The sequence below is a fragment of the Capricornis sumatraensis genome, chromosome 2, assembly GCF_032405125.1.
Source record: "Capricornis sumatraensis isolate serow.1 chromosome 2, serow.2, whole genome shotgun sequence".
Taxonomy (NCBI): Eukaryota; Metazoa; Chordata; class Mammalia; order Artiodactyla; family Bovidae; genus Capricornis; species Capricornis sumatraensis.
The window spans coordinates 8,291,557-8,363,645 of NC_091070.1; positions in this window are offsets into that span (position 1 = coordinate 8,291,557).

Here is a 72,089-nt window from a genome sequence, read left to right on the forward strand (position 1 = left end):
ATGGACAGGGACACCTGGCATGCTGCAGTCCATTTGGTCACAAAGAGTCAGACATGACTGAATGACTGAACTGAACTGAACTGGTATCTCAATAAAGCTGGAAAAATAAATTAAAATTATAATAGTAGATGAATAAAGCATGAAACTGATATCAAAGGTCTTTAGCCTACCCAGAGGAAGAGAATGTAAATAGTGGCATGTAACCATATTTGCACGTGCCATGAAATTACTAAGTGCAGGATTACAGGTTAACTTAAAGGAGAGGCTGCTGCTGCTGCTGCTGCTAAGTCTCTTCAGTCTTGTCTGACTCTGTGTGACCCCATAGACAGCAGCCCACCAGGCTCCCCTATCCCTGGGATTCTCCAGGCAAGAACACTGGAGTGGGTTGCCATTTCCTTCTCCAATGCATGAAAGTGAAAAGTGAAAGTGAGGTCGCTCAGTTGTGTCCTACTGTCAGCGACCCCATGGACTGCAACCTACCAGGCTCCTCCTTCCATGGGATTTTCCAGGCAAGAGTACTGGAGTGGGGTGCCATTGCCTTCTCCTAAAGGAGAGGCAGCTTCATTCTATTAAGTCTATCAAGGACCTGCTAAGTCATCAAGTTTCCCAAAAAAAGGCCACCTATACTTGAATAATGAGTAAGTTATTATGAAGTTTGCAAAGTAGCAAGGACATTCTATGACAAGGAATCTGCATAAGCAAGTTGGAGGTAAGATATATATTGACCTGCTTGCAGAAACTAATGAGCCATACAAGGAAGTGAAGATGATATAATAATTTACTTAAATTACTGTTGGAGTCTCCATGAATCATTACCCATCCTTTGATAAAGAACAACAATAACGATGGAAAGTCATTAGTTGACATGGCATTTCTTGTCTCAAAATCCACCAGTGGTCCAACATTTCTTTTGGTATCAAAGCTAAACCTTTTTGACTCAACAATGAGATATTTAATAATTACCCCATTATACTCTAATAAGAACACTTATAATTTTTATGTTTACAAAAAATCACATCTTCTAATTGGTGTGACTTATACTATGCTAAGACATGCTTCCACACATCAGCTTACATTGTCTCAAACTTTTTCTCTGTCCTGAAGTACCCAGTCTGCTTATCTCTCCTTGCTCATTTTCTGCTCTTTATGGCATAATTCATATTTCTACTCTACAAAGCCTTCCCAGTTTTCACTGATTTTCCTGTTTTTCAAATTTCAGCTCCATGAAATATTTACTACACATAATTACAAATTCAATAGACACTTTAAAAAAATAAACTTTTTTTAGAGCAATTTTAGGTCCATAGCAAAATTGAGTGGCAAGTAAAGATGTATCCCATATATAATCACACTACACACATTCATAGGCTCCCCAGTATCAACATTCCCCACCAGAGTGGTACATTGATTTAAAGTGATAAACCTACATTGACACATCAGTTCAGTTCAGTTCAGTAGCTCAGTTATGTCTGACTCTTTGTGACCCCATGTACTGCAGCACGCCAGGCTTCCCTGTTCATCACCAACTCCTGGAATTTAACCAAACTCATGTCCATTGAGTCAGTGATGCCATCCAACCATCTCATCCTCTGTTATTCCCTTCTCCTTGTGCCTTCAATCTTTCCCAGCATCAGGGTCTTTTCCAATGAGTCAGTTCTTCGCATCAAGTGGCCAAAGTATTGGAATTTCAGCTATAGCAGCAGCAGTCCTTCCATTGAAAATTCAGAACTGATTTCCTTGAGGATTGACTGGTTGGTTCTCCTTTCAGTCTAAGGTACTCTCAAGAGCCTTTTCCAACACCACAGTTCAAAAGCATCAATTTTTCAGTGCTCAGCTCTCTTTATAGGCCAACTCTCACATCCATACATGATTACTGGAAAAGCCATAGCCTTAACTAGAAGGACCTTTGTTGGCAAAGTAATGTGTCTGCTTTTTAATATGCTGTCTAGTTTGCTCATAGCTGTTCTTACAAGGAGCAAGCATCTTTTAATTTCATGGCTGCAGTCACCATCTGCAGTGATTTTGGAGCTTCCCCACCAAATAAAAACTGTTTCTCACTGTTTCTATTTTTCCCCCAACTATTTGCGTTGAAGGAATGAGACAGGATGCCATGATCTTTATTTTCTGAATGTTGAGCTTTAACACAACTTTTTCACTCTCCTCTTTCAGTTTCAACAAGAGGCTCTTTAGTTCTTCTTCGTTTTCTGCCTTAAGGTTCGTGCCTTCTGCATATCTGAGGTTATTGATATTTCTCCTGGCAATTTTGATTTAAGTTTGTGCTTCATCAAGCCCAACATATTTCATGATGTACTCTACATATAAGTTAAATAAGCAGGGTGACAATAAACAGACTTGACATACTCCTTTCCCAATGTAGAACCAATCTGTTGTTCCATGTCCAGTTCTAACTCGCTCCTTGCCCTGCACACAGATTTCTCAGGAGTCAGATAAGCTGGTCTGGTATTCCCGTCTCTTTGAGAATTTTCCACAGTTTGGTGTGATCCACATAGTCAAAGGCTTTGGCATAGTCAATAAATCACAGGTAGATGTTTCTCTGGAACTCTCTTGCTTTTTAGATGATCCAACAGATATGGGCAATTTGAACTCTGGTTCCTCTGTCTTTTCTAAATCCAGCTTCAACATGTGGAAATTCATGGTTCACATTCTGTTGAAGACTGGCTTGGAGAATTTGGGGCATTGCTTTGCTAGCATGTGATATGAGTGCAATTGTGAAGAAGTTTGAGCATTCTTTGGTATTGCTTTTCTTTGGGCTTGGAATGAAAACGGACCTTTTCCAGTCCTGTGGCCACCGCTGAGCTTTCCATATTTTCTGGGCTGGCATATTGAGTGCAGCAGTTTCACACCATCATCTTTTAGGATTTGAAATAGCTCAACTGCAAATCCATCACCTCCCCTAGCTTTGTTCATAATGATGCTTCCTAAGGCCCACTTTGCATTCCAGGATGTATGGCTCAAGGTTAGTTATCACACCATCATGGTTATCTGGATCATAAAGATCTTCTTTGTATAGGTTTTCCATATATTCTTGCCACCTCTTCTTAATATCCTCTGCTTCAGTTAGGTCCATACTTTTTCTGTCCTTTATTGTTTCCATCTTTGCATGAAATATTCCCTTGGTATCTCTACTTTCCTGAAGAGATTTTTAGTCTTTCCCATTCTATTGTTTTCCTCTATTTCTTTGCATTGATCACTGAGGAAGGCTTTCTTATCTCTCCTTCCTATTCTTTGGAACTCTGCCTTCAAATGGGTATATCTTTTCTTGTTGCCTTTGCCTTTAGCTTCATTTCTTTTCTCAGCTATTTGTAAAGCCTCCTCAGACAAGCATTTTGCCTTTTTGCAATTCTCTTTCTCTAGGATGGTCTTGATCACTCCCTCCTGTACAATGTCATGAACCTCTGTCCACCATTCTTCAGGCACTCCATCAAATAGGTCTATCCCTTGAATCTATTTCTCAATTCCATTGTATAATCATAAAGGATTTGATTTAGGTCATACCTGAATGGTCTAGTGGATTTCCCTACTTCAATTTAAGTCTGAATTTGGCAATAAGGAGTTCATGATCTGAGCCACAGTCAGCTCCTGGTCTTATTTTTGCTGACTGAATAGAGCTTCTCCATCTTTGGCTGCAAAGAATATAATCAATTTGATTTCGGTGTTGACCATCTGGTGATGTCCGTGTATAGAGTCTTCTCTTGTGCTTCTGATGCTATGATCAGTGCGTTCTCTGGGCAAAACTCTGTTAGCCTTTGCCTGCTTCATTTTGTACTCCAAGGCCAAATTTGCTTGTTACTCCAGGTATCTCTTAACTTCCTACTTTTGTATTCCAGTCCCCTATAATGAAAAAGATCTCTTTTTTGGGTGTTAATTCTACAAGGTCTTTTAGGTCTTCATAGAACTGTTCAACTTCAGTTTCTTCAGCAGAAAAGTTATGACCAAACTAGATAGCATATTCAAAAACAGAGACATTACTTTGCCAACTAAGGTCCGTCTAGTCAAGGCTATGGTTTTTCCAGTAGTCATGTACGGATGTGAGAGTTGGACTGTGAAGAAGGCTGAGCGCCGAAGAATTGTTGCTTTTGAACTGTGGTGTTGGAGAAGACTCTTGAGAGTCCCTTGGACTGTAAGGAGATCCAACTAGTCCATTCTGAAGGAGATCAGCCCTGGGATTTCTTTGGAAGGAATGATGCTAAAGCTGAAACTCCAGTACTTTGGCCACCTCATGTGAAGAGTTGACTCATTGGAAAAGACTCTGATGCTGGGAGGGATTGGGGACAGGAGGAGAAGGGAATGACCGAGGATGAGATGGCTGGATGATATCACTGACTCGATGGACATGAATCTGAGTGAACTCCAGGAGATGGTGATGGACAGGGAGGCCTGGCGTACTGCGATTCATAGGGTTGCAAAGAGTTGGACACAACTGAGCAACTGAACTGAACTGAACTGACTAGTTGGGCATAGACTTGGATTAATGTGATATTGAATGCGTTGCCATGGAAATGAACAGAGATCATTCTGTTGTTTTTGAGATTGCACCCAATTACTGCATTTCAGACCTTTTTGTTGTCTATGAGTGTGATTCCATTTCTTTTAAGAGATTCTGGTCCACAATAGTAGACATAATGGTCATCTAAGTTAAATTCACCCATTCCAGTCCATTTTAGTTCAATGATTCCTAAAATTTCAATGTTCACTCTTGCCATCACCTGTTTGAACACTTAATTTGCCTTGATTCATGGACCTAACATTTCAGGTTCCTGCGCAGTATTGTCTTTATAGCATCAGAGTTCCATCACCAGTCACATCCACAACTGGGTGTTGTTTTAGCTTTGGCTCCGTCTCTTCATTCTTTCTGGAATTTTACCTCCATTGTTCTCCCAAAGCATATTGGGCACCTACTGACCTGGGGAGTTGATCTTTCAGTGTCCTATCTTTTTGCCTTTTCCATGTTCATTGACTCATCATAATCACCCAAAGTCCATAGTTCAGATTAAGAGTCAACCTTGGTGCTGTACATTCTATGGGTTTGGACAAATATACAATGACATGCATCTACCATTGCTCTAAAAATTCCTTTGCTGTTGTTTAGTTGTTCAGTCATGTCCGATTCTTTGTGATCCCACACACTGCAGGACACCAGGCTTCCCTTTCCATCACTATCTCCTGGAGCTTACTCAAACTCATGTCCATAAACTCATGCTCAAACTCACCATCCTGAGAAGGCAATGGCACCCCACTCCAGCACTCTTGCCTGGAAACTCCCACGGATGGAGGAGCCTGGTAGGCTGCAGCCCATGGGGTTGCTATGGGTCAGACATGTCTGAGAAACTTCACTGTCACTTTTCACTTTCATGCATTGGAGAAGGAAATGGCAACCCACTCCAGTGTTCTTGCCTGGAGAATCCCACGGACGGGGAAACCTGGTGGGCTGTTGTCTATGGGGTCGCACAGAGTCAAACACGACTGAAGTGACTTAGTGAGAGCAGAAAACTCACCATCCAACTATCTCATCCTCTGTCATCTCCTTCTCCTTCTGCCTTTTATCTTTCCCAGCATCAGGGTCTTTTCCAGCAAGTCAGCCCTTTCACCAGGTGGCCAAAATATTGGAGCCCAGCTTTAGCATCAAAATTCAGGGTTAATATCCTTTAGGATTGACTGGTTGGATCTCCTTGTAGTCCAAGTGACTCTCAAGAGTCTTCTCCAACATCACAGTTTGAAAGCATCAGTTCCAACCTCCCAGTCTCCCCCTCTAGCTGTGTTGATCATTGATCTGTTTACTATCTAACATGATGACAGCTTATGTTTACCCTTGTAAGACATATGTACCTTTACATATAAAGTGTCAGCTGCCAGGTTTTCACATCGTTAGACTTCACAAGGCCATTTTGCATTAAAATATACGTAAAACAATTTGAATGCCCAATCCACAATTGATGATGGTCTTTGGATGTCCATGGGTACCCTAGTAGCTCCAATAGTTAGTTAGTTAGTGTTATTCATCAAGTCATGTCCAACTCTTTGCAAACCCATGTTCTGTAACCCACTAGGATCCCCTGTCAGTGGGATTCTCCATGCAAGAATACTTGAGTGGGTTACCATTTCTTCCTCCAGTATCCAACTTTAATTGAATTTGTATTCTTGTCTATATCTCCAGTATATATCATCTGCTTTCCACAAAATGTCACTCTCAAACTATATTTCACACTTATCTATTTACTCTTTGGCCAAATTTTAATAAACATTCTGAATAAATGGGGAATATTAACATTCAAAACAATCATACGAAAATTAGATTTTAGTGCATGTATCATTTGGGGTTATGGTTTTCTCTGGGTATTTGCCCAGGAGTGGGATTGCAAGGTAATGTGTACCCCAATGTTTATTGCAGCACTATTTACAATATCCAGGGAAATGGCAACCCACTCCAGTACTCTTGCCTGGAGAAACCCATGGATGGAGGAGGCTGGTGGGCTGCAGTCCATGTGGTCGTTAAGGGTCAGACACGACTGAGCGACTTCACTTTCACTTTTCACTTTCATGCATTGGAGAAGGAAATGGCAACCCACTCCAGTGTTCTTGACTGGAGAATCCCAGGGATGGGGGAACCTGGTGGGCTGCTGTCTATGGGGTTGCACAGAGTCAGACACGACTGAAGCGATTTGGCAGTAGCAGCAGCAGCAGGAGGACATGTAAGCAACCTAAATGTCCATCAGCAGAGGAATGGATAAAGATGTGGTACAAACATCTAAATATATACAGTGGATATTACCCAGCCATAAAAAGAACAAAATTGTACCATCTATAAAGACATGAATGGGCCTAGGCACTGCTATACAGAGTGAAGCAAATCAGAAAGATAAAATATATATATCATATATTTCATATGCAGAATCTAGAAAATTCAACAGATGAGCCCTTTTGCAAAGCAGAAGTAGAGACACAGATGTAGAGAATAAACATACAGATGGCAAGGGGGAAAAGGGAGACGGTGGAATGAATTGGGAGACTGGGGTTGACATGCATCCACTACTACATTTAAAATGGGCTTCCCTGTTGGCTCAGACTGTAAGAAAATCTGCCTGCAATGTTGGAGATGTGAGTTCGATACCTGGGTCAAGAAGATCTCCTGAAGAAGGGAATGGTTACCCACACCAGTATTCTTGCCTACAGAACTCCTTGGACAGGGGAGCCAAGCAGGCAGCAGTTCATGGAGTCACAAAGAATCAGACATGACTGAGCAACTAACACACACACACACACATTTAAGATAGATAACTAATGAGAACCTACCATATCGCACAGGACCTCTGTTCAATGCTCTGTGATGACCTAAATGGAAAGGAAATCCAAAAAAGAGGATCAGCTATGTGTACATGCATAGCTGGTTCACTTTGCTGCACAGCAGAGACTAATACAACTTGGCATATCAACTATACTCCAGTAAAATTTTTTAAAATATAGTGTTAATAATCTAGAATTTTAAAGTCAGTGTACTATACATTATCTACTTGAATTCCATATTCCCATGGTCTGGCTAGCATCCTCTTTTGCTCTCTCTACCCACAGGCCTTTTGAGATTTTATCTGGCAGCAAAACATTGTACTTTATTATTCAGAGTACATCAGTTCTCGATGGTACCACACCTTCCTCATCTTCCAGGCAGCCTAGCAACATATATGCCAAACGGGGGCCATTCTCTATGTTTATTTTAGTCAGCAGAGCCCTCTACACCTTGCTGGCTCACCAAGTCCTCCCAATGTAAAAGTTTTAGCTTTTCTGCATCTTCGGTCAGGTCACATTTGTAGGCAGGCCTCTCTAATTTATCCTGTGTGAGCACGAGGGAGGTAGTGTGTGGATTTATGATCCCCTAGTCCAAAGAATAATGGAGGAACTGGTCTTTCAATTACGTTTATTAATTAAATTATGGATGAGCTTGGCCCCCTAAAGAAAGGTGAGATTCTAAAACTAATGACGAGGACAGCTCCTTCTGTGTGGGCTGAATTCTTCTCTCTTGAATTCTTCATTTTACTGAAGCTGCAACTCCTACTGTTGCCAGGAGGAATTTTGTGTCATACAAATGTAGGAATGTGGTCCTGGGAATTTAATTATTCCTACAATAAAATTCTTGTTTTATTGAATATAAATAGGTATGTCTAGTTATGTTACTGCCTTTATAGTACTTAAATACCAATAATTATTCAAACAGATTTATTGAAGTTTAATGGCAATGTAATAATAATGTCGGTATGTTTTATATGCAATAGTTGTTACACCTCATTAAACAGGTTGCTAAATGATCCATTGCTGTTTAATTAACATGCAATGACTGTGTTATTAAATCTTAAACTGTAAATTAAATCCTGATTTGAGACACTTAATTTTAAAGTGTGATTGAAAACTTCTTGGGCATGAGCCTCCAGAGTCCCTTTTATTTTCCACGGTTCCTTCTTACCCTGCCCCACACTTACACCTTTGGAACTGCAAAGTGGGCTGCACCTCATCTGTGTGGCTGAAGTTTTTTTCTTAATGGAGAACAGCATGCTATTCTAGTAGGTGAGCAAATTGTGAGTGGAGGACAAATTTTACCTCAGATCCAATTCCTTACATATGGAAGATCACTTAAAAAAAAAAAAAAATATATATATATATATATATATATTTATATTTAGGGAAAGAAACAGTCTAAGTTCATGTAACTATTCACTCATACTTTCATAGCAGTATATTTTGAAAAGTTGATAAGTTTTATTCAGCTAATTCAAAACTAAACACCCACCTATTTGCCAACAGGAAGATCCATGGTCTATGCAAGGCCGTTCAGTCTTTGCTGAACCAACTGGCTATCAAAATGGCAACTTGATGTTAAGTGGCAAAAGTAGCTTCTTTATTTTTAATAGTGAGAATCAAGACTTTCCAAGCTTTGTAAGTATTTCAGAAACCTACGGACAAAATTTCTGGAGTGTTGGGGTTTGTGTGATAGTGGGCCAAAGAATAGTAATACAATATTCTTCAGATGCCGTATAACTTTTTACATCTTCTTTTGTGGCTTTCATCTTTTTGTGTTTTTTTACGTCTTTTTTTGTGTTTTCTTTTGTGTTTTTGTAGAACACCAAACAGATCCCTAGTGTTAGAATTTATATTCTATGCATCTGTTCTCCAATGCTAATCTATGATGATAGCTTTTGATAATATTTTACATTGCATAATACAAAGCAGCACCAATAGCATCACTGACTCAATGGGTATGAATTTGAGTAAACTCTAGGAGATAATGAAGGACAGGGAAGCCTGGTGTGCTGCAGTTCATGGGATCACAAAGAGTCAGACACAACTTAGAGATTGAACAAAAACAAACAATACAAAACATCCTAGGACTGGAGAAAACTACAGTTTTAAATAATTTCCATCTCTTGGCTAGGTAGTGTTTATTTTCCCATAATTCTTTGGATAACAATGAAAGCACTAAAAAGATGCTTAAATTTTCCCTCTCCATTTTTAAAATGTTTTCTAAAGAGTTTCATTAAGCTCTTTATTACATACATGTATGTAAATTACGGTCCTCTCTTGTGTATATGTAGATCAAGAAAAATGAAACAATCAAATATTACAGAATAATAATAGTCCATATGTCATAGGGGCTTCCCTGATAGCTCAGTTGGTGAAAAATTCACCTGCAATGCAGGAGACCCTGGTTCAATTCCTGAGCTGGGTGGATCCCCTGGAGAAGGGAAAGGCTACACACTCCAGTATTCTTGGGCTTCCTTTGTGGCTCAGCTGGTAAAGAATCTGCCTCAATTGTGGAAGACCGGGTTTCTCTCCCTGGGTTGGGAAGATCTCCTGGAGAAGGGAAAAGCTGCCCACTCCAGTATTCTGGCTTAGAGAATTCCATGGACTGTATAGGGGTCACAAAGAGTCAGACATGTCTGAGCAACTTTTACACCTATGTCTTAGAGCGGCAAAATAAAAACATGTTCTGAAATTTTGTAAATTTAAACGTGCCCACTAAATTCTACCTTCATGCAAGTTATCACCATCCTCATCATTTTTAGTTGTGTCCAACTCTTTGTGAACCCAAGGACTGTAGCCCATCAGGCTTCTCTGACAGGAATTTTCCAGGCAAAGAATACTGGAGTGGGTTGCCACTTCCTACTCCTGGGGATCTTCCTGACCCAGGAACCAAACCCATGTCTCTTGCTTCTCCTGCATTTCAAAACGCTTAATCCTGCTGTCTGGAAAACTTTCTTCACACTGCCCCCACCCAATCCACCACCACCATCATGCTATCTTATCACATCTTTCAGATAAACATCTATTATTTCATAGACCAACTAAACTTACTTTTGTAACTGTTCCTGTCCACCTGTAAGGAATTAGCTTCTTTTTTGGTGGGACTTCCTATAGTCAAGACACTAAAGCAGTACAAGATACCGTGTGTTTCCATGACCACCTCTCCCTAGTTGGCTGTAGGCAACTCGCAGGCCCGACCTGAATCTTGGGTCAAAGCCCAAGTAGAGTGTTGTGCACATAGTGAAAGCTCAATACTTTTCCTGATTAAACACTTAACTCCATAATTTCATGTTTAAACATCCACAGAGGTTACCATGACTGCCTTCTGCCTCCTTAATTGGATTCAGCCATGTCTCTGTCTATGAAAATATGCATCATTTTCAAGCTTCCCTCCCTCTTCTCTTTTATTAAAACCTCCTTATAGGCAAGATAAGTTTATGTTGGCATAATTTTATCAAAGTCTCTGCTATGAAAAGTGTATAACATCTCATCAGTCCTAATGGGGCAGGGTTTCTTTTCCATGGGCTCTGAAATCACTCCACTGGTGCCAAGCAGGATCTTAGCATTGTTGGACCTTAATACACTTTTTGAAATATAGATAGGCTGGAATTATGTATGAGACAACACATTATTGCATCAGAACAGTGTAAATAAAAGTGGTCTTATTAAACTATGAACCTTAAAATAGTGTAATATTCAGATATGTATTTCTAAGAAAGCATCCCTTCTTGTATGTATTTCTCCACAATGAAGAAATTATTATTATTATAGAACTGTATTAATTTGAATTTTCATTCTAATTTCAGCTTAAAAGAAAACCTGAGATGGAATTAGAAAGCATATTTTCTTATGTGAACATATAATTAAATCATATTGATACATTTGTTTCTTTTCTGTCTCCATCAATAGAAGATACTGGCCAGGAGACTCAGAATTGTTCACCTCTGAAACCTGTTTGCCTAGAATAGTGGTTGCTCAGTAAATACATGTGGAAACTGTGCAGATTCTTTTCCTCATTTTATAAGTTCTACTTAAATACGTATGTGATGGTCTGCATTTATATAGTATATTTCTGTTGCTGCTTTTAGTCTTGTAATGACTCCATGCCATATGTAATTCAGATTACATTAATGTAAGTTTGCACATAATGAAGCAAGTAAATATTAAGAGGAACATCCAAATTAACAAGGCCAGATAGTAGCAGCATTGGCAATAAAGTAAATGTGCTCCTGTTCTCAATTTAGGGTTATCTCTCTCTTATCAAGATAAATAATTGCAAATTCTTTTAAATATGTGAAAATATTTGCTCACTTCTAGTGTCCAAATACATCTTGGTAAAGAGAGCTTAAATTTGACAGCCATCTTAGAAAAATTATGTTATTCTCTCTCCTTTCTGTTTTCTCTCTCTCTCTCTCTCTCTCTCTCTATATATATATATATATATATATATATGCTTGAAATTAATTCATATATATAAACACACATCCTTTATTGGGGTAAGTTCACTAACACTTTATTTTCTATATGGTTATCTTTGTTTTGAAGGAATGTAAAGCACTTAGGAAAAGATGAATGAAATGATTATACACTCTCAAAGAAGCATATTCTTATTTGCCAGTGCTTGCAGTGAATTCCATTGGACTATCCAAGTGATTACTGTATCTCATGCCCAAAACTCTACATCTATCCAAACCAACAGAATGTATACACCAAGAGTGAACCCTAACGTAAACTATGATCTTTGGATGATTATGACGTGTCCATGTGGATTTATAGATTATAATAAATGCACCGCTCTGTTGGAAGATGTTGAGAATGGGGGAGGCTATGCATGTGTGTGGCTTCCCAGGCTGCTTCGTGATAAACAGTTCACCTGCTGATGCAGGGGACCCAAGAGATGCGGGTTCGATCCCTGTGTCAGGAAGGTCACCTGGAGGAGGATATGGCAATGCACTGCGGTATTTTTGCCAGAAAAACCCCATAGACAGAGAAGACTTGTGGGCTACAGTCCACGAAGTTGCAAAGAATCAGACATGACAGCAACTGAGCATGCGTGCCTGCATGTGTGTGGGCAGAAGCTATATAGGACATCTTTATACCTTCTACTCGTTTTGCTGTGAAACTAAAGCGACTCTAAAAAAATAGTCTATTACAAATCATTAGTGAAATTAAAATACTAAAAAGTGAGAAAAGCACTATACAATTAAATAGGAAATTCCTTCCACAAAATACAAAGTAGTAGTAGTTAGCCACCCATTAGTGTCTAACTCTTTGCGGCCCCTTGGACTGTTGCCCACCAGGCTCCTCTGTCCATGGATTTTTCCAGGCAAGGACACTGGAGTGGGTTGCCATTCCCTCTCCAGAGGATCTTCCTGACCCAGGGATCAAACCAGGGTCTCTCACATTGAAAGCAGATTCTTTACCATCTGAGCCACCATACCGAGTGCCAAATACATGCACACCATTCTACTTTTTGAGTTATGGAATCGAGGCTGAAATACATGTGAGTTTCGTTGGCAAGATGCTGACATTCTTTTGGGCAAAATGACACATACACACCTACAACAATTTTTCAAGGCCATGTAGTGGAGGTTTGGGAACATATGCAAACTGAAACGAAGTAGCCCACGCAGAGAGAAAACTAGAACATCTGAAACCAAGAGGAGATGATGGGGAGTAGCAAGTGACCTGTGCTGGTGGGGGTGCTGATGACCATGTTAATCTCAGATGGAAAGGGAGATACCCCTTTCTCAGAGATAAGGAAGGATGAATAAATATCCATTTGGAGTACATAGAGATTGAAGAAATATAAATCAGATACGTTTAAATAATTTATTTTGTTAAAATATGAAATGAAATCTTTGGCAAAGGATTAGTGATTTGGATATAGTCTAAAGTTTTGAGATCAGGAAAAATGCTTCAGAGCATGTGGAGGAAAGTGACAAGTATTCAACTAAAGATTTTTCGAAGATACAGGGTTATCACGTAGAGTGGGGCAGATTCTGGTTGGCAAATGCTGCCCAGATGAGGGTGCAAAGTGGAGGCTGAGGGGTGCTGACTCGGGTTGTGTCTGCTCTAAGGAGCACCTTTCTCCAATTCACACAGAAGTGCCAAATGAGTGAGTAGTAGCCTTGGGAAAAAAAGTCTTAAATGAATTTGATGTTTGGGTATTGCTAAAGACCTACTGACTCATTCTTGCCTGGGAAATTCCATGGACAGAAGAGTCCGATGGGCAACAGTCTATGGGGTCACAAAGAGTCAGGCACAACTGAACATGCGCGTATTCAATGTTCACTCTTTAAAGTGAACCTAGAGTGGTTATCTTAAGATAAATAAGTACCTTTGTGCTAAAAAGTGACCCAGAATTTAAAGAGGGCATCACTTAAGCTCCATTAGCCTTGGATCCAGAGCACCATCCGCCATTCCAGAGTCATCAGGTCTAAATTCTGTAGTGGAAGAAGTAGTCACTGTTAAAAAGCAGGATTTCCTTCTACCTTAGTTATGTTGGCAACATTCCCAAAGCTATTGAGCAGTCTAAATAATTTGCCAATATATTTACAGTCTGGAATTAATTAGATACAATTTCACTTTAACCCAATGACTTTTCAGTTTGGACTTTCTATCCTGAATACACAGTGCATTCTTGAAATTTTTAATGATTTGTCTAGTAGCCAAGTTCTAAATAAAAAAGCATTCTTCCAGATGCTCAGGTATTTAGGCTAATGTTTTCATGGAGGAATTCAAGTTGTTGAGAAGTTAAAGGCAGTATTGTATTTAGACTGGCATAATTTCAATATTGAAGGCAACTCTCTTAGCCATCTAGTTTATAATACCTCTGCGTCAGACAGGAGCACAATGAATCTTACTCCTGTTCATTAGGGATATAGAGATATTATGCAAATATGAGGGAAGAAAAAGAACATCTTGCCTTTTTTATGTCCCTCTTTGTTACTATTAAATATCAAACTATACACAGTGTATTGTTTCCTGAATTTTAGATTTCCCAGACTAATAAAACTTAAATAGTTTAAAATGACTTTATAGCCTCAATGGCATTTAGGTAGGCTGTATGAATAATGTCTTCCTGCCTCAGTGGGTGCTACAGGGGATACATCTAATAATACAGATAATAGAAAAGAGCATAGATTACCAAACAATCCCATCAAAACGATTTTCAGCTAGTGTTGATCAGCTGAAATGAATGTGGTTTTTGGTTTGGAATAGTTAATTTCTTGAATATTAAGACAATTTATTTGATTCACTTGTTATTTTTTCTATCATGAGACTGCTACCCAGTATAAATATATTTATCACTTCCATTTGTTGATGAGCAAACAGCCTTGGGCTGTGCATGTAATCCACATACTTCCAGTTATATATTCTGGGCTATCATATACAGAGACACAGGAGAGTTTGTCTATTTAAATAAGTCCCCAAGATAAACGTACAAGTATTCTTATTTTTATAAATAAATTTTCTTTTAAACATGTGATTTTTAGACTTTGGCATCCCTAATTCTCACAACAGTTTTAGAAACATAATTCCTTTCTATTTACCTCAGTGGTTCCAGAATTTCTTTTATAATAACTGAGTAAAATGCATTTTCTTTACTTTTTCCAATTTTTATACCCATCTCTAAGTCTTTTCATAATTATAGGCAGAAATAAGCTTCCTACCCTTAGTGAATGAGTGAAAGCCACTCAGTAGTGTCCAACTCTTTGTGACCCCATGGACTATAGAGTCTATGGAATTCTCCAGGGCAGAATACTGGAGTGGGTAGCCTTTCCCTTCTCCAGGGGATCTTCCCAACCCAGGGATTGAACCCAGGTCTCCTGTACTGCAGGCAGATTCTTTACCAGCTGAGCCACATGGGAAGCCCTCCTACCCTTAATTATTAAATTAATTGGTTATCTTCTTCTAAAGTTAATGACAGTTCAACTCTGTGGCTTTTTTTTTTCCCCACCAAAAAATGACAATTATCTCTGTCATATAACAAAGCATTTAAAAAACAATGAAGTTACAAAGAAAATAGTAAATGTTGCATACTGTCCCATTCTTCCTTCCAGTGTCCCAAATAACACTTCTGGCTGCAAATCTGTCAGGCACAGCATGATTTCTGCTAAAAACGAGTTCAACCCAGCATCTTGTCAGATGTAGCCCATGTTTTGTGTTCTCTGATCTTTGAAAAAGAACAAACAAACCCAGAGCGTAGGAAGGTATTTAGATGGCTTCTAGGGAAGCTGTCATCTCCACTGTAGTTTTGTTCTTTACTGCAGAGAGAGGCTGATACTAAAACTGCTGGAAGAAAGAGAAAAAATGAAATAGCACCACTAGCATCTTGCTGAATGTCAAGTAAGGAAGATTCTGGACCACAAAGCAAACAGGACCATGGGTGCAGATACAGAATGAGAACAGGATATGTGAGGGTCTTAGTGACTATTCATAGTGAAGAGGATGGAGGTAGTATAACTTACAGAAAAAATTTCATTAGTGAGAATTATATTTAATGATGCTTAGCACTCTGTTTTTTTTTTTTTTTAATTTCCAGATATGTGTCAAACAGATCCTCTCTAGTCTATAGAGATCATGAAGACAAAGGCAGAATATATCTGTAATATATGCATGTATAAATGAATATCATTAATTACGTGAAGAAGAAAAAATATGTTTAAACTGTTGAATAACATGTAAGACTCTTTTCTACGAAACACTTGAACACATATGTACAAATATATGTTTCAGTAAGCTCATGGCAGCGTTGCTAGTATTAGGAAAAAAGGAAAAGTGAGAGAAAGATAAGAATTACACAGTGTCTATAAATGGAAAAGTGTGCAGCCATTAAAACAATTAAATTAGATTCTGACTCAGAAAAATACCTGCTGCATATTGTTAAATAAAATAGCAAGATGAGGAAGGAAATGAATCTGATCCCAATCTGTTTAAAAGACCAACACAAAATTGTACATGAACACATAAGATACATATTTCTTTACACAGGAAAAATTTCAAGGAATAGTAAACAGAGAATAATTAAAGGAAAAGAAAGCAGAGAAAGGCTTACATTTTTCACTATGGAAATTTTTTTTTTTAAGTAAGCATCTTTTTCTTATTTAGCCAAAACAAAAAGATTAAAAGAAAAGTGCACACAGTTTTCAAAGTAAATGCATTTCTGGATAGTTCAGAAGGGGTGGAAAGGTGACAGACCTCCAAATAGTCCCTTCTGTTTGTATTTCAGTACCTCTAGCCATTTTCAAAAGGTAATAAATTCATGTTGTTGATGGCTGCAGAGTGACCTATTTATCCGGTTACTTTTGCTTTGAAGTTAAGAAATATTTGTGATCCCCTCTCCACCAGCCCCCTTTCTACACTCCTTGTTTTCCATGTGGTCCTTTAACAAAACATTTTGAAGCTGGCATGATAAAACCTCAACTGTTGTCTCTTCACTTTCAACTCCGTGATTAAAAGGAGAATGAAATCATAGCACAGGAATGGGGTGTCCGAGGTGTGTGTGTGGAGCAGTCAGTCCAGAGGTGGCACAGAGAGTTCCCCCCCAGTATCCTAAATGACAAAGAGTGCAGCCATGATCGCTGGACAAGGAGCAGGACACTAGTGGCTGCTGCTCGTCAAGGAGATAAACAGAAAAAGGATGTTTAGTCAAAGGTGATTCTTCATTAAGAAAATGTGTCATGTGAAAAGGAAACCTGCGTTAGGGCGATCAAACTTTTAAACACACGTTGGTTTGACTTATGCGCCACAGCAGCTATTGCTGCTGTAATAAATGTACGTGGAGCTCCAGAAGCATTCACGTGGCACTCTCAAATGTGTTTTGCATTTTTTTCAGTGTGCTTGGCAGGTTCTGGCAAAGGATAACTTAACTACCCATGTGTTTGGCATACCTTTACACCTTGCAGTTATGTGATTATAGGAAACAAATGAGTAGCTCCCTTGCTATTTTCAGAATGATTACATTGGGCCTTTGGATACAGAAAAACATCAAAATGTGAACAGCAACAGCACAGATTTAGCTACATTGTGGTTTAAATTATGTGTCAGGTACACTAATGCCTATTATGGCAAATATCTGTTCGCTTCCTTCTATCTTCACAGCCAGTACAACTGTTGGGGAATCAGTGTTATTACTACTACTTAAAATATTGAAATAATCATCTGATTCCTTTCCCTATGTCCAGTTCTTCCTTGGTCTAATACATCTGATGTCTACTACTGCAAGATTAATCTTCCATATGCCTAATTCTGATAGAGTTCTGAAGTCTTCCATGCCTCGTTTGTGCCTGGTGGATTAAGGATAAACCCATAGTTACCACTGGAGGTTTTTCATCACAGGTGTTCAGTTTCCCTTTCCTGTCTTTGTTGTCTCTCAGCACACATGCCGTGTGAAATCCACACAGACTTTCTTCACCCTTACCTTTTGAAGTTCAGATAACTCTTGTGTTCAACTGACAAAAAGCCCAATATCACAATGGAGTAAGATACTGAATTGAGTCCAAATTTTGCATCAGGTATACTAAGGCTTACGTGGTAAACATTGATTTCTATTTTCACCACCAGTACTTCCACTGGGAAATTATTGTTATTATTATTACTTAAAATATTGAAATAATCATCCAGTTCGTTACCCCTTGTTCAGTTCCTCCTTGATCCAATACTCTGTACTATCACAAATAGAGAATTTCTCACAGCTAATATCCTTATCTTTTGTTTTTTTGTTCATGAGTCATTTATATAATATTTATGTCTTTCAGAGAGAGTTCTGTACATAGTGTGTTCTCAACACATGTTTAATAAGGAGAAGGAAAGGAAAATAATGTCCTTTTTATGTGAGCTTTACCAATCGTCCGACATTTGGCAAAATACTTTCAAATCATTACCTCATTTTATTTCGTACTTCAATTTTATGGGGTGACTACAATTATCCTCACTGTATGCATGAAAAAAAAATGTGGCTTAAAAATTTAAGAGGAAGGACCAGAATTCAAACATATGTCCTTCGATTCAAAGCCAGTCTATGCCTTTCTCTTTAATATTTGGATCTGTTTTGGATGCACGTTAGATAACTTGGTGTTTAACTTCATGGGTCCAGAACTGTTTCTTGGATCTGGGAATCCTTTAAATAAAGAGCACACTGATTCTGTCAGGTTGGGCTGATTGCCCTTAAATAAAAATAGTTTTGAGAACAAGTAGGTTATTGGTTCTCATACTCCTTGCTTACTTTAGATCTAGGTAAGCCTGCAAATACAATGTTTTCCAATTTATGTCATAATGTTATGTATCAAATATGATGAAAATCTCTCAAAATGACAGCATTTTGACATCTGCTTTACCATTCTATATTTGTAACAATCTCTGAGAATTAAAGATTATTCAAACATTTTATATATATATAAAATCAAGCAAACATTTCTCATATTGCCTAGTAGTAGAAAAACTATATAGAAATAGATTATACAGAAATACATTGCTCCATCTAATTTAAAAAATAAAGGGTTCTCTCTGTTTCTATCCTTAAAACAATGTATTATATTTATTAGTTGCATTTAAAAATATTCAAAGAATAATTAAAATTCACCAGTGACCCACCATTTTCTATCTCTCAGCTGCTGTAGATAAATTTCCACTGAAAGCCAGGGTCATATAAGGCACCATGGAAACTTTTTTTCCTGTTTTGATTATTTTGGGAAGAAACATTAGTGTGAGAGAAACATAAAGTTAAATATGTTGAAATTAATCCAGAAATAGACAAAATGCAAAACACAAAAGGCCAAGAAATTTCTATTTCTAGAATGTATGTGTTTGTGTGTGTGTATATTCAGTCATGTCCGACTCTTTGTGACCCCATGGACTGTAGCCCACCAGGGTCCTCTGTCTGTGAAATTTTCCAGGCAGCAATACTGGAGCAGGTTGCCATCTCCTCCTCCAGGGGACCTTCCTGGCCCAGGCACTGAACCCATCTCTTGCCTCTCTGGCATTGGCAAGTAGACCCTTTACCACTGCGACACTTGAGAAGCCCTCTAGACTATATGAAGGTGAAGGGGAAGTCGCTCAGTCATGTCCGACTCTTTGTGACCCCGTGGACTGTAACCTACTAGGCTTCTCCATCCATGGGATTCTCCAGGCAAGAATACTGGAGTGGGTTGCCATTTCCTTCTCCAGGGGATCTTCCCGACCCAGGGATTGAACCCAGGTCTCACACATAGGAGGCAGATGCTTTAACCTCTGAGCCACCAGGGAAGCCTTCTAGACTATATAAGTCTGGTTAATTCATGAATTAGATATCCCTTAAAGCCTTGGTGATTTTATTAAGCTATATCTACTAAAAGTTAAACATTTCTACTTGCTTTGTTTATTTAACAATCAGAGCCTATTCAGTTGCACGTTTAAATCTTATCAAGATCATTTCATCATTGGTAATCAACAGTCTCAAATATCTAGACTTCTATCCAAAGGTAATAAAGAAAATGCACAATCATAATCTTCTATTTGAGAATCCTTTACCATGACTGATGTATTATTCAGGCTTAAGTTGCTTTTTGGATTGTACTCGGAAGGAAAAAAGTTTACATATTCCTTTCTAGGCTTTCTGGCTGGTCTGAGAATTAAATCAACATGAGATATTAAGAGAAGAAAATCAAACTAAAGTTTGATAACTAGTATATTAATCCTTGAGAGAGACCCAGGAAAACTGAGTAGCTCACCAAAATGGCTAAAACCCTCAATTTAAATATTATTTTCAGCTAAAGACAAAAGAGGATGTTGAGGGTACTGGTTTGGGACCTCAGAGGAGAAGAAGGCAACTGACTTGGAGATGGAAAAGCAAATGCTCGCTGAACAAATGCTTGCTGCATCGTGTACAGACAATGAGGGTTTCCTAAGTAGTGTTAGTGATAAAAGAACATGACTGCCAATCCAGGAGACATGGGTTTTATCTTAGGTTGGAAAGATCTCTTGGAGGAGGCCATAGCGACCCACTCCAGTTTTCTTGCCTGGAGAATCCCAGGAACAGAGGAGCTTGGTAGGCTCCAGTCGATAGAAGCACAAAGAATTGGACATGGCTGAAGCAAGAGAGTTCAAGAAAAACATCTATTTCTGCTTTATTGACTATGCCAAAGCCTTTGACTGTGTGGATCAAAATAAACTGCGGAAAATTTTGAAAGAGATGGGAATACCAGACCACCTAACCTGCCTCTTGAGAAATCTGTATGCAGGTCAGGAAGCAACAGTTAGAACTGGACATGGAACAACAGACTGGTTCTAAACAGGAAAAGGAGTAAGTCAAGGCTGTATATTGTTACCCTGCTTATTTAACTTCTATGCAGAGTACATCATGAGAAACAGTGGGCTGGAAGAAGCACAAGCTGGAATCAAGATTTCTGGGAGAAATATCAATAACCTCAGATATGCAGATGACACCACCCTTATGGCAGAAAATGAAGAGGAACTAAAAAGCCTCTTGATGAAAGTGAAAGAGGAGAGTGAAAAGGTTGGCTTAGAGCTCAACATTCAGAAAACGAAGATCATGGCATCTGATCCCATCACTTCATGGGAAATAGATGGGGAAACAGTGGAAACAGTGTCAGACTTTTTTGGGGGGGCTCCAAAATCACTGCAGATGGTGATTGCAGCCATGAAATTAAAAGACACTTACTCTTTGGAAGGAAAGTTATTACAAACCTAGATAGCATATTCAAAAGCAAAGACATTACTTTGCCAACAAATGTCCATCTAGTCAAGGCTATGATTTTTCCAGTAGTCATGTATGGATGTGAGAGTTGGACTTTGAAGAAAGCTGAGTGCCGAAGAATTGATGCTTTTGAACTGTGGTGTTGGAGAAGACTCTTGAGAGTCCCTTGGACCGCAAGGAAATCCAACCAGTCCATTCTAAAGGAGATCAGTCCTGGGTATACTTTGGAAGGAATGATGCTGAAGCTGAAACCCCAGTACTTTGGCCACCTCATATGAAGAGTTGACTCATTGAAAAAGACTCTGATGCTGGGAGGGATTGGGGGCAGGAGGAGAAGGGGACGGCAGAGGATGAGATGGCTGGATGGCATCACAGACTCGATGGACGTGAGTTTGAATGAACTCCAGGAGGTGCTGATGGACAGGGAGGCCTGGCGTGCTGTAGTTCATGGTGTCACAAAGAGTCGGACACAACTGAGCGACTGAACTGAACTGAACTGAACTGAAGTGAACTAATGTGACCTATCATGCACGCAGTTACAGACAATGAGACACAAAGAGGAATTTTAAAAAATAGACTTGGTAGGGGGCCTCATGTCTCTACCCCTCATTCCTGCCATAGTTATCAATAGTGATTGCTCCCTTCCCAGAACAAGTTTCCTACACACATTCTTTAGGCAGTAAAGGAAGGAGACAAAGTTTCTTCTGAGACTTTTGGGCCTTGATTATTTTTGGCCTGAAACAATTCTCACGCCCAAGAAACATTTGGGGGTTGCAAATTTTGCCCCCTCACAATTGTGATGACTAAGATTTAGAATCTCCTCTTACTCTAAGGCAGGTGGCACAGTGGTAAAGAATCTGTTTGCCAGTGCAGGAGACAGAACAGACATGGGTTTGCTCCCTGGGTCAGGAAGATTACCTGGAGTAGGAAATGGTAGCTCAGTCCAGTATTCTTGCCTGGAAAATTCTAGGGACAGAGGAGTCTGGTTGGCTAGAGTCCATGGGGTCACAAAGAGTTGTATGGACATGACTGACCACACATGCACAACCACAGCCATTTAGTCTAAGTTAAGCAAACAAATATATGAGCTTATGGAGGAAAATTAATGCTTCCAAGGGAGAATTAATTACCTGAAATTTGCAAATTTACAAAGCAAATTTATAAATTTAATGCTTATGGAGGAAAAGTAATTACCTAAAATTTACAGAGGGTGGATCTCCATTAATGTAAATTTATAATAATAGTTAAACAGAAAAAAAGACATACTTTTAAAATGGAATTCCCTATTAATAAAATAGCCCGTGCAATTCAGTCCCTAATTGACATGGACTTCTTTATGTGTTCAATATATAAAAGGCCTACAGCAGAAAGAACAGGTGGTAACAGAATTATTTTAACAGCAGCAGAAAGAAACTAAGAAAAAAAAAAATCAGACCCGTCTAAAGCGTGAACTATTAGTATAAAATTAGGCTTTCCTTAGTTTTATGATTGTAATATTTCTTCTTAAAGTTTCGCTACCCCTCAGGAATAATTAGAGTGCGTTTAACTTTTAAAGGCTACATATACTGTGGGACCATACATTTTCTTAACTCTGTATCTCTACCACAACAACGAACAAACCGGCCACAAGAAGGATACTTTCTCTGGCTTTGAATTCAAGGGAAATATCTTGATAGGGAGCAAAGCGGGATGTTCTTTTTTGAGTTTTGATTTACTTGAAGTCAGTTTTATTTTCTAAGTTAACAAAAATTGAAATGCAAGTACATTAGATAACCTATGACAAAACGATCAGTGGCATAGTTTCCGAGCATGAATTTCAAGTGTATGTAAACAGTTGCTGTTCAGTCACTCAGTCATGTCCAACTCTGTGATCTCATGAACTGCAGCATGCCTGACTTCCCTGTCCTTCAGTATACTCCAAAGTTTGCTCAAACTCATGTCTATTGAGTCAGTGATGCCATCCAACCATCTCATCCACTATTGCCCAACTGCTTTCTCCTCCTGCCCTCAATTATTCCCAGCATCAAGGTCTTTTCCAGTGAGTCAGCTCTTCACATCAGGTGTCCAAAGTACTGAAGCTACAACCTCAGCATCGATACTTCCAATGAATATTCCGAGTTGATTTCTTTTGGAATTGACCGGTTTGATCTCCTTGCAGTCCACGGGACTCTCAAGAGTCTTCTGCAGCATCACAGTTCAAAAGTATCAATTCTTGGGCACTCAGCCTTCTTTATGGTCCAACACTCACATTTGTACATGATTACTGTAAAAAATAGCTTTGACTATGTAAACAGTAATATTTCCCTTATTAGGCAGATCTCCAAGTATCCTAGAGTTATTCTCTTAAGTATGTAATGAGTATATTTATTACCAGAAATCAGAGACACACACACACACACACATAATAATAATAATAAGAGAATCCCATACTGCAGAGAATTGTGATTTGGATATTAAAATTACTCTGGCTCCATTCAAGAATCCAAACCAAATTGTAACGGTGATACTGAAGGCTATCATTGTTACCATCCTTTTATTAACAACCTGTGAGACATTCCAGACAAGTCAGACGGACCAGCTTGTCAAGATGCAATAAAGCTATTTTAATGTCAGTCACCTTGGGAAGAAGAATCTGAAATCAGAAATTTTACTTAAGGTTGTAATTGTAAAGTAGTTTCCAGTGTGCACTTCCCAGAACTTCCACCAACTTTAAAGCAATATATTTTTCCTTTTTTTAAATTTATTTTTAAAATATAATTTACTTATTTTAATTGGAGGTTAATTACTTAACAATATTGTATTCGTTTTGCCATACATCAACATGAATCCACCACAGGTATACACGTGTTCCCCATCCTGAACCCCCCTCCCTCCTCCCTCCCCGTACCATCCCTCTGGGTCGTCCCAGTGCACCAGCCACAAGCATCCAGTATCATGCATTGAACCTGGGCTGGTGAGCAATGCATTTTTCTAATGAAGAGCGAGCCAGAATGTAAGAGGATGCAGACAGAGACAGGGCAGAAGAGAGAAGAGACCAAAAGAAGCCACAGAGAGGCAAAGACATGTGTGTGAAATATACGTGGGCTCCACACCTGTGCAAATACGTGAGAGTTCTCTAAAGTCAAAATTCTCTTCAGCCTTGACCCAAATCAAAAATAGTTACCTTAGCAACTATCACCCAAGTGCACAAGGAATCTTCTTATAAATAGACCCTTTGTGAATGGTATTAATCACCGTGTATGAAACCGTGCAGTCTGAAAGGTAGATCTCAAGGTGTTGAAGCAACTTCAGGATGAAGCATGTTGCTTTTGGAGGAGAACTGTCAGTTCTTCCATGGGTGCCATCAAGCACACGTTGTCGCTATGCATTAGAGACTATGGGGACACTCATAACAGGGAGTGTGAGGATGAATGCTTGACGAGGAAACTCGGGGTTAAATTGCTTGGAGCCCTTTCTATTTCTTTAGATTAGAAATTCCATCGAGTAATTTCTAGACCACAGGGATTCTGAGGCCAAGACTAGAGGAATGTGTTTACAGAGCGACTGAAATCTGTAGGGTCACGACCACGGCAACATCAATAATTAAAAACCAGCTTGACTTAAAATTAGTGCCATTAATCGTGTTTTAAAAGTTAACATCTTCTGAGAATTTATCACCCTCAGAGTTTTCCTCTACCCTCCTACTTTGCTAGTTAAAGAGTGGTTAACACATCACTGAAAAAGCCAACTGTTTTAGAAACGCTGATGGCTGGACTTGTTAATGGGGAATAAGGTGTTTGGCCTGCGTGCATTGAAATGTGCCAGGCAGACCAGCTCAGGCTACCCAGATGAAGCCAGCAGAGCCATCTCAGTTCATAACTTTCACACCACTCTGTGTTTTTCTTTGAGTTCCCTTAATTCAAAGCCTGTGATCTTTGGAAATGGTCTTGTTTTCCCGTGGCCTTAGCTGGGCTTCCTAGAGAGCAGAGCTTGGCAATGGCTCTCTTTCCCAGCCTCATATGAACTCTTAACAACAGACCTCTTGTCAAGGCTCCAGTTCTGGGGTAGGATTAGGTTATTTGTCGAAGAGACCTGGCCTTTCTCAGTCTCACACCCTCAGATTCTGGAGAGAGGCGAGTTTGTGTAAGACTTTTAGAGAAGATAAGACCCTATTTTATTCTCCTAGTGATCCCTGTGACTCAGTTGGTAAAGAATCTGCCTGCAATGCAGGAGACCTGGATTTGATCCCTGAGTTGAGAAGATCGCCCAGAGAAGGGAATGGCAACCCATTCCAGTATTCCTGCCTGGAGAATTCCATGGATGGAGGAGCTTGGTGGGCTAGAGTCCATGGGGTTGCAATGAGTCAGACATGACTGAGTGATTAACACTTATTGATATTTAGGCCCAGACCCTAGCTGTAGCAAAGTAACTCAAATCTTCATGGTTGCATTGGTCAAGATAACAACTCTCTTTGTTCATTCAGACTAAGTTCACAAATTAAGTAGCTTAAATACAACAGAAATTTATTCCTTTCAGCTCTGAAGGCTTAAGGTCTGAGATCAGGGTGTCAGCATGGTTGGGCAGAGGCCATCTTCTAGGTCACTGACCTCTAGTCCCATCTACACAAGGCAGAAGAGAAGGGAGTTTTCTGGGGCTATCTCCTCTAAAGGCAATAATCCCACTCATCAGGGTCTTACTTTCATGACCTTAAGCAGTCCCCAAGAATCCCACATCCTAATAACATCACCTATGGGGGTTTAGGATTCAACATACAAATTTTACATTGACATATTCAAGACCATGACAACAACATTCCAAATTCAAAGCTGTATATCTGATATTGGAACTCAAAAAGTAAGAAGTTGCCAACCCAATGACCAACTTGGAAACTGACTGGCAAACTTCACATCAAGCAATATTTTTAAAAATAACAGAGTATGTGTGATGGAATGAATTATTAGCTTCTGGCTCAGTGGTAAAGAACTCTCCTGCCCATGTAGCAGATGCAGGTTCCATCCCTGGATCAGGAAGATCCCCTGGAAAAGGAAATGACAACCACTCCAGTACTCTTGCCTGGGAAATTCCAAGGACAGAGGAGCCTGGCAGGCTGTAGTCCATGGGGTCACAAAAAGTAAGACACAACTTAGCTGTAATGATAGCAGCAACAGTGAGAATAGATTTCCCTGAGTAGGTCAGGAACAAACTATGACAAGGCACGAAAAAGAGGCAAAATACATCATCAACCTGCACTTCCTTCAGAGAAGTTCATGGACCTCGTGATTACCTGTATTCAGAGTGCAATGCCACAGCTTTATGGTATTGGTCAACCAAAAAATCCATAAGCTTGCCCAGAAGAATACTTAAATAATAGTTCATACACATAAGTATATTTCTATCATACTGATAGTGAACACTGACTTGTGTGCTTCTTTTTAATTGGAACATTCTATTTTTCCTCACCTTGGTTCTCATCCGTAATGACAAGTGTTAAGGATGATCCTATGACTCATGATTGCAATTCTGTAAAATTAGTAAAATATTAAATTTTACTCAGTGAAATTTTATTAAAAAATATAAGTATTTAATTTTTTCCTAAAGTGTTTGCCTTAAAATTTGAAAAAAAAAAATGTTTGCAATTTTAGCTAGATTCATGAGTATGATGTGAGAATATTTAAAGTAAACATCTAAACAACAGGTGAAGTGAAGTGAAGCCGCTCAGTCGTGTCCGACTCTTTGCGACCCGTGGACTGTAGAACACCAAGCTCCTCCATCCATGGGATTCTCCAGGCAAGAATACTGGAGTGGGTTGCCATTTCCTTCTCCAGGGGATCTTCCCGACTCAGGGATCGAACCCAGGTCTCCCACATTGCAGGGAGACGCTTTAACCTCTGTGCCACCAGGGAAGCCCCCTAAACAACACATAGAATAGCAGATTATCAAGAATTAGTTCACTCTACCATACTTGCTCAGTTCAGTTCATTTCAGTTCAATTGCTCAGTTGTGTCCAACTCTTTGCAATCCCGTGAATCGCAGAACACCAGGCCTTCCTGTTCATCACCAACTCCCGGAGTTTACACAAACTCATGTCCATCTCATTGGCGATGCCAGCTAACCGTCTCATCTTCTGTTGTCCCCTTCTCCTCCTGCCCCCAATCCCTCCCAGCATCAGAGTCTTTTCCAGTGAGTCAACTCTTCGCATCAGGTAGCCAAAGTATTGGAGCTTCAGCTTTAGCATCAGTCCTTCCAATGAACATCCAGGACTGATCTCCTTTAGGATGGACTGGTTGGATCTCCTTGCAGTCCAAGGGACTCTCAAGAATCTTCTCCAACACCACAGTTCAAAAGCATCAATTCTTCAGCCCTCAGTTTTCTTCACAGTCCAACTCTCACATCCATACATGACCACTGGAAAAACCATAGCCTTGACTAGATGGACATTTGTTGGCAAAGTAATGTCTCTGCTTTTGAATATGGTATCTAGGTTGGTCATAACTTTCCTTCCAAGGAGTAAGCGTCTTTTAATTTCATGGCTGCAAACTGCTAGTAAATGCATAATGTAAACCAAGTCTTTGTGTATATGTATTCTCTTTTAGTCAGAGTGTCTGCTCTATGAATTTATAATGCCATACAAATGAATATGTCCTGGTTAATTCTTTGGGACAGTGCTGCACTCAAGATGTCAGCAAATTTGGAAAACTCAACAGTAACCACAGGACTGGAAAAGGTCAGTTTTCATTTCAATCCCAAAGAAGGGCAATGACAAAGAATGTTCAAAGTACAGTACACTTGTGTTCATTCCACATGCTAGCAAGGTTATGCTCAAAATCCTTCAAGCTAGGCTTCAGCAGCATGTGAATTGAGGATGTCCAGATGTACAAGCTGGGTTTTGAAGAGGCAGAGGAACTAGAGATCAGATTTCCAACATTTGTTGGATCATGAAGGAAGCAAGGGAGTTCTAGAAAAAATGTCTACTTCTGCTTCATTAACTATGCTAAAGTCTTTAACTTTGTGGATCACTACAAACTGTTGAAAATTCTTAAAGAGATGGAGCAGCAAATCACCTTAACTGTCTCCTGAGAAACCTGAATGCAGGTCAAGAAGCAACAGAAAGGACCAGACAGGGAACAAGAGGCTGGTTCTAAACTGGGAAAGGAGTACATCAAGGCCATATATCATCACCTTGCTTTTTTAACTTCTAAGCAGAGTACACCATATGAAATGCCAGGTTGAATAAATCACGCGCTAAATCAAGATTTCCAGGGGAAATATCTGTAACCTCAGATATGCATATGATGCCACTCTAATGGAAGAAAGTGAGGAGGAAGTAAAGAGCCTCGTGATGAGGGTTAAAGAGGAGAATGAAAAACCTGGTTTGAAACTCAAAATTCAAAAAATTCAACTTTCAAAAACACTTAAAAACTAAAATCATAGCATCTGGTCCCATCACTTCATGGCAAATAGAAGGGCGGGGGGGGGGGGAATGGAAACAGTGACAGATTTTATTTTCTTGGGCTACAAAATCCCTGCAGACAATGACTGCAGCCATGAAATTAAAAGATGCTGTCTCACATTCAGGGTTATCGTTACCATCTTTCTAAATTCCACATATATGTGTTAGTATACTGTATTGGTGTTTTTCTTTCTGGCTTACTTCACTCTGCATAATCGGCTCCAGTTTCATCCACCTCTTTAGAACTGATTGAAGTAAAATAAAGTAAAATTAAAAAAAAATTAAAAGATGCTTGCTCTTTGGAAGGAAAGCTATGACACACTTAGCATATTGAAAAGCAGAGACATTACTTTGTCAACAAAGGTCCAGGTAATCAAAGCTATGGTTTTCCAGTAGTCATGTGAGAGTTGGACCATAAAGAAAGCTGAGCACCAAAGAATTTTGAACTGTGGTACTAGAGAAGACTCTTGAGAGTCCCTTGGACAGCAAGGAGATATAACCAGTCAATCCTAATGAAATCAAACCTGAATATTCATTGGAAGGACTGATGCTGAAGTTGAAGCTCCTACACTTTGGCCACCTGATGCAAATGGCTGACTCACCGGAAAAGATCCTCATGCTGGGAAATATTGAAGACAAAATTTTGAAGAGGGCTGGAGAGGATGAGATGATTAGATAGCATCACTGATTCAGTGGACATGAATTTAAGCAAATTCTGGGAGATAGTGGAGGACAGAGGAGCCTGGCGAGCTGCAGTCCACAGGTCATAGACACAACCTAGTGGCTGAATAACAGACAATTCTTTGGGAGAATGACCCATAATGTCAATTAAATTTGAAATAATCTCTGTATCTGTTATTGTATGTAGGTGATATAGATATTAATATTTTGCTCAGAAAATTGTTCTGTGTCATAATACTTGATTCTTATACCTTTATTTCCAAGCTTCATCAAATAGGGAAAATTTTATGCATTACTTTGAACGTTTTGCTCAGAGGCTAATGTCACTAAGTCACTGCATTACTGTAGCTAGTAGTTGTTTTTCTCTTTTTACATTTCATGAGATTTATGTGTTTCTTATATAATATCCATATGTTAAATAATTGAATTAAGTACAATGAATACATGTGTGTTATCCAAATTTAAATGTATATATTACATGTTCAAAGATTAACATATGCACATGTAAGAAGGTTGTGCATGTGTAGACAAGTGCATTTTTTGGTATACAACATCAAAATAGCTTCCCAATGTGTGTTGTTACCCTAACAGCATATGGGAAGGTCCAAGGAAATGGCAATGCACTCCAATATTCTTCCCTGGAAAACTCCATGGACTGTGAAGCCTGAGGGTTATAGTCCATGGGGTCACAAAGAGCCAGATACAACTTAGTGGCTGAATAATAACCATTATAATTTGTAATAAACCTTATTAAAAGCAGTTGCTGCTAGATGCCTGATTTGGGGTATTGACCAAAACAATGAATGCTAAATTTTAAGAGCAAACAATAATTAAAGACACAGAAATGTAAAAAACAATTTTTAAACTAACTTTCTTTTGTAGTTTACTTGCCTCAAAAGGTTTACTTAGCATAAAATATTAAATCACATATAAGATGAATATTAAACATCTATGTAATTAGATAATAAGGGAGAATTGTGTGCCAGTCATTTTAGGACTAAGAGTTATTAAAACTGAGTGTTAATAATTGTTTTAAACTTCCTGTCAGCCAAGTTAAAAATAGAAAATGCATGGGATAAAATGACAATAACATTTAAAATATTATTAAAGACACATATCTACATATATGCTTTTAAATGGCAAAATCCTCTCTATAAACTTTATTTAAATCCCAGATTAAAATTAAACTCATGTTGTTTTGATCATCAAGTCTATTTCTGTACTAAATTCAAGGAGGAAATTGGTTTATAAGTATTATTGAATAAACTGCATTAAAAACCACAAACATTTGCTGAAGATATGGAAATCATTCTTCATCAGATTATCTTTAAATTATTATGACAAAAGCGTAAGCAAAAAAGAAAAAAAAAACCCTTCATGACTAAACTTCTGTGAAATACTTGTGCTTACGTACATGTCTGTCATTCAAGCCTAACAGATACACTTCTAAGCGGAAAGCGGAAAGGTTTTAGCTTCGTAGTGAAAAGAATTCTGTTTCAATCCTAGCTCTGCGGTTCACTTGCCCATTTGATTTTTCACTGTCATCTACACTCTGCAAATGTTTTGCTAGAAATGACAAAATAATAAATGTACATTTCAAGAAAATGTGAGGATGTATGTAAATTACATGACGCAGGATGCATTTAACATATGATACATTTTTCTAATAAAACAGTCAATATTTTTGATATGGTAATAATAGCATCTTGAACTTGTAGTTTATCATTTAAACACCTTTATCTGCATTATTTGCTTGTAAATTTTATTTTAAAAATAATTAGTTATTTGTCTGTGTCCGGCCTTACTTTCAGCATGAGGCTTCTTTTTCAGGTCCTGCGGGATCTCTTACTGGGATGCACAGATTCTCTAGTGGTGGTGCTTGGGCTCAGGGGTTGCAGTGTGAGCTCTCTAGCTGTGGTGGGCAGGCTCCAGAGCGGGAAGGCTCAGTAGCTGTGATGCCCAGGCTTAGTTGCTCTGCAGCATGTGAGATATTAGGTCCCTGACCAGGAATTGAACCTGTGTCCCCTGCATGGCAAGGCAGATTCTTAACCGCTCAGCCAGCAGAGAAGTCCCTAATTTGTAAAATTTAGAAGTATCCTAAGACATGATTATTTAAATTTCTATTTCTCTGTATTGAGATATAACTCAATTGAACAATATTATTCATTTTAAGGGTAAAACTGGTAATTTTATAAAGTTGAATAGTAGCACCATTATCAGAATATAGAATATTGCCATCACACTTAAAACATTCCTTGAGTCTCTATGTCATCAGTCTTCTCCTAGGATCAGGCAACCACTGATATACTTTGGCAAGTGCACTTTTGCATTTTCTGGTTATGAATGGTGTTTGGTGAAAGTAGAGACTTTCTTGTCTTATTCTTTTTTTTTTTTAATTCCTATTGAATTTCAGTTGTTCTAACATCATTTGTTAAAGAGCCTGTCTTCTCATTGAATTATTCGGGCTTTTAATTGAAAATCAATTATCTTTATATGGATAGGTCTACTCTATTTTGTTCCAATGAGCTATGCATATATATATATATGTATGTTAACATCACACTATCTTAATTGTACTATGTTTTCATATAAACCTTTAAATCAGATATTGTGTTTTCTGATATTTTTAAAGTTTGTTCTGACTTTTTAAACCTATATCATTAGATAGTAACTTTAGAATCAATATGTGAACTTCTTAAAAATATAAGTCTGCTGTGATTTTGAATGATTACATTGGCTCTATTAATCAAAGAAAAATCATATTAATAATATGGTTATATTGATTCATAACTGCTGTATATGTTTTTACTTACTTCTGAAATTTCCCTTTGAAATGTATTGCTTTCAGTACTTGGTACGTCATTTATTAAAACATTTCTTACATATATTTTGCTATTTTAAAAGGAAGTGCAATATTATTTAATGCTCTACTTATGTATTATTCACACACACAACTTATTTTTTGTACCTTGACCTTGTGCCCTATAATCTTGCTAAATTCATGTACCATTTCTAGTAGAATTTTTTAGATTCTTTGGGATTTTTACATAAGCATAGTGTATTAATCTTATTTGTGTTAGTTGGGTACCAATCTGCTGGGAAATATTGAAGGTGGGAGGAGAAGGGGATGACAGAGGTTGAGATGGTTGATGGCATCACCAACTCAATCGACATGAGTTTGAGCAAGCTCCAGGAGTTGGTGACGAACAGGGAGGCCTGGCATGCTTCAGTCCATGGGGTCGCAAAGAGTCGGACACGGCTGAGCAACTGAACTGAACTGAACTAAGCTAACTTCGGAGAAGGCAATGGTACCCCACTCCAGTACTCTTGCCTGAAAAATCCCATGGACGGAGGAGCCTGGTGGGCTGCAGTCCATGGGGTCGCTAAGAGTGGGACACCACTGAGCGAATTCACTTTCACTTTTCACTTTCATGCGTTGGAGAAGGAAATGGTAACCCACTCCAGTGTTCTTGCCTGGAGAATCCCAGGGATGGTGGAGCCTGGTGGGCTGCCGTCTATGGGGTCGCACAGAATTGGACACGACTGAAGTGACTTAGCAGCAGCAGCAGCAGCAGCAGCAGCAGCAGCAGCAGCAGCAGCAGCAAGCTAACTTAGTTGGACTTAAGAACCTGCCCTTGGGATGCAATGCATTTATATGTAGGGAACTTACTGTATTCCATGTTCCTCTGTTTCTTCATTTTGCCTGATTCTTTTTTTTTATTTCTATATGCTAGGTAGGTAGCAGAGTCGTAAAAAATCCACCTGCCGTGCAGGAGATGCAGGAGACTCCAGCTCTATCCCTGGGTCAGGCAGATTCCCTAGAGTAGGAAATGGCAACTCACACTAGTATACTTGCATGGAAAATTCCATGGACTGAGAAGTTTGGGGGGCTACAGTCCATGGCGTCACAGAATCAGACAAGAGTGAGTGCACCTGGAAGCAGACTCAGATTAGGTAGGTTGGCTATGTCTCCTGATCTTGGAAAAGGGGCCTGATATAGGAGATATTCTAAGGGATCCAACAGCGTACTCCATTCTGGTCGCCAGAGCAATATGCTCTCGGGGTTAGGGGTGCCCCTTTGTGGCCTGCATGGGCCCTTCTGCAGTGGTGGGCTGACTACTGTGCGTTCACTGACAGGTGGGGCTGGTTCTCCAACCAATTGACTGCAGAGCCCTTACTCGTGCAGCAGCTGCTGCCCTTCTTGTGGGTTGGGCTGGGTCCTGGTATGACTCTATATGTGGCCATGGGGATCCCAGGGCTGGTGCCCGCCTGCTGGTTGGCAGACAAGGCCCTGGGGTTACTAGGCTAGAGAGAGGAGACCAAAAGGGTGCATGCTGGCACTGGGGTCCCTGTCCTCCCCCAAATTGTTGCTGCCACTCTATTCCAAGGGGAGACCTTGTTGCCTCCTGCCTCTCTGGGACACTCTCCAAGTGAGCAAGTCGGTCTGACCCCGAATCCTTCCAAATTACTGCCCCTGTTCTGGAACATACAGTGTGTGAGATTTTGCATGCACTCTGTGAGAGCAGAGTTTCTGTTCCCTGTCTCTCCCATGTGCAAATCCCACTGACCTTCTAAGCCAGATGATCCTAGGTCTTGTTTTCTTCGTAAAAATATCCCAGGCTGGGGAACCTAATGTGGACCTTGGACCACTTGCTCCTTGAGGAAAACCTCTGCAATTATCCTCCTGTTTGTGAGTTGCTTCTCTGGGAGTGTGGGTCTTGACTATATTGACATCTCCAGCCCTCCCACTCAGCTCACTACGGTTCTTTCTTTATATCTTTAGATGAAGAAAACCGTTTCTGCTAGTCTTCAGGTCATTCTCATAGATAGATGCTCTGTGAATAGTTGTCTTCTTTATGTGCTTGTAGGATGTTGTCACTACAGGGTCTTTCTACCTAGTTCTCTTTTTCATATTTTCATATTTTGATTTTTGCTTTCCACTCCACCCTGACAATTCATACATTTCAATTACAGATTTTGTCTGAACATTTAACATAAATGTTTGGGATGCTCCACTCTCTTTTCATTTGTTTTCTGTCTCTCCCATTTTTGTTCTTCTAGTACTGTTTTCTGCCTTTTATAAGTTATTTGACATTTTCTTTAGGATACTATTTCAATTTTCCTGTTAACTTTTTAGCTCCGTTACTCTTATCAGAATTTTATTACTTGCTCTAGGCACTAAATTTAAAATTGTACTAGAAATTTTACATATTTTACATGGTTGCAACTTGCAACCATGTAGGTTAATGCTACAGTGGTCGTGTATGCTTCTGATGATGTCAATTATTAATCAAATCATTGATCCTATTTATGTATTTTATGTAATGTGTCATTTATCACTTGCTGATTTCAAGATTTTACCTTTTTTGGATTGCAGGGAAGTTGTCAACAATTTTACTGTGATGTGCTAGGGCTTAACTTTGTTGTGTTCTTTTCTGCTGTTTTTAATACATGAAATTTATGTCCTTAATCAAATTTAGGAAGACCTCAGCCATTTTATCTTCACTTTTCTTTTGGTTCATTCTATCTCTCCTTTCCTTCTAGGACTCTAAAGGCATGAACATTAGACTATTTTATATTTTATCAAAGATCCTTGAAGCTCTGTTAAATAATTTTTTACAGTCTTTATTTTTCTTTCTTTACATCAATTAATTTAAGCTCACTGAAATTTTTCATCTACTATATCCACTTATTGTTAAATCCATTCATAAAAAATTTAAATTTTAATATCATGTATACATTTTATCAGTTCAGTTCAGTTCAGTCGCTCAGTCATGTCTAACTCTTTGTGCCTCCAAGGACTGCAGCATCCCAGGCTTCCCTATCCATCACCAACTCCAGGCACATGTTCAAACTCATGTCCAACGAGTCAGTAATACTACCCAACCATCTCAGCCACTGTTGTCTCCTTATCCATCTGCCTAAAATCTTTCCCAGAATCAGGGTCTTTTCCATTGAGTCAGTTCTTCGCATCAGCTGACCAAAGTATTGGAGCTTTAGCTTCAGCATCAGTCCTTCCAATGAAGATTTAGGATTGATTTCCTTTAGGATTGACTGGATGGATCTCCTTGCAGTCTAAGGTACTCTTAAGAGTCTTCTCCAACACCACAATTCTAAAGCATCAGTTCTTTGGTGCTCAGCTTTCTTTATAGTCCAACTCTCACATCTATACATGACCACTGGAAAAACCATGGCTTTAACTTGACAGACTTTTGTGGGCAACATTATGTGTCTGCTTTTTAATATGCTGTGTAGGTTTGTCATAGCTTTCCTTCCAAGGAGCAAGGATCTCTAATTTCATGGCTACAGTCACCATTTGTAGTGATTTTGAAGCTCCATAAAGCAGTCTCTCACTGTTTCCATTGTTTCCCCATTGATTTGCCATGAAGTGATGAGACCAGATGCCATGATCTTAATTTTCTGAATGTTGAGTTTTAAGCCAACTTTTTCACTCTCCTCTTTCACTTTCATCAAGAGGCTGTGACACCACCCTTATGGTATCATCTGCATATCTGAGGTGATTGATATTTCTTCCAGAAATCTTGATTCCAGTTTGTGCTTCATCTAGCCCAGCATTTGCATGATGTAATCTGCATAGAAGTTACATAAGCAGGGTGACAATATAAAGCCTTGATGTACTCCTTTTCCTATTTGGAACCAGTCTGTTGTTCCATGTCCAGTTCTAAATGTTGTTTCTTGACCTGCATACAGATTTCTTAGGAGGCAGGTAAGGTGGTTCCAGTTTGTTGTGATCCACAGAGCCAAAGGCTTTGTGTAGTCAATAAAGCAGAAGTAGATATTTTTCTGGAACTCTCTTACTCTTTTGATAATCCAGTGGATGAGAGCCATTTGCTCTCTGGTTCCTCTGCCTTTTCTAAATCCAACCTGGATATCTCAAAGTTCACGTTTCATGTACTGCTGAAGCCTGGTTTGGAGGATTTTGAGCGTTACTTTGCTAGTGTGTGAAATGAGTGCAATTGTGCAGTAGTTTGAGCTTTCTCTGGCATTGCCTTTCTTTGGGATTGGAATGAAAACTGACTTTTTCCAGTGGCGACTGCGGAGTTTTCCAAATTTGCTGGCATATTGACTGCAGCACTTTCACAGCATCATCTTTTAGCATTTGAAATAGCTCAACTGGAATTCCATCACCTCAACTAGTTTTTGTTCATAGTGATGCTTCCTAAGGCCCACTTGACTTTGGCTTCCAGGTTGTCTGGCTCTAGGTGAGTGATCACATCATCATGGTTATCTGGGTCCTGATCTTTTTTGTCCAGTTCTTCTGTGTATTCTTGCCACCTCTTCTTAATATCTTCTGTTTCGTTAGGTCCATACAATTTCTGTCCTTTATTGTGCCCATCTTTGCATGAAATGTTCCCTTGATATCTCTAATTTTTTTGAAGAGATCTTTAGTCTTTCTCATTCTGCTGTTTTCCTCTATTTTTTTTTGCATTGATCACTGAGAAAGACTTTCTTATCTCCCCTTGCTATTCTTTGGAACTGTGCATTCAAATGGGTATATTTTTCCTTTTCTCCTTTGCCTTTAGCTCCTTTTCTTTTCTCAGTTATTTTTAAGTCCTCCTCAGACAACCATTTTGCCAGGCAACCAGTTACACTATGAGCCTATAATAAATTCTGTAACTACTAATTATGTCAAAAACTAGTTTAGAAACTTAAGTGTTAGCACAGTAAGAACTTAAGATTTCCAGATCATCAATATGTTTATTGCAATAAACATAAATATCAAGAGAAAACAGAATCCAACTGTTGTGCTCAGCAACAATTATTACTTTCATATAATAGTTACTGAGATAACAGTGAAACATATGAATATTTACTAATCAATAAAAACTAACTTAAAAAATTCTTGCTATATATAGGTGGACATGGTAATTATCAGTGCTTATATATATATATATATATATATATATATATGTATTATTTATAGAGAGAAAAATAGTTGCTAACACAGCACATTACTTCTATGTTTAAAAAAAAAAATTTTAGTTGATGTAAGTATGGCTTATATATCCAGAAATTTCCATTTGAAGATAAATGTCTAGCCTAATGATGAGAAATTCTCTTGGAACCAGTGCTAATCTATCAAATTATTGCCTATCCCAGTTCATTACTCAGGCTCCCCTTGTGGGTCAGTGGTAAAGAATCTGCCTGCCAATGCAGGAGATAAGTGTTTGATTCCTGAGGCAGGAATATCCGCTGGAGAAGGAAATAACAACCCACTCCAGTATTCTTGCTTGGAGAATCCCATGCACGGAGGAGCCTGGTGAGCAACAGTCCATGGGGTCACAAAGAGTTGGGCATGACTCAGAGACTAAACAACAACCACCTATTACTCATTTCCTTATGAAATGATGGCGATGATGATGATGGTGGTGGTGGTGGTGACACTGATTTTTGGAATACTAATAGTAGGCCTTATAAATGAGCATTTTTTGAGGTACTGAACATGACTACATCCAGGAGCAAGGTGTGTTCCAGAGTTAACAAGATGGGGATAGTATTGCTTTTACGCCTTGTCATTTTCTTGAAGAACTCAAAGCTACTCAGCACTGTAACTTTAATTGCAGTCACTGACTGTGATGGAAAGTAATTTGAATGAGATGCATATTCAAAACTATTTATTTAACCCAGAAGGTAGCAGACAGGATATTTAAAATAAAGCTTCTGGCATAACATGCAACAACTTTAATGATCATTGTGCTGGAAAACAGGTGTCAGCGTGCTTCGCTTCCATTTCTTTCCATCCCCTCCTTCTCCCTCTCCATATGGTTTCCTTTTTCACCAGTTTCACATGTGTTTTTGTCTGTGAAAATCAATTTGCTATCTTCAGTTTTGGGGGGAGGGGATGCCCACAGACATTGGGACCCAAGGATGAAGAAACACCTATTGTTCCCACTGCAACTCTCTTGTATCCCATGTAATAAGATGCTCTATGCTCTACTGTTTTATAGATAGATGCCACTGATGGATGTACTTTTACAACAAATGCTAAGGTGGTATTTTTCACAGGTATTTGTCAAAGGCTAAAATTTTGGTAACAAATGCATATTTATGTATTAAACGTTACCCTTCTGGAAGAAATATCCTGAAGGCATGTCATCCCACCAGTGCTACATTTGAATTCTTTGGGTATCCTTTGGATACCCTTTGGTTATTCAACTTTAAGTTAAGTTCAGGATTTTCCCACACAGCTTAAATATTTGGGTTAAAATAGAAAAGCCTCTTCCCTGAGACCCTCAGAATGTCATTTACAAAATTTTCAGCATCAATGTGCCAAGCACTATAGCCTCTATTCTGTCATCTTAGTTCAGACCATTATTGCATTTCTCCTAAATAAGTTGGTCTGCTTGTCTCTATTCTGACTCTAATCAGATCATCTTCAGCGACATTTTGATAACCATCTTGCATAAACAAAGGTCTCATGATATTACACACTCAGCCAAAAACCTTTAACGACTTTCTGTTACATGTAGAACCAAAACAATATTTGTTGAGATAGTTCTATCTCTAGTATGTGAGGCTGATCTGGTTGTGACACCTCTCACCTGGTTGATCCACCAGGATAGATTCAGCTGACCCAGATGGCGAGGCAGGTGTCCCCTTCCTTCCCCACCTCTCCATGTGTGTCCCTCCTGAAGCCTCACTCTCCGTCAAAGAGGACTACCTTCCCCCACAGAGGAGGACCATTTTTTGGTCAAGGGTATACAAGTAACTAAGCTCCCTTGTCAGAACATCCAAACAAGCTCTTAAGATATTTCTGTCTCTAAACTCTGGTCTGCAAGAATGCAGGAAACATAAGTCATCCATCCAATTATTTATTCATTCATGAATGTGAGGGCCAACTATGTGCCAGGCATTGCTTAAATATCAGAAGAGAGAATAATGGTAGACCTACCAAAAAAAAAAAAAAATCCCAGTCTTCATGGAGTGATGAGGGGAGAAAGGCAATGTAGAAATAAGTAAGCTGCCAATTAAAATAAATAAATTTAAATTAAAAAAAGAAATAAGTAAGTTGACTTTAGAGTGTTTAAGAAGATGATAATAGTATGCAGAAAAACAAAAGAGAGAAGGAGAAGACGTCCCCATGTGATGGGAGCAGTCAGTTTTACGTGGATGATCAGAGAGTTCCCACTGAGACACTGCTATTTACAAGCAGCCTAAAGGGACCAGGTGAAAGCCTGTCTGTGTGTCTTGGGGAGAATCCTCCAAGAAGGAGTCATTCATATAAGATGTTCCCAAGGCAGAAAGATGTCATGTAGCCAAAGTAGTAAAGAGACCGACCCGAATGAAGCTGAATGAGGAAGAGAAGAGAGAGGACAGAGACGCTCAGGGAGTTAGGCTAGACAAGAAGCAGGCCAAGGTAAGGGCTTTGGCTTTGACTCTGAGCCAGGCAGGAATGGACTGGCAGGTTTCAAGCAGAAGAGGGGCATGGCCTGGGTTAGAGTTTAGCATAAGCACTTTGACTGCTGTTTCGTGAATTAACTAGAAGGGGGGTGGGGGTGAGGCGGGTCAAGCCAAATCAGAAGTTTGGAGACTCCTGAGTTAATCCAGGTTAGAGACTGAAGGACCTCTGGACACAGATGATAGCAACGCAGAAGAGCAGAAGTGGCTGCTCTGGTGTCCTCTCAAAATATAAGACATTACAAACGTTAAAAAGCTGACAAATAACACAGGCATGATAAAAGTCTTCAAATTTATAAATTATTCTTATCATTAGGTGCCTGATACACTTCTCTGCTGCTTTTTTTTTTTCCTCTACATGTCTAAAAGCATTTTCTTTGATCACATTCTCATGTAGCAATTTTATGGTAGAGAGAATAGAAAGATAATTCTCTCATTGAAAAATCAAAACTTGTTCTTTTGTGCAAACTTGCTTGAACAAAATTTGTCTTTTATTTTTGACAGTGTAGAAAAATAACTTTTAATTTCCCAACTCCCTTTGTGGTTCCTGCTGAAGCTATGTCAACTGATGGATGGAAGCCCTCAAAAGCTCCAGCCATTTAATCTCCCTTCCTCAACCCCTGGAGAGGAGAAATCCATGGCCCCACACTGTGGTTTATCTTGACTTAATCTTTATCTCCTGGGGGTTCTTACTTCCCCTGGCCATCACTCCCACAAGGTCAGTCCCTAGGGGCTGGATAAGCCTGGGTCATAAGGGTCACCCAGCACACAGAATAACCATGATGCTGTTGGGGAGTTCCCCTTGGTGTGAGTGATGGAGTCCAGACACTGGTGAGATCAGCCAGGAGCACATATTGCTCTGGAGAAGAGGTGCTGCTAGCATCTTACACCCTATCCCCAGCTTCAGGCCCCTTTGGAGTGTATCACTGTGCAGACTATACTCTGTGCCTCCAGCCCATGGCTAGAGTACTTTCTCCTGAATCCCCAGAGGGGTATAAAAGGCTGGCACAGAAAGTTCACACAGTTTAAGCTTTATTACTTTGAAGTGAAGTCTAGTCTTGAAAGTGGAGATGGGAAAAAAAAAAAAAGTCTAATTCTTTATAAATGTTGATGGTAGAATCAAGAAGACTTGATGATGGAGTCAGTGTGGCTGTAAAGGAAAGAACGTGGGCAAGGAAGGCACCATGGTTCTAGCTTGAGTTAATGGAGGAGGAGAGTTGTCATCTTTTCAGATGGAGAAGACAGTGGGAGGGGAATATTTGAGAATCAGTTCAGTCACTCAGTCGTGTCCGACTCTTTGTGACCCCATGGACTGCAGCACGCCAAGCCTCCCTGTCCATCATCAACTCCCGGAGTTTATTCAAACCCATGTCCATTGAGTTGGTAATGCCATCCAACCATCTCATCCCCTGTTGTCCCCTTCTCCTCCTGCCTTCAATCTTTCCCAGTATCAGGGTCTTTTTGAATGGTTCAGTTCTTCACATCAGGTGGCCAAAGTATTGGAGTTTCAGCTTCAACATCAGTCCTTCCAACGAATATTTGGGACTGAATTGAGATTAAGAATAGGAAATTCAGTTTTGGCCATATCAAATGTACATAGATCATGGATGTACAAATAGAGATGTTAGGAAGGCATCTGGATGCTTAAATCTGGAGATCGGGGTGGGGATAAAAAGCATAATTTCACAATACATATTTATATCAGGTCATCATGTGGTATATAATACTTAAAATATTCAATATTAGTTATTTAATCATATACAATATTATTTGTAAAGTATACCGCAATAAGCCTAGGGGAACAAAAGAAAGGTAGGGGAAGGACCGGAAGGAAGATGCAAATCTGGGAATCTTCAGCTTATAGATGGCATTTAAAGTCAGGAGACTGTGTGAAATAAAAAGGGAATAAAAGAGGAGACTTCCAAGGAACTTGCCCTTAGGTGCACTCCCATTTTAAGGCATCCCAAAGATAAGAAGGAACCATAAAGAAGAAAAAAAAAGGAGTGGTCAGTGAGACAGGCAAAATAAGAGAGAGACAGAGAAAAATAAAGGCTGCTCTGGAAGCCAAGTGAGGAAAGTATGTGGGATAGTCAGCTATGAGAACTGCGGCTGGTAGATCAGGTAGGTGAAACATCCAGAATGGATCACTGAACTTAAAAAAAAAAAAAATTAGGTTTCATTGATGGCCTTCATAAATAGATGTGGAAAGATACTCCCTTGCAGTATGAAATAAAGATATTTATCAGCTGGCTTGTGGGCTGTTTGTCTACCTTTCCAGGGTCAAATGAACACAGGTGACTCCAGTTTTCTTTCCGTTTAGCACATTGATAAGAATATTTTCTCAAACAAACCTATTGCATTGGAGGAGAGTTCTTACTCATTGAAATAGTTTAGTAGAGTATCATTGTTTTACAAGATTTATGAGGTCTGAATTCCTGGAAAAGTATTGTATAAAATATGTAACTATTTGAGTTTAGAATGGAAACCTTTCACTACCTAAATGTCTCCTCTTGTGTGAGATAACTTTTATTTCAGTTAATATGTGTGTGTGTCACTCAGTTTTGTCCGACTCTTTGCAATCCCATGGACTGTAGCTCAGCAGGCTCCTCTGGAATTCTCCAGGCAAGAATACTGGAGTGGGTTCCCATCCTCTTCTCCAGAGGTTCTTCCCAACCCAGGGATAAAACCCAGGTCTCCCACATGGCAGGCAGATTCTCTGCCGTCTGAGCCACCAGGGAAGCCCACTTCAGTTAAGAGACTACTTTTGACCTGGGTCAGAGAGGACGTCTGATAGTGCAGTGAAGAACACTGGGGGACACTTTGCTTCATTTGTGCTACTTGATTGCGTACTTCCTTCAAATTAATAGTGATGCTTGAAGTAGTGAAACATCTAACTCCAATTCGACAATCTGAAACTTCATTTTAGCTAGGAGAGATTTCAAGGGCAAAAAAAGGAAAAAGTATAAATAACTCTCTGTAGGACATTTTCTCCTAATGGGAGTAAGGAATGCCTGCATGTATATGTGCTTAGCTGCTTCAGTCGTGTTCAACTATTTGTGATCCTATGGACTGTCTCCTGCCAGGCTCCTCTGCCCCAGGAAAAAATGTATCAATAAATTGAGGCAAAGAAGATACTGCTGCTGCTGCTAAGTCACTTTGGTCGTGTCCGACTTCACCAGGCTTCCCCTTTCCCCAGAATTCTCCAGGCAAGAACACTGGAGTGGGTTGCCATTTCCTTCTCCAATGCATGAAAGTGAAAAGTGAAAGTTAAGTCGCACAGTCGTGTCCAACTCCTCGCGACCCCATGGACTGCAGCCTACCAGGCTCCTCCGTCCATGGGATTTTCCAGGCAAGAGTACTGGAGTGGGTTGCCATTGCCTTCTCCAAAGAAGATGCTAGATTCATGATATATGCCTCCTTTTCCTCTTTATGATTTCAGTTGTTCTGATAATTCCTGTGTGTGTGTACATGCTCAGTCACCCAGTCATGTCTACCTCTTTTGCAACTGCATGGACTATAGGCTGTCAGTCTCCTCTGTCCATGGAATTCTCCAGTCAAGAATGCTCGAGTGGGTTGCCATGCCCTGCTCTCAGGGATCGTCCTGACCCAGGGATGGAGCTCGCATCTCTTGCATTGTCTTGAGTATTGCAGACAGATTCTATACCGCTGAGCCCCTGGGGAAGCTCGTAGAGAAATGAGGCTCAACCAAAAAGTGGATATGTAGTCAAGATGAATTCTATCTCTGTCTTTGGTGTTTGGCAATTTATTTGAATTATTTAGAAGAATTAAAATCAGGGGAAATCCAACCTGCCTTCAGAAATGGTAACATGCATTCCCCCAAATAATGGACTAGAATGAAGTGAAGTGAGGTCGCTCAGTTGTGTCTGACTCTTTGCGACCCCATGGACTGTAACCTACCAGGCTCCTCTGTTCATGGGATTTTCCAGGCAAGAGTACTGGAGTGGGTTGCCATTGCCTTCTCCAGGGGATCTTCCCGACCCAGGGATCGAACCTGGGTCTCCCACATTCCAGGCGGATGCTTTAACCTCTAAGGCACCAGGGAAGCCCCAATATTTATAGCAGCATATTATTTTTAATAGCTCTAAGCTGGAAACTTCCCAAATATCCATCAATAGTGAAACAGTTCAAGCAATTATGATGTATACACGCCAGGGAATATCATGCAGCAATAGGGATGAGCAATCTACAAATATAGGCAACACTAGGAATGAGGCTTGTCAACTTAGTAATTGAACAAAAGAATTTAAGCAGTATTTACAAAATATATACATAAAGTATGAAAATTTATAATTAAACAATTAATACATAATATAAACACCACTTATTTTTCTACAAGTGCTGAGAAAAATACTTGACATAAGGAAGAGATCAATAATTGAATCAATTAAGTAGGATCCATTGTTGACCAAGATTGATAAGTTTATAAAATTGTGATGACCCAAGTAAGAAAAGAAGCCAGATTCAATTATACAAGATATGTTAAAGACAGAATAAAAGAATTGTTTGCTACTATAATTAATTTTCATTTTTCAGGCTATGAATATAATACAAGGCCCTTGCCCTCAAGAAATTATATATTTTAAATTATCAATATCAATAATAACAATGAGTATACAATTTACATTCTTTAAAACATCTTTTTAAAATTACCATCCAGGATTAGTTGTGTGCTAACAGGACTTGATGGACGTGAGTCTGAGTGAACTCTGGGAGTTGGTGATGGACAGGGAGGCCTGGCATGCTGCGATTCATGGGGTCACAAAGAGTCGGACATGACTGAGCAACTGAACTGAACTGAACTGAACATCTTAGAAAGAAAGAAATGGAACTAGTTTCTTTTTACTAATTCACACATTAAGTATCAACAGTTTCCTTTCTTTATAATACAGTGTCATAAATTTCATCTACACGAATATCCTTAAGCTTGAAATCAAATCAGACAGAACTGAGTTAACTCAGGCTAGACTCAGGCAGGAAACAGTGAGAATGTGCACCACAGATGAGAAGAAAAGAAAGGAAAATTAGGATTAAATGTGACTGGGGCAAAGTGGGCATAATAGCATGAATTAAAAAGAGAACCGGATAGAAATGAAATTTGGTTTCAGTAAGAAATGTTAACTAAGCAGGACATGATTGAGACTGGAGAAGGAAAAGGAAACTAGCTTATGAGAAATGTATGCTCAATAGAAAATAAAGACTAGGAATGTGCTAAAACTAATGGTAAATACAGATAAAAGGAATTGAAGGTAGGAGGTACTTAGCAGGCTATTATGTTCAGGAAACTGGGAAAGAGTAGTTTTAAGGATGTCTGTGAACCATAGCAAGGGATTCCCAGCTAAATTGGAATTCTACTGACTATGAAGTTTAGGGTCTACTCCTGACTAGGGGACTGAATATAGATGGCTAGAGAAGAGTGAGCTATTTGAAAAAAAATAAAGTGGGAAAGTGAAAGTGAAGTTGCTCAGTGTCCTCTGACTCTTTGCGACCTCATGGACTATAGTCCATCAGGCTCCTCCGTCCATGGGATTCTCCAGGCAGGAATACTGGAGTAGGTTGCCATGCCCTTCTCCAGGGGATCTTCCTGACACAGGGATTGAACCCGGGTCTCCCGCACTGCAGGCAGACTCTTTCCCGTCTGAGCAGTGCAAATAGAGATGAATAATCCATGACCATGACTTCAAAGCCGTGATATCTGTAGTGAAGGAAGTGAAAGTCTGTACAGAAAGATAATGAAATGTCCATATTAAGTGATACTTTCTCCTGACCCTTCCATGATTTGTCTAGACATTTAATTTGCATTATCCAATCTAAGTATTTTGCCCCTAGAATTTTTTTTCTTTTAATTTAGGAAGGGTTTTCCAAAATATATATATTTAAGAAGAGGTGACTAAAGGGAGAGAAAGGTTTAGCGACTGTGGCTACAACAAATGCGATGACGAAGGAGGCCCCTGCCCCACTTTGTGCAGCAGCCACTACATTGCCTTGCCCATTGCATCTTCATCGGCAAAGTGCGAGATAGAGAACTGGACGTGTTCTTGGATGCTTACAGTTGTTTCTCACATAAGCTGCATGTATGCATACTTAGTTGCTTTGTCCTGTCTGGCTCTTTGCAACTCCATGGACTATAGCCTGCCAGGCTCCTCTGTCCATGGAATTTTCCAGGCAAGAAGACTGGAGTGGGTTGCCATTCCCTTCTCCAGGAGATCTTCCCAAGCTAGAGACTGAACTCATGACTCTTGTGTCTCCTGCATTGGCAGGCAGATTCTTTACCACTGAGTCACCTGGGAAGCCCTTTAAATAAGCTTATTGAAACCATATTGGTTAATTTAGAAAATTTCTCACTTAGAGCTCTTTAGAACCTAAAATTTCTTTACTTCTCAAAATAGCTATGGACAGTATTGAGAGTAGTTATAGATTAAGTCCTTCTTATTTTTGATAAGAAAAACAAGGCCCAGAGAAAAGAAATTACTGTCTTCAAGTCACAGATCTTCTAATTGGTAATTCTGGACATGAACACTGATTTACAACCCAAAGCTCATTTCATACTCTTATTGCTAACTTTAAAAGCCAGATTAATGTTCTGATTATGGCGTAGGTAGGATCACCCAGGAGGAAACAAAAGGTTTGCCAAATCAAAAGATGTCCAGTTAGGAAAACCATGCATTCATGTGTGCACCCACACCACTTCTAGTTTTAACTTAAAACAAGCAGGATCAATGCAGTGGACAATGTAGGCAGATAACTGACTTTAAAATATTTAGTATGCACCTGTGACAAAATGAGCTTTCAAATCTTTATTTTAATGCATTCAAGCCCAACTATTCACTGAGAAATCTATCTAGCTTAAAGAAAATAACAACTTGGGTGGCACTAGTTGGTACTAACATCACAAAGACATTTACATTGAGTCTGAAATGAGAAATTGAATCAATAAACTACAATAACTTTTAAACTATTTTATTTAGTCATTAATTCTACAAATATTGAGTTCTTTTGAATTTCCAAACATTTACTAAGTGTCAAGGTAGCTTTGATAGCTCAGTTGGTAAAGAATCTGCCTGAGATGCAGGAGACCCTGGTTCAATTCCTGGGTAGGGAAGATCCACTGGAGAAGGGATAGGCTACCCACTCCAGTATTCTTGGGCTTCCCTGGTGGCTCAGCTGGCAAAGAATCTGCGTGCAATGGGGGAGACCTGGGTTCAATCCCTGGGTAGGGAAGATCCCCTGGAGAAGGGAAAGGCTACCCACTCCAGTATTCTGGCCTGGAGAATTCCATGGATTGTATAAACCTTGGGGCCTCAAAGAGTCCGACATGACTGAGTGACTTTCACTGGGCTTCCCTAGTGGCTCAGAAGGTAAAGCGTCTGTCTGCAATGCAGGAGACCCGAGTTCAATCCCTGGGTTGGGAAGATCCCATGGAGAAGAAAATGGCAGCCCACTCCAGTATTCTTGCCTGGAGAATCCCATAGACCACGGAGCCATGTAGGATACTGTCCATAGGGTCGCAAAGAGTTGAGCAGGACTGAGAGACTTCGCTTTCACTTTACTAAGTGTCAGGTAACAGTGAAAATGTAAATAACAAAAGCATGCATATCTATTTTTAATAAGAGTATCATAGAACCACCACTGATTAAATAAGCATTTTCACTTCTGACACAGCTCTGCTTACTTGTATACAGCACTCTGCTAGATTTAATTAACAGCACCTATGAATTATCAAAGCTTGCCAGGTGGCACAGTGGTAAAGAATCTGTCTGCCAGTCTGCCTGCCAGGAGACGCAGGAGATGTGGATTCTATCCCTGGGTGAGAAAGATCCTCTGGAAGAGGAAATGGCAGCCCTCTCCAGTATTCCCGCCTGGAGAATCCCATGGTGAGAGGAGCCTGACAGGCTACAGTCCATGTGGTTGCAAAAAAGACAGACACGACTGAGTGACTGAGCATACACACACACAAGAATTATCAAAACAACTGAAATAGTACAGAGGAAACGGAGGCATATATCAGGAATCTAGCATCTTCTTTGCCTCAATTTATTGATTCATTTTTTTTTCTTATAAATCCTCAAGCTTCTTAATCTCCACATCTGTCAAGTTTGACTTTATGACAAGACATGCTCTTATAACAATGAGTGCAGTGAATTCGTGTCTCTTCCCCAAAAAAGGGGTTCAATCAAAGAAGATCATTTTGTTCTGATTTCAGAAAATTTAATTATCTCTGCTGCCTTGATAATTTGCATATTTTACCCAGAGTGCCCCATAACATATTTTCCTTTAAAATTATCATAACCTACAGACATGTCATTTTTATCCTTGTGGCTACTGTTGAGTAAAGTGATGGACAGATTGAGAAAGTTCTGCCATTACTGTTTCAGTCATATCTAACTTAATATATGTTAGGGGAGAATGGTAGGCATATTCCAACCGTCCTGATCTGATATATATGTTTTTTTTTTTCTTTTGCTTTCTCGAAATCTGTCAGTGACTGTAATAGCATTGATACAATCTCTGAGCTGCTTGTCTACCATGACTTACACATTTTAAATTTAAACTAACTTTCCTTTTTGTATGCATCTCATATTTCCTAAAGCAGTGGGCTAGTGAATGGAAAGGTATACACCATGAAATGGGCAGGTAATTCTTTTCTCATAAATATCTTGAAAGATAAGGCAAAGAAGTAAACAAACCCCAAACCAACCACATAAACAGAAACGAAGACAGAAGCACAAGAAATTCTGCTGTAACGTTGCTAGAGCAAACAGTGGGGATTTATAAACACAGAGTATTTCACGTTACATTGTGTTGAGAATGAGAACATCACTTTAAGCAGGTTTTGATTAATGAAACACTCAAGAGGTTAACTGAACTAACTTGTGACCTGGATTTTCATCTAAAGGCTAATTATAAAGTTTATATAACTCAATCTATAGTCTTAGAAAACATCAAAGTTTTAGAGCTCTCGTTCCTCCTTTCACTCACTTTTCACTCATTATTATTATGTTCATGTTTTGGTTTAGTTTACATTTTTTAGGATAGGGGCCTTTAACTCAAGGTCAATAGACTGGCCTTGAATGATGATAAGAAAAAAATATATACATATATATGCCCATCATTATAAACAGATCTCTAAAGGCTCTGAATTTTATTGTTAATAACTATGAAATTTGTTAGCCTGTGAGACAAATACATTTGACACTTTTACAAATGCAGTAGGTCTTTTTTTCTAAAGCGTTCTCATGAATGCCACCTGGGGCTTCCCAGGTGGCTCCGTGGTAAAGAATCTGCCTGCCAATTCAGGAGACACAGGAGAAGCAGTTTCCATCCCTGGGTAGGGAAGATCCTCTGGAGTAGGAAATGGCAACCCACTCCAGTATTCTTGCCTGGAAAATCCCATGGACAGAGGAGCCTGGCAGGTTACAATTCATGGGGTCACAAAGAGTTGGAAACAATTGAGCAACTGAGCATGCTTGCATTGGATCATAAGCCACTTCTAAGTCAGTCTTGCCTGAGACCCATAGAAGTTTGGGAGAGAAAAGTTCAAATGCTGGGGATTTTATGGATGGAGGAGGGAAAAGAGTCAGACTAATAGATAGCTGTCCTAAGAAGTCCTAACTCTTCTATATAAAGATTTCAGGGGCTTTCCTGGTGGCTCAGTAGTAAAGAATCGGCCTGCAGCACAGGCAGTCCCTGGGGTTCAATCCCTGGGTTGGAAAGATCCTCTGGAGAAGGAAATATCAGACTACTCCAGTATTCGTGCCTGGAAAATCCCTTGGATGGAGGAACCTGGTGGGCTACAGTCCATGGGGTCACTAAGAGTCAGACATGACTAAGTGACTGAACAACGAAAACAATAATGACAAAGATTTCATAAGACAAACAGGAGTACAAGTCTCAAGTAGTGTTAGTCTTTGCACACTGTGGCTCATCTTGTAATAAGGTTCGCTTATTCAAGTTGGAATAACAGTCACAGAATTGTCTTTTCTAAAAGTATACATAAAAATATCATTACAAAGTTTACTTTGGGAGCAGAGACAATGCATTTTCTCAATAAGAGATAATACAAACTGTGGAATATGGCAATACTGACCCATGTGAATAGGTAAATGAGTGAAGACAAGTTGCTAAAGCTGTTATTTTGAGGTAGAAGCCTGGAGGCAGAGGCTTTCTATATGACCTCAAGCAAGTCACTAATATGTGAGGCTCAGTTTTGAGTCATCTGTAGAAGCTTGAGTAACATGGAAAAACAATGTCTGAAATGTCTTCTAGGCTTAGTGTTCTGAAGTTTCCAAAATAGGATAGCTTTTAAAAATATGCTTTTCACAGCTTTGTAACCCAGGACATATTACCTAACCTTTCTGAAGTTAATTTTCTTGATTTGTAAAATGGAAAATCTACTAGGATCTTACAAGGTTGTTATATAAATGAAATTAGTTGGGATAATACACATAAGTGGTTAGAATTCTGTCTGACATGGTAACTTCTTAATCAATGAGTGATGTTTTAGATAAAAGAGTAAATATTTTCAAAACCTTTGTGCATGTTTTATCAGACAGTTCAGCTACTTCTTCCCTGAAGAGTAACCTAATTTGATGTTAGCTAAAATTGTGCTTACTTCATGTAGTCACTTGGGGCTTTCCAAGGGAAAACAGTGGTAAATTCGCCTGCCAATGCAGGACATGCAGGAGACATGGGTTTGATCCCTGACTCCTGAAGATCCTCTGGAGTAGGAAATGGCAACCCGCTCAAGTACTCTTCATTGGAAAGATTACATGGCAAAGCAGACTGGCAGGCTACAATCCATGGGGTCACAAAGAGTGGGACAGAGCAACTGAGCCCACAGGCAGTCACAAATCTTATAATCAGTCAAGTTTTTATCAGCAAACTCTGAAGGTCTTCATGTTTTCTCCCAACAGTGTCTGATCTCAGATTCTCTGCAGAGTGACTTGGAACTGACTGTTAGCATGCATGATATGATTTTGGAACATTTGCATAATTCCTTTATGATTATTTTATGATTGAAGTAGTGCTCTAATGAAAAAGTTCTTTAATAAAGGCTCTCCACCTGCTTTTTTTTTTAGGAGCTAGTCATCTCAGCTCCAGACATTTATTGATTTTTTTTTTTTTCTACTCTCAATATAATGTAGAAAAGACCTCTTCCTTAGCTGGAAACTGATCTGAAATGGGGGAAGGAAACATACACACCAAAACTCAATGAATTTCCTTGTACTGTTGGTGGCTGGGATTAGAGCAATCGGTGGTGTGTTCCCAGGAAGCAAGAAGTGTGATAAATACAGACCTTGAAGGATGGGAAACCACATTAAGTGACAACAAGATGAAGGTTTTGCTGAAATTTTGGCTTTCTCTGATGATTTGGAAAGAATTCATGGAACTCCCTTGGTGGTGCAGTGACTAAACCTCTGCACTCTCAAAGCATGGGTCCAGGTTTGGTCTCTGGTCGGGGAAATAGATCCCACTTGCGACAATTAAGACCCAAGTCAGCCAAATAAATACACATTTTCAAAAAGAATTCAGTAAGTATAATTGGGTTGGTGTTTAAATAAAAGTGAGAATCAAGCTTGGTGGTAGGGATAGAAATTAAACTGAATGAATTCTTCTGGAGAGGTAAACGTCATAGAGACTGACCCTTCTCATTCTCCTAGTAGATTAAATCTTAACTAACACCTCTTATAAAACCAGAAGAAACCTCTCTCTCTTTCTCTATCTATCTACCTATATGTGTGGAGCTCAAAGGCTTTTCTCTTATGTATTCAGTTGTATCGAATATTTTTGGTCCCTAAATTCTAGAATAGGCTAAAGAAATGTGCTGAATCCACTTCTACCGTTATTCTTCCTTTATTTAATGCCACAGGGTACCAGGAAACGCTTCTGTGGAAGACTCAGAAAGATGTATGTTGGCAAATAAACACAACAAAGGCACATATTGTACAGTATATAGGTGACGCCCCTGGGGGTTCAGATGGTAAAGCGTCTGCCTACAACTCGGGAGACCAGGGTTTGATCCCTGGGTTGAGAAGATCCTCTGGAGAAGGAAATGGCAACCCACCCCAGAATTCTTGCCAGACAGAGGAGCCTGGTAGGCTACAATTCATGGGGTTGCAAAGGATTGGACACAATTGAGCAGCTTCACTCTACAGCTCATGTGTGCGTGTGTCTGCCTGTTTAGTTGTGTCCAGCTCTTTGTAACCCCATGGCCTGTAGCCCACCAGGCTCCTCTGTCCATGGGATTCTCCAGGCAAACACACTGGAGTGGGTTGCCATTTCCCTTCTTCAGGAAATCTTCCCAACCCAGGGATCAAACCCACATCTCTTTCGTCTCCTGCATTGCAGGTGGATTCTTTACCACTGTCCCACCTGGAAAGCCCTCAAAGGTTCTCTATTTCTATAAGCCGATGGGATTTTCAGGTACTCAGCTCTACAGCATCTCAGTCAACACCCCGAGGATCCTTCTACATTACCTTCCAACAGGGATTAATTAGTACCAGGAAAAGTCACCCCGGGGTGTCAGAAATTGCTCAGCTTACTCACTGAGAATGTAGTCAATTCAAGAAAGTGATGGGATGCTCTGCTGACAAAGTTCTAGGTGAGTTTGTTTATACTGTAACACCAGAATTAACTGAGAGACAAAGGAGAAACAACTGTAAGGAATTTTGCAATTAAAAGTCAGCCTACAGTGTGGTTTCTTTCCTAGAAGCCTGCCATCACCAAGCAGAGTGTGTTCAGGATGAGGCCTGCCTGTCTTTCTCACAGTGACACCAGCATCTGAAACAGCAAAGAGAAGGCAAAGCTATAATCTGAGCCAAGACACTAATAATAAAGAACATGAGAGGATCCTAAGTTTGGCTTCAGAACAAGAATAAATGACTGTTCTTTTATAAATAGGTTCTAATATTTGATCTTAATCATCTGTGGTGATTTAATAACATTGGCAAAATAACACTGTATAAAGGATTAATAACCATTGCTAAGAAAGAAGTGGCCCAGAGATAATAAGATTACATTTGGTTAAGAAACCTGGTTTGGTATTGGGGGTCTCCCTTTATGTAGTCAACACTTTTGAGATTTTTTTTTCAGCAGAATCATCTCATCTCTGGTTTGCCCATGGGCTTCCCAGGTGGTGCTGTGCTGAAAAATATGCCTGCCAATGCAGGAGATGTAGGTGATATGGGTTCAATCGCTGGGTCAGGAAGATCCCCTGGAGGAGGAAATGGCAACCCACTCCAGTATTCTTGCCTGAAAAATGCCGTGGACAGAGGCACGCACCTAGGGGGCTACAGTACATGGGGTCTCACAGAGTCCACATATATAGACCTGGCATATAGATCTGGTTTGTCAAAGCATCACCTGATTTAATTATTCATAACAATTGTCCTTAAAATATGAATAATATTATTAACTTTATTTTTTGCTTGATGAAGGAATGTTCTTTTGGTTTTAGTGAGACCTACATGATTAAATGTAACATACAGAAGACTGTCCCATGGGGCTGCGGGGGAGTTGTTCTTAGCCAAGTGTTCTCTGCCTTGCTCTTTGCTCCTTAATTATGGTCTACGAGGGTTGTTGAACTTTGCTCCCCTCATCCATTCATCCTTCACAACCTCACGGATCCAATTCCGTTTGAGCCTGTTGTGTGCCCTCCTCCCAGATAAGGACAAACTCGTTTCACTTCAGCAGTCTGTCTTTGTACATTGAGATCTGTACCAACAACAAGTCACGTTCAGGCCTGGGAACACCTCCTCGGTGACAGAGGGGAATCGTGTACTGATGGTGTCGGCTGTCAAAGAGAATCCAAATACTGTCAAAGCATCTCCATGTCAACAACATTTACAGTACAGCTACAGGAATTTGTATCAAAAACACTTTGAGTATATTTTTTTCCCCCTGAAAGCTTAGGTAAAGTTTAACTCGTTTAACCAACATGAAACCCTGATCCTCGAGGGTATAGAGACAGAGTGGTTGCAAAGAAAATATTACCCAGGGAGAGACCATTGATTTTAAACTTTGCCAGATGAATCTAAACCGTAACATGCTGTAAAATGCTCGAGGGAGAAAGAGTTCCCTTCGTCTCCACTCTCTGAACTTTCTTCCAGGCTACATTTAGGCAGTTTTCCAATTCGTGAATGCTTCCCTCCAGCAAGGTCTGATCATTGCAAATGCACTGCTGGTATGGAAGACTCTCTTCGTTGGCAGAAACCCCAGAGTAAACAGATATGTGCCCTGGAAAGCAAGTCCCCACTCCTGGGAAGATCAAACCAAAATGAGCTGCAAGAAAGTCACTCTTCAGTTATACTGATTTCTTCTAAATTAAGCAGGGCAGGAAAGCACAGACACTGGAAACACTGCTATGAAGCTAAGTTTGCCTCATTTAGCAGCAGTGGTAAACCCCCGAAGATGGCTCAAATGAGCAAATGCCAGTAACACAGGTAAACAAGTGTTCTCACCTGTCAACAGCTGTGTGGGTTGGCGGTGCCAGGTGTGCTATGTACACTCAAACTCAATGCCACATTTATCATTTATGAGGAGTTATCAGAATGCATCATGCAGACTACCCCTCTGGCAATTGTCACAAATAAAGCTGGGTGTCATTTGTCAGAAACCCCCATTAAGTGGATTCATAAGCACAGTATAAATCAGAGATCATATCAAATAGGCTCCAGTAAAAATCTGTACTGTGACTCATAGTGAAGGATAACTCCTCCAAAGCCATAGTCCTGGAGGATTTCCACAGATTGCTCAATCCTGGTATTTTTAAGAAAGCAAAGAAAAGCTTTCTTGCAGATTTGTTTTTGGGGGCAGAATGGGATGTTTACAATCATTTTTTTAAATTGCAGATTACTGATTAAACTGCTTCAAATCCAATAAAAAGCCAGACTTGCCAATGTTCAAATTGTATTATATATTGTCTTTTAATAGGAGAGAGACTTGGCTGGAGTTTACAGGTGTTAGTTAAGCAATTATTTTTTAAATATTTATTTATTTATTAGTAAATAAACAGTGACAAATTTTATTTTCTTGGGCTCCAAAATTACGGCAGATGGAGACCGCAGCCGTGAAATTAAAAGAGGCTTGCTCCTTGGAAGAAAAGCTATAACGAAACTAGACAGTGTTTTATTAAAAAGCAGAGACATCACTTCACTGACAGAGGTCTGTATAGTCAAAGCTAGGATTTTTCCAGTAGTCATATGCAGATGTGAGAGTTGGACCATCAAGAAGGCTGAGCACCAAAGAACTGATGCTTTCAAACTGTGGTGATAGAGAAGACTCTTGAGAATCCCTTGGACAGAAAGGATATCAAACCAGTCAGTCCTAAAGGAAATCAACCCTGAGTATTTAGTGGAAGGACTGATGCTCAAGCTGAAGCTCCAATATTTTGGCCTTCTGATATGAAGAGCTGAATCACTGGAAAAGACCCTGATGCTGTGGAAGATTGAAGGCAGGAAAAGAGGGTGACTGAGGATAAGATGATTGGATGGCATCACTGACTCAATGGACATGAGTTTGAGTAACTCCAGGAGATGGTGAAGGACAGGGAAGCCTGGCTTGCTGCAGTTCACGGGGATGCAAAAAGTCAGACGACAGGACTTAGTGACTGAATGATTTATTTATTTGGCAGCACCAAGTTTCTTAGTTGTGGCCCATGGATTGTTTTAGCTGCAACTTGTGAACACTTAGCTGAGGTATGTGGGATCTAGTTCCCTGACCAAGGATAGAATCTGGGCCCCCTGCCTTGGGAGCACCAATTTTTAGCCACTGGGCCACTCCAGGCAATTAGTTTGATGATAAATTTCTCCCACAGCCATATAATAGATCAATAAACTAAATAATCCTGTTGTGGATACTGAGCCCCTTGAACAGTGAATCATAGAATTCATGAGTTGGAAAGTACCTTGTGAAAAGTGAAAGCGTTAGTTGCTCAGTTGTCTCTGACCCTTTTCCCACCCAGCCAGGCTCTTCTGTCCCTGAAATTCCCCACTCAAAAATACTGGAATGGGCTGTCGTTCCCTTCTCCAGGAACCGTCCCCAGAGATCAAACCCAGGTCCCCTGCATTGCAGGCAGATTCATTACTGTCTGAGCCACCAGAGAAGCCAGGAAAGTATCATGTGTATGTGTGTGTGTGTGTGTGTGTGTGCGTTAGTCGCTCAGTCGTGTCCAACTTTTTGCAACCCCATGGGCTGTGGTCCACCAGGCTCCTCTGTCTCCAGGCAAGAATACTGGAGTGGATTGCCATTCCCTTCTCCAAGTAGCTTAAGAATTGTCTAAATTATCCTCCCTGCAATGGTACAGAATCTCCCTGCAATGCAGGAGACCTGGGTTTAATCCCTGGGTTGGGAAGGTCCCCTGGAGGAGGAAATGGCAACCCACTCCAGTACTCTTGCTTGGAGAATCCCACAGACAGAGGAACGTGGTGGGCTACAGTCCACCGTGTCACAAAGAGTTGGACACGATTGAGAGACTAACACTTAAACTTTTCAAATTATCCTCCCTCTGATATGGTAAGTTTTTTAGAGAACATTTTTAAGTTTCCATGAGCTTCTATACAAGTATTTCTAGTGATAAAGAGCTCAGTCTTCACAAGAGATGTATTTTATTTCTGAAGATCACATTCTCCAATTAAGTTAAATTATTCTTCCCTTTAATTTTATACACTAATCCATTTCAATCCATTGGTTTCTAGTGTTTCTCACAAGAGTGTAAGCTTCATCAGGGTGAAGCTGTTTATCAAGTGCATTTTAAAACGATATCCTTTAGTATGTGTCCTGGCAGTGGGCAAAAATACTTACGTTTATTGAATGAGTGAAACGACAGAAACTAAACCTCCTTCTTGTGTGCATACATGCTGTTGCTTCAGTTGTGTCTGTCTCTTTAGGACCCCATGGACTACCGCCCCCAGGCTCCTCTGTCCATGGGTTCGCCAGGCAAGAGTACTGGAGTGGGTTGCCATGCCCTCCTCCAGGGGATCTTCCCCACCCAGGGATTGAACCCACCTCTCTTGCATCTCCTGCATTGGCAGGTAAGTTCTGTACCACTAATGCCACCTGGGAAACCTCCTTATATCTAGATAATCATGAAAATGTTTAATTAAGGGCTGTTAAAATACTTCAATTTACATCTCATGTTTCAATTCTTACTCATAAATCTTTACTGTTCTGAGTACTCACCTGTGGGCTTAAGTATATGTATGTGTGAATATGCACACGTGTGTGTGTTTGCAAAGGAGAGAGAATATATGCCTGTGCCTTATCACATTAGTGCTAGTATTCCGCGGGCATTACCAACTTCAAAATGGTGTGATTGCTTTTACCCAGTCAGGACGGCTTTGTCCTTGTGTATGGAAATCTTGGTCTACAAATATCACTCATAAAGAGGATACCATCCACACTTACTTTCCAAATTTCCTGTTTCTTTCAAAGTCATAGATTCAGTATCAACAACAATAATCTATTCCTTCACTCTATCAGTTTCTTATGAAGGACTTAAACTTGTCTAAAAAATAGTTCCCATCAAAAGGAAGATAGTTAATTTCTAATTGTTGTTATAGAATTCTGTAGGGATCCTCAAAATTTAAATTATAGTGAATTATACACTTTGCCTTTTTTTTTCCTTTAAAATTGGAGGCCTCAGAAACAGAAAATTCTGCTTTTCATCACTGCCTCCTGTCTTTTGTTGTTGTACTTAATTTCCAGATTCATTAGTAGCTCAGTTCAGTTCAGTCACTGACTCGTATCCGACTCTTCGCAATCCCATGAATCGCAGCACGCCAGGCCTCCCTGTCCATCACCAACTCCCAGAGTTCACTCAAACTCACTTCCATTGAGTCTGTGATGCCATCCAGCCATCTCATCCTCTGTCGTCCCCTTCTCCTCCTGCCCCCAATCCCTCCCATCATCAGAGTCTTTTCCAAGGAGTCTTCGCATGAGGTGGCCAAAGTACTGGAGTTTCAGCTTTACCAACAGTCCTTCCAAAGAAGGACTGATCTCCTTTAAAATGGACTGGTTGGATCTCTTTGCAGTCCAAGGGAGTCTCAAGAGTCTTCTCCAACATCACTTTTCAAAAGCTGACATTTTTCCAATTATTAGCAAAGATTATAAAAACTTCCAGAGGTCTGTTCTTCCTAAGAAAAATAGTTCTTGTAATAAGATATTTATTTAATATCTCCATGCAGGAAACAATTCTAAGTGCCATTCCTTACAGAGATTGTATTTGGGGTGAGAGAAATCAAAGAATAAAGACAAAATTGTGGGTGAAGAAATTAATATTAGGTAATGACTGTGGAAAAATAAAGTAGATTATGTGTTCTGGCTAATGGATGGGAGGGACAGTTTATCAGCCACAATGCAGAAGTGACATTGGAATAAAGAAATAAAGGAGATACGGCTTAAAGTTTAGGACGTGATTGGGGGTGACCGACAAAACAGGATACTTCAGTGCTGTTCAATCGCTCAGTCATGTCTGACTCTTTTGAGACCCCATGGACTGTAGCACACCAGGCTCCTTTATCTATGGGTTTGCCCAGGCAAGAATACTGGAGTGGGTTGCCATTTCCTTCTCAAGGGGATCTTCTTGACCTGGGGATCGAACCCACAGGTCTTTCATCTCCTACACTGCAGGCAGGTTCTTTACCACTAGCCACCTTTCTACCACTGAGCCACCAAGGAAGCCCCCATGTCAATGCTACTTAAACCTTACTATGTACGTAAACAAAGACCGGTGGGGCAGAGGTCTATGAAGAACTCCAACAAGGCAGTATAATTTTTTGGCACAATCCGATGTTAAGAGATATAAAGAGAAGAAGAAAGGAGAATGATTTTAGTTACAAAAACCATCATCTTTTCTATAAAATAGACAAGCACCTCTCCCAAACCTAAATCTCTGGGTGATACGCAGCTTCTGTAATTTTCATTTCTGTGGCGATTATTTGAACCTATTTTACCATACTTTCTCATTTTCATGTGCCATCTCCCTTTTGGATTCCAGAAGGTGTTAAAAGTGCAAGTGCCAAGACTATCACTTGGGAGCTTGCTTCACGTGGGAATTCTAGAGCCAATTTTCCATTCAGAAAGATTTTGGGAAAGCTATTGCATTTTCATCAATTCAGTTCAGTTCAGTCGCTCAGTCGTGTCCGACTCTTTGCGACCCCATGAATTGCAGCACGCCAGGCCTCCCTGTCTGGGCACTCAAATGAAACCTTGAACCGATGTGAATTTATTTCATTGCTACACACATATCATATAAATTTGCATTACCATCTACTTATTTTTCTCGACTCTATGGTAAACCAGGAGGACAGCTAGAGTTTAGAAACTCTAATTATCCAATTTTTTTTTAATTCTTAATTGATTTTAGGGTATATTATGTATGAAGCATATGTGTGGCACTTTCTTTCTCACACACATCCACCTAGCTGATTTCTGGAAAACAGATAAATCCTATGTGTCAGAAAGAAAGAAGCCTCAGAGATAGCATCCAATCTTCCACTCATTATTTCTGTTTCCTCTCTTGCCTAGGTAACATAATTCAATTCGGCCTTGGCCACTCACCTTTGAAGGAAAATGTTAAGGCAGTGATTCTGTGGAAGAATTAACTTTGATAAAATAATTCCATCCTTTGGATATCTTGGCTTCATGTATTTATCATCATTTAGAAAAGTGGTTGAAATGATACCTTTAGGATGGGGACTTAAGGAGACTGAATAAATGCTGAATGTCTTTAGTGGGCTTTGCCTGTGGCGTGAGTATAAAATGGATCACAGGATATATATATATATATTTTCTTCCTGCACAGAGCAATTTCAACATTTATCCATTATCACAGAAACAATTCAATTAGCAGTTTTTGGGGACCAGAGTATAGCCCTACTATCTGTACCTTAATAGCATCTATATATCATTGCAATCTAATTTCCAGGTTGAACTAAATGTAAATGGCAGTTGCTCATAGATTATTTTTTTTTTAAGTTTAAAAAATTGTACTGTTTTAGTTCCATTCCCAAAATGCTCTCTTGGTATACATACTGAATGTTTCCCTCTAATTCACACTCTGAGTTCTGTAAATTAATACTGCTATTTTGATTTTAGTTAGACTTTTTAATTTTCAGATAAATCATTTGGATGAACGGGAATTGTTTGCCAGTTGGAGCCTGTTTGCATTATCAGTGAATTATTCAGCAGGATTCTCCCCCACGGTGCACAGAATATCAGGCTGGCTTCTCCCCTTCACCCCCTGGTGTTTTTTCTCCTTATACTGAATCTGAGTAGAGCAGAGAAAGCCGAGGCCATGCAGAAGAACGATTCCATTTTTCTGGTACAGAACGTCGTGAAATAAGGGATTATGTTTAATGCCTCTGGTAGCAAAACAAAGGCTTTGCAGTTACACTCATCTGCTGTCTTCTGACTCGCTGCTCCAAGCTTGGAGCAGATGAAAGGGCGGAAGAGTCCCCACTGCCAAAGCAAAGCACGTGAAAACGCTTACTGCCCCCTTTATTCCTGCTCTAGGTTGTACAAGCGGCTCCTCCTGGTCTCTTCTAGTTCATTCTCAAAATCAGAAGATGTAGTGGAAATCTGCTGCAAAGAGTAACTGCTCATCTGTAAAGGAGCTGGAGGCCGTGTCTCAGGTCCATCCTGGCCTAGCACTGGAGGGGGCAGCTTGGGTGAGTGGAGGAGCTGGAGAATAAGGAGTTACACTGTGTGTAAGGTCATTGCTTATGGCCACTGTGTGATCTCATTTTTGCAGACACCATCCTCATAGCAACCTTTATCACTCTGGCTTTGAGCTAATACCTTGTTCCCAGCCCCTGACCGATTCCCAGCCCCCGACTGCCTCCTGTTTGTCCCTCTGAGCCATCACACTCTGTCAGATGAATCTTCCTACACACAGGCTCTGATATGTCCTCTTTCTGCTTTGATTCCTGCAATTGACCCCTCATGCTCCCTGCAGATAAAGCTGTTACTCCTTAATCGTAGCATCTGATACACTCTTCTCTTCTCTTTCTCTGCTTCCTTCAGTAACACTTCTGTGGCAATCTAGCCCTCTGGGTCTTTTTTTTTTTTTTTTTCTGAAAAGAGAGAAATATATTTTCCTTATACAGTGTGGAAAACATTTTTGCCCTTTCCCTGTGTTCTACAATGAGTCCTCTACATACAAACCTTCAAGTTGTGAATTTTCAAAGATGCAGACGTGCAATTGGTGCCAGCAAGGAGCCAGAACCTGTGCCACCAACGGCAGGTGTGAGTGACTTTGCAGCTTGCCCTCCGTCTCCTGTTGCTGGCGATGCTTCAGCTCCGCCACCTCCCACCTCTGCTCCCTCCTCCAATCAGGAATTCTTGCCCGCTCACTCGATGCCAGCCCTTGTATGGCAGCTGTTGAACTGAACTACTGTACTTTTCAGGGTACTGTACTGTAAGGTTACAAGTGTTTTCTTTATTTTTTGTTTGCTTTTTATATGTATTCTTTGTGTGAAAAGTTCTATAAACCTATTACTGTATAGTACTATCTAGCTATAGTACTATATGCAGCCATGAAATTAAAAACCACTTACTCCTTGGCAAGAGAGTTATGACCAATCTAGACAGCATATTGAAAAGCAGAGACATTACTTTGCCAACAAAGGTCCATCTAGTCAAGGCTATGGTTTTTCCAGTGGTCACGTATGGATGTCAGAGTTGGACTGTGAAGAAAGCTTAGCACCGAAGAATTGATGCTTTTGAACCGTGGTGTTGGAGAAGACTCTTGAGAGTCACTTGGACTGCAAGGAGATCAAACCAGTCCATCCTGAAGGAAATCAGTCCTGAATATCCACTGGAAAGACTGATGTTGAAGCTGAATCTCCAATATTTTGGCCACCTGATGTGAGGAGCTGACTCATTTGAAAAGATCCTGATGCTGGGAAAGATTGAAGGCAAGAAGAGAAGGGGACAAGAGAGGATGAGATGGCTGGATGGCATCTCTGACTCAATGGACATGAGTTTGGGTGAATTCTGGGAGTTGGTGATAGACAGGGAGGCTTGGTGTGCTGTGGTCCATGGGGTCACAAAGAGTCGGACACGACTGAGTGACTGAACTGAACTGAACTGTATAGCTGACTGTGTTAGTTGGGTACCTAAACTAACTGTCATACTTTCGAATGTGTCAGACTTACAAACATGCTTGGAACTCATTCTAATGAAGGGGGCTAAATATATCTTTATCAAGAACCTGCTTATTCTCTACCTGGCCTTAGGACATGGCCCCTTGGAAAAGTGTCTCTTCCAGTCTCACCCGCTCTCCTTCTGTACCCTGGCATGCCAAAGGTGGGCCACTTCTGTGTTTGCTGTTCCCTGCTTGCCTTTGCCTATGGCCATGCTATTAAGACCACAACCTGACAAGTCACCATCTCCTTCCTTTTCCATTATCCTTTTTATCTCTTTGGGGCTAGTGAACTCCTATGCATACTTCAAGGCCCAACATATTTATTTTCCTTTTTTCCACTAGATTTTTCCCATCACAGCCCTAACAAGACTTAGATTTCCTCTCATCTGCATTCTCACTCATCTTTATCCAGACAGTTTATTCTATGCACAGTTTTAAAAGTCAGTGTTTAAATGTGTATTTTATTTATTTGGCTGTGCTAGGCCTTAGTTGCAGCACTTGGGATCTTAATACATGCTGTTCATACCAGTGAGTATCTCTTTCTCTAGAATCACTAAGCACAGGGTTGTTGTTGTTTAGTTGCTATGCCATATCGGACTCTCGTGTGACCCCATGGACTGTAGCCCACCAGTATCCTCTGTCCATGGGATTTCCTGGGCAATACTGGAGTGGGTTGTTGCCATTTCCTTCTCCAGGTGATCTTCCCGACTCAGGGATTGAACTTGCATTGGCAGGTGGGTTTTTTACCACTAAGTCACCAGGAAAGCCTAAGGTAGCTGGAGAGCAAAAGAGGTTATAAACCAGGAAGATCTGAAACCAGTGCCGCACATTCTCAAAGCAATTGAAGAAGCAGGAAGGAAAAATCCCTGTCTGATCTTTAATAGAAAACAAGCTGAGGTTACCACACAGTGACAGGTTGTAATATTGACCTCTCACCTATCATCCCCCTCAAATAAACACTTTACCATGAAAAGACTGGCATTAAAGAAAGATAACAATAGCTGTAACTATGGGAACGCTTCACTTCCCCGGTTTTGAATTTTAAAAAAACAATCAGATCTCAAAGGGATTTATCATCACTAACAAAAGATTCAGTTCAGAAAAAGAAATGCCAGTTGTAAGTTATGAGACATACACCTGATGCAGGTCTGCCAGTCAACCAGCCCCTCCATGAAGAAGGGAGATGAGTAACGAAATTCTTGGATTAGAAAGTGAACTCAAGAAATGGAAATTCAAACAGCCATTCCTGTCCTTCTACTATTTTGCACTGATCCTCTTAATTTCCGCTTTACCTGAAACATTAGAAAAAGTTACCAGATATTAGTGACATGGGTTCCTATCCTCTACAATTCAGTTGGCAGAAGTGAAAGAGTTATAATACCATGTAAGATATTGCTCTGAATTACTTTGCATTCCAAATGGGAGCAGACAGTTATGGGGAAGAATTATATCCCTTTCAGCATGTTTTCAAGCTATATTTGGGAGACAAGAAAAATCTGCATAAATTATAAAACCTATACCAAACACCTTAGAAAGTGTTTTAAACTCAACCTATTTTTTTTTTATTGTTCCCAAATGACTATTTGGCACCTTGACTTTTACGTGTTAACAACATTCAGAACTGCTCTTTTTAATTACTGAATTGTTCTACATTAAAATTAGATCATAAATACTTTTTCAAAAAGAAATGAAGTAAAGCAAAAGGTTGAGCCCACATAGAAAATCTCAGAATGGATAACTTTACACAGAGCAATTACAATCTTTTGAACTATTTTGACTCCAGAATCTCTCTCTTTTGATCTCTCTCTCTTACACACACACATACACATTTATATACTATAATAATATTGCTAAAAATAGGGATTTGGAAGGATTTATATTCTTAATAGTGTGGAAACACACACCGAAATCTTCACTCTCAATTTTCAAAACATCTTTTTATATAAACTGCTTTAAGAATCAAAAACAAAATACTAATATATGAAGAAGGATGAGGAGGCAGAGGGATAGGAAGGGAGGAGAAGGAGGAGAAGAAGGAGAAATGATGGGAACTTCATCACATGATGGCACAGTCTGCAATAACAGTGAGCAAGACAGACAAGTCCTGCTCTTCCATGGAGTGTGTAGAGTTGGAGGTCTTTAAAATGTGTTCAAAATAAGTGGCTTTTTCAGTAAAATTACTACTCAAGGGCAATGGGGTCTTATTTATCCTGTGGTTTCAAGCATCTTCTGGCAACTCCCCTCTCCCTCCAGTGGATATAGGCAGTTAGTTTGAAAAACAACTTCACATAGAAGGTTTGCAAACTAGCTCAGAGATTCTTGCCACCCCTTCTTCTCTTCTCCTTGCCTTCATGTTGCTCAACTGCTATCTGTCTTCTTTTACAAAGAAGTCATAAGTGAAGAAGGAAATGGCAACCCACTCCAGTGTTCTTGCCTGGAGAATCCCAGGGGTGGGGGAGCCTGATGGGCTGCAGTCTTTGGGGTTGCACAGAGTCGGACACGACTGAGGCAACTTACCAGCAGCAGCAGCATAAGTGCAAACTGTGAACAGCTATATAGCAAAACAAACAAAAAACCCAGCTATATAGCAAAGACACATTGCTGGATGTATTAGTCAGGGTTCTCCAAAGAAACAAAACCTGTAAGAAATAGATGTATATAAGAGGAGATTTATTCTAGGAATCTGCTCATGTAGTTATGAGGACCGAAAGTCCTACAGTCTGTCCTTTGCAAGCCTGAGTACCAGGAAAGCCAGTGAGATATAATTCTGGTCTGAGAATAAGGGCCAGAGATTCAGGGACATGATGGGGCTGATCTGAGGCAGAAAGTCTGAGAACCAAGAGTGCCAGTGTTTGAAGGCAGGAAAAAATGTCCTAGATCAAGCACAGAGAAGGGTGAATTCGTCCTTCTTCTTTATTGTTATATTTGGGCCGCAACAGATTGGATGATATCCACCCACAGTAGGGAGGGCCATCTGCTTTGCTCAGTTCACTGACTCACACGCTGATCTCTTCCCAAACACCCTCAGGGCCACACCCAGAAATAGTGCTTCCCTAGCTATCTGGGCACCTTTTAGTGCAGGCAAGTTGACATGCAAAATTAACTTTTATACCAGAACACAGTACCAAGGGATTTGTCCAAATTGTAACCTGGCTTCTACCTGCAATAGGTTATGGCTTTAAAGGAGATTATGCCGATTTTTTGCTAAAGAAAATGCAATACTGACAAAGCAAAAAACATAACTGTGTCCCTACTCTGATTGCCTATTTTCAGTATTTTTCTAGTCATTTCCCTCTCTAATTTTCCATTTCCCCATGGCCATTTTTTTATTTCCCCACAACCTAACTAGCCCATTTTTGTTCCAGCTTTTTCACTTACCCATATAACCCCCTTTTGTTCCCTTGATTTCTTCCTTTAAAAACTTTGGTCACCTGTGTCTTAGTTGAAGTTGGACTCAGTTTATTCAGAAGTTTCTCTCCCCTATTGCAGTAGTACAACTAAAATCTGCTTTGTTACCTTTAACAATTATATTGGGTGTTATTTACGTTTGCTCTGCAATAGGACATGATGGCTACAAGAGTGGGGGGTGGGGGTCAGTGACAATAAAGTTAGCATTCCATACATAGTGTAAATGGCAAAAGGGAGAAAAGAAACTCATTTAAAGAGACAATCATAGCTCACCTTCCATCTATCATGTGTGCATGTTGGCCCACTATTGCCAAATCTTTTCATTTTTTCAAACAAAATTAGAGATCAGATTTTGTTTTAAAGTAAATTTGCCATACTTTAAAAATAACTCAAATTCCAAAACACTGTAATAGCCAAATTAGATAAACACTGTACACACACACACCAAGTTTCCTCACTTATTCTGGCAGGTTGTGAATGAGAATATGTATGTGTATATTTTGAAGTTTTACTGAATTATAAACAGCCAGAATAAGGAAAGTCTTTTCTGTCATTCAATGTAAATCACTAAACTCACTGTTGCATCAACTGCTTGAGACAATATTGTAGTCAGAATGATGCATATGAGATATCTTTTCTGTAAACTAATGGAGGGATTCTATCTCTGGGGCTGTCAATTACCTTTCAGTTCTGCTAAATGCATTTGAAAAGCAATCTGTTTCTGAGGCATGGATTATTTATCTGAATAAACTGAAATGTTAGGCTCTACAGACACCATTCTAGTTGTGGATGCCACCTCAGTCATAGTGCTGCTGTTAGTATTATGTGCTACAAGTTTTTAGTTTGCTTACCTTTGACAAAAATAGCTTATGTGTGTGTGTGTTAAATATTTTACATTATGTTTCATCACCAAATGAAGGATAAAATCACAGTAAAATAGGCATCTAAATAAAACTGTAAACAAATCAAGATTTGTCTTGAAGATTCTTACATCTGCTAAGGTTTGCTTCTCTTTTCCTGTTGAAAGTGAAAGCTGCTCAGTCATGTCCGACTCTTTGCTGCCTCATGGACTGTAGAGTCCATGGAATTCTCCAGGCCAGAATACTGGAGTGGGTAGCCTTTCCCTTCTCCAGGAGATCTTCCCAACCCAGCGATCAAACCCAGGTCTCCCACATTGTGGGAAGATTCTTTAGCAACTGAGCCACAAGGGAAACCTAAGAATACTGGGGTAGGTAGCCTGTATCTTTTCCAGCAGATCTTCCCGACCCAGGAATCACATCAGGGTCTCCTGCATTTCAGGTGGATTCTTTACAAACTGAGCTATCAGGGGAAGCCCCTCTTTTCCTGTTTCCTCTCTTCTAGAAAGCTAAGTAGTCCACTTTCCTCACCTCTTACTCTGCTTGATTCCTCATTTATGTCCTTAGAATGTGGTCCACTGGAGAAGGGAATGGCAAACCATTTCAGTATTCTTGCCTTGAGAACCCCATGGACAGTATGAAAAGGCAAAAAGATAGGACACTGATGGATGAACTTCCCAGGTTGGTAGGTCTGCAAGATGCTACTGCAGATCAGTGGAGAAATAACTCCAGAAAGAATGAAGGGACAGAACCAAAGCAAAAACAACACCCAGTTGTGGATGTGACTGGTGATAGAAGCAAGGTTCAAAGCTATAAAGGGCAATATGCATAGGAACCTGGAATGTTAGGTCCGTGAATCAAGGCAAACTGGAAGTGATCAAACAAAAGATGGCAAGAGTGAACGTCAACATTCTTGAAATCAGCAAACTAAGATGGATTGGAATGGCTGAATTGAGCTCAGATGACCATTATATCTACTATTGTGGGCAGAAAGCCCTTAGAAGAATTGGAGTAGCCATCATAGTCAAAAAAGAGTCCAAAATACATTACTTGGATGCAATCTCAAAAATGACAGAATGATCTCTGTTGATTTCCAAGGCAAAGAATTCAATATCACGGTAATCCAAGTTTATGCCCCGACCAGTAATGCTGAAGAAGCTAAAGTTGAACATTTCTAGGGAGACCTACAGGACCTTATAGAACTAACACCCCCAAAATATCTCCTTTTCATTACAGGGGACTGGAATGCAAAAGTAGGAAGTCAAGAAACACCTGGAGTAACAGGCAAATTTGGCCTTGGAGTACAGAATGAAGCAGGGCAAAGGCTAATAGAGTTTTGCCAAGAGAACACACTGGTCATAGCAAACACCCTCTTCCCACAACACAAGAGAAGACTCTACACATGGACATCACCAGATGGTCAACTCTGAAATCAGATTATATTCTTTGCAGCCAAAGATGGAGAAGCTCTATACAGTCAGCAAAAACAAGACCAGGAGCTGACAGTGGCTCAGATCATGAACTCCTTATTGCCAAATTCAGACTTAAATTGAAGAAAATGGGTAAAAACCACTAGACCATTCAGGTATGACCTAAATCAAATCCCTTATGATTATACAGTGGAAGTGAGATTTAAGGGACTAGATCTGATAGAGTGCCTGATGAACTATGGACAGACGGAGGTTCATGACATTGTACAGGAGGCAAGGAGCAAGACCATCCCCAAGAAGAAGAAATTCAAAAAAGGCAAAATGGCTATCTGAGAAGGCATTACAAATAGCTGTGAGCAGAAGAGAAGTGAACAGCAAAGGAGAAAAGGCAAGATATAAGCATCTGAATGCAGAGTTCCAAAGAATAGCAAGGAGAGACAAGAAAGACTTCCTCAGCAATCAATGCAAAGAAATAGGGAAAACAAGAGAATGGGAAAGACTAGAGATCTCTTCAAGAAAATTAGAGATACCAAAGGAACATTTCATGCAAAGATGGGCTCAATAAAGGACAGAAATGGAATGGACCTAACAAAAGCAGAAGATATTAAGAAGAGATGGCAAGAATACACAGAAGAACTGTACAAAAAAGGATCTTCACAACCCAGATAATCATGATGCTTTGATCACTCACAGTCACCTAGAGCCAGACATCCTAGAATATGAAGTCAAGTGGGCCTTAGGAAGCATCATTATGCACAAAGCTTGTGGAGGTGATGGAATTCCAGTTGACCTATTTCAAATCCTAAAAGATGATGCTATGAAAATGCTACTCTCAATGTGCCAGCAAATTTGGAAAACTAAGCAGTGGACACAGGGCTGGAAAAGGTCAGTTTTCATTCCAATCCCAAAGAAAGGCAATGCCAAAGAATATTCAAACTACTGCACAATTGCACTCATTTCACATACTGACAAAGTAATGCTAAAATTTCTCCAAGCTAGGCTTCAATAATACGTGAACTGAGGACTTCCAGATGTTCAAGCTGGATTTAGAAAGGACAGAGGAACCAGAGATCAAATTGCCAACATCTATTGGATCATCAAAAAGGCAAGAGAGTTCTAGAAAAAATCTACTTCTGCTTCATAAACTATGCTAAAGCCTTTTACTGTGTGAATCACAACAAACTGTGGAAAATTCTTCAAGAGAGGGGACTATGAGACCATCTTAACTGTCTCTTGAGAAACCTGTATGCAGGTAAAGGAGCAACAGTTAGAAATGGACATGGAACTGCAGACTGGTTCCAAACTGGGAAAGGAGTATGTCAAGGATTTATGTTATCATCCTGCTTTTTTAACTTATATGCAGGTTACATCATGAGAAATGCTGGGCTGGATGAAGCACAAGCTGGAATCATGATTGTGGGGAGAAATATCAATAACATCAGATATGCAGATGACACCACCCTTATGGCAGAAAGTGAAGAGGAATTAAAGTTTCCTTATGAAGGTGGAAGAGGTGAGTGAAAAAGCTGACTTTTAAAACTCAACATTCAAAAATTGAAGATCAGGTCATCTGGTCCCATCACTTCATGGAAAATAAATGAGGAAACAATGGAAACAGTGACAGACTTTATTTTTTGGGGCTCCAAAATCCCTTCAGGTGGTGACGGTAGCCATGAAATTAAAAGATGCTCGCTCCTTGGAAGAAAAGCTATGACAAACCCTCACAGCATATTATGAAGCAGAGAAATTACTTTGCTGACAAAAGTCCGTCTAGTCACAGCTATGGTTTTTCCAGTTGTCATGTATAGATGTTAGATTTGGACTACAAAGAAGGTTGAAAGACAAAGAATTGATGCTTGTGTATTTGTTATAATTAAACAGTCTGCAAAACTATGTAAATAGTAACAAAAGCAGTATTACTGTAAAAAAAAAAGCACTATTGTAAAATAGTAATAACATTTCAAATTATGTATAATTTTAATAATTTTAGAGCATCTTTTCACTTTAAGGTGTCCAGATTTACACAGTAAATTCAATGATCACCCAACTTGTGGGTGCATTTGTTGACCTTTACATTAGAGAAAGGGTCAGTAGACTAAGACCACAGTTCATGAGCTAAGAATCATTTTTGTTTTTGAAGTGGTTAGAAAATAGAAACAAAAGAAGAGTTATATTTCATAACATGTGAAAATTTTATAGAGTTCAAATTTCAGTGTTCATAAATAAGTTTTATAGGAATATAACCTTGATCATGGATTTGTGTATTGCTTATGGCTACTTTTGTACCATTAGGTTGGTGTGAAAGTAAATGCAGTTTTACATTGTTGAATTTTGCCCTTTGATATTGGAATACATTCTTAAATAACTGTGGTTATGTTATGCATCATTTTAATGAGCATTTCTAACTTCATGCTTTCTTTGGTAATGACTTATTCCTTGCTGTTTATTTTATATTTATTTTAGACTAGAGAAATGCTGTTAGAAAAAAAGCAAATTCAAGCAATTTTCTTGTTGAAACTCAAAATGGGTCATAAAGCAGTGGAGACAACTCTCCATATCAACAGTGTATTTGGCCCAGGAACTGCTAAGGAATGCACAGTGTGTTGGTGGTTCCGAAACTTTTGCAAAGAGGACGAGAGTCTTGAAGACGTGGAGCAAGGTGGCTGACTGTTGGCAGTTGCCAATGACCAACTGAGAGACATTATTGAAGCTGATTCTCTTACAACTACACAAGAAGTTGCTGAAGAACTCAATGTCAACCATTCTACTGTCATTCAACTTGAAGCAAATTGGAAAGGTTGAAAAGCTAGATAAGTGAGTGCCTCATGAGTTGACTGGAAATCAAAAAAATCTGTGTTTTAAAGTGTCATCTTTTCTTATTCTACAAAACAGCCAACCATTTCCTGATGGACTGTGACATGTGACAAAAAGTTGATTTTGTACAATTGGCGATGACCAGCTCAGTGGTTGGACTGAGCAGAAGCTCTAAAGCACTTCTCAAAGCTAAATTTGGACCCCAAAAAGATCATGGTCCCTGTTTAGTGGTCTGCTGCTGATCTGAGCCACTATAGCTTTATGAATCCCAAAGAAAAACCATTACATATGAGAAGTATGCTCAGCAAATTGATAAGATGCACTGAAAAATGCAATTCCTGCAGCCATCACTGGTCAACAGAAAGGGCCCAATTCTTCTCCAGGACAATGCCCAATTGCATGCCATACAACCAATGCTTTAAAAGTTGAAGGATTTGGCTGCAAAGTTTTGGCTCATCTTCCGTGTTCACCTGACCTCTCACCAACCATCACTCCTTTAAGCATCTCAACAATTTTTTGCAGGGAAAATGCCTCCACAACCAGGAGGAAGCAGAAAATGCTTTTCAAGAGTTTGTCAAATCCCGAAGCATGGATTTTCATGCTACAGGAATAAACAAACTTATTTCTCACTGGCAAAAAGAACAAAAGTGTTGACTGCAATGGTTCCTATTTTGATTGATAAATATGTGTTTGGGCCAGTTATCATGATTTAAAGGGCTTCCCAGGTAGCTCAGTGAGTGAAAAATCTGCCTGCAATGCAGGAGATGCAAGAAATGTGAGTTCAATTCCTGGGTTGGGGAGATCCTCTGAAAGAGGACATGGCAACCCATCCAGTGTTTTTGTCTAGAGAATCCAATAGGCAAAGGAGCCTGGTGGGCTACAGTCCATAGGGTCGCACAGTTGGACACGACTGAAGTGACTGAGTATGCACGTATTCAAAATGATTTAAAATTCACAGTCTGAAATAGCAGTGTCATTTGAACCAATCTAATGCATAAGCAGAGTTGAGTAATGGCAACAAGGATGATTATTCCTGCAAACCCTATAATATTTATTAACTGTCTGAGCCTTTATAGGAAAATGTGCCGATCCTTGCATTAGAGTATACAGCTTCCTGTAAGAATGATCTTTCACTGTACATTAATACATCACTGCATTATCCGTGTGATATTGTTTAATTTAAATCTTCCTTGTAACATAAACTTTAGCGCCAAACTTTAAATTTACTGAAATTGCAAATACAAGGGCCAGAACATAGTTCCTGGTAGATTTACCAGAAACTTAATGAGTTCCATCCAGTAAGGCTTCTTGGAATATTGTGTGGTAGGCTTATATTGCATCATCCAATGGTGCTTTTTATGGTATTTTTTTAATTAGCCATTTTTCAATTATTTACAGAAATATTCCAAGGCTCATTAGCTATTTGAAAACTCATAGCTCTGAAATTATACTTCAGATGATAAGTGTGTTATTTTAATAGTACCAAGCTTGTGAACAGGTGTTATATATACCACTGCAAGCTTGCCTATGTACTGTTATTCATGCACTATTTAAAATAAAAGTTAATCCATGAGGTCCGCTAAGCATTTCTTGGAGAAATATTTTTATTTTCAAGAGTAGAGAGGAAAAAAGAAATAATCTTCTCTGTGTGATGGTCTTCAACATTTGGGCCATTGTGGTATCAATTTTCCATCTGTTTGATTGCCATCCCAGCTACTTTATGCTTAGCTAATTAAAATTAAGTGCAAAGTTGTGCTATTATTGAGAAGATATGGTGCCATTCACACAACTGACTTAGATAGTTATGGAAAGCAAATTGAGTTTAGGAACCGATGCTGAGAACTGATGCTTAGATAAACACTGCAGCAAAACACATTTTAGC